Genomic DNA, 72,089 nt, shown 5'->3' with positions numbered 1-72,089 from the left:
CTGTCTAGAATGTATGCTCCCTTTCGAGTGCCTAGAGAGGAGAAGAACTTTCAGAGCCAGCACTTTACCTAAGGTTCATTGCAAACAATTAGATCAGAAATGCAATGCTCTATTCATATCATATTGTTTAATTTTTGGCTAGTTTTTAAAATTTATTTTGACAATTTCTAAAGCAGTTTTCCTGCTTCCTGATTCAATAGAAACAATCACTAGATGCAGAACTGGTTTTTGCCTTTCACATGCACAGATGTCCGTATTCATCTTTTAACTGACATTCCATCACTCAAGCTGCAAAACTCTTTAAAGCAACGTGCTGTTATCTTTCCGCTAACAGGGAGGATAACCCAGCAACAATATCCGAGTCTGAGACTTTCCAATGATGTATATAATGAAGAGACTAAAAACAGATGGTCTGACAATTTTGCACCTTCAATTTCTCCAGCAAGGCCCAAAGTAATTTCAGTTTACAGCTGTATCCCATCAATGATCAAATTCGTATTCTTTTGGGACTATTCCAGAGCACACGAGGGATTCTCTAAAGAAATTGATAATATTATCCCCAGAAGCGATCTAATTATGAAAGTCTGTCTATTCTGCTGATCACTAAGAATCAATAGTTGGGAGAAAGCAGTACTTTCATGACATCATTATAAACAGTCCTGATATGAACAGTAGATTCATTGACAGATATGAAAGAAACAAATAATGTCAAGTTTATGAGGGCATGTTATTGAATACATCGGATTCGGTCTCAGCAAGCTGTATTGGCTTAACTAATATTTTTCTCACTTTCCTAGGATTGACCACTTTTGAAACCACATTAGAAAGCACATCCACGGAGCCTAGTACAACCTTGAGCCCTTCAACAACTGTGTCGACATCAACTGTGAAAGGTATCATCCATTGCAACAAGTTCTCCCAAGAAATATCTCCTAATATACAGTGGCATGCAAAAGTTTGGGCACCCTGTGTCAAAATTTCTGTTACTGTGAATAGCTAAGCGAGTAAAAGATGACCTGATTTCCAAAAGGCATAAAGTTAAAGATGACACATTTCTTTAATATTTTAAGCAAGGATACTTTTTTATTTCCATCTTTTACAGTTTCTTTTCCTCCTTGCATGAATACAAACACAGAATTCATAAGGATCCAAGTAAATAATACAAATTACATTACATTTAAATTACAGTAATATGATCACAGTATCCCATATTCCAAATCAATCATGTAGAAAAAACGATTGAATTATGAAATAAAATAAAATAAAATAAATGTATTTTATTTAGAAAGAAATCTACCCCCACTACCAAAATGAGCTGGTTGGTTAAAAAAAAAGAAGAAAAAAGAACAATACCTTACCATATGATATTATAATAATAATGGCTCAGATCCATACTTTAATAGCAGTTCAAAGATAGTGAAAATTATTCAGAAAGGGTCCTTATAACATTAGAAAATCTTGCTTAGAATCAGAAATCAAACAAAAAATCTTCTCTAGATCAAGGCACAACATAACATCAGATAGCCATTGAACATGAGTGGGCCTCCTTCCACTTGAGCAAGATCGCCCTTCTGGCCATAAGAGACATAAAGGCCAATACCTGCAAATTAGATGGCTTCAATTTTATAGCGCTATCCTCAACACTACTAAACAAGGCAGTCAAAGGATTGGGCTTAAAGCTGACATTGAAAAGTGCAGAAAAAATTTGAAGTACGTCTTTCCAGAGTTTTTCAAGGCTCAGACAAGTCCACAACATATGATTTAGTGTGGCTACTCCATTAGTACATCTATCACAGTAAGGGGAAAAATCTGCGTAGAAACAGGAGAGCTTGTCTTTAGACATATGAACTCTATGTACCACTTTGTATTGTAATAAAGAATGACGAGCACATAATGATGAAGAATTAATCAATTTTAAAATAATCTTCCAGCTCTATTCAGATATGAAAATCTGTAAATCCTTTTCCCAGTCTCCTTTAATTTTATCTGAAGAGGCCTTTTTCAGTCCCAACAGCAGACCGTAAATGTAAGATATTGAACCATTGTCAAAGGGTTTCAGATTAAAAATTGTATCTATTATATTCCTATCTGGACTTGTAGGAAATGTATTTAATTGAGACTTTAAAAATCTCTAATCTATAAGTATCGAAAAAAGTGGGTATTGGAAAGGTTAAATTGCATTAAAAGTTGCACAAAAAAAAGAGAGATTCCCTCCATCAAACAAATCCTGAAATCGTTTAATACCCAATCTATCCCATTCTTTAAATGATAAGTCAATTAAAGATGGTTTAAAAAAAATTAGAAAAGATGGAACTCGAGAGGGAGAATGTCAATAAACCAAAATGTTTTCTAAACTGTAACCAAATCCTTGAAGTATGTTTGACCACCATATTTTCAGTTAGTTTATTTAAAGATAAGGGACGTGCAGATCCAAGTGAAAAAATAATGGAATATTTCATAACAGAATTGACTTCCAAAGAAGCCCATATAGAGCAATTCTCATGGTCAATGTAATATATCCAGAACGTAATATTTTGTATACTAACTGCCCAATAATATAACCTGAAATTGGGTAAGGCAAATCCTCTGTTCTGTGCGGTTTTTTGAAGGAGAGCTTTATTTATACGAGGTTTTTTACTCTTCCATATATAGGAAGAAAGAATTGAATCTAAAGAGTCAAAAAAATTTAGGAATAAAAACAGGCACAGCTTGAAAAAGGTATATAAATTTAGATAAGATATTCATTTTAATAGAATTGATTCAGCCAATCAGTGATAAAGAGAGAGGCGACCAATTAGAAAGTGTTGTTTTATATAATTTAATAAACTTAAAAAATTTTCCTTAAATAAATCTTTATAATTCTTAGTAATTGTTACTCCTAAATACGTAAATTGTTTTCTTAAAATTTTAAAAGGAAGGTTACTATCAATTGGTATTAAATTGTTTAAAGGAAACAGTTCACTCTTCCGTAAATTTAATTTATATCCTGAGAACTGACTAAAATTGGTCAGTAAACAGACCACGGATGGTAAGGAGGTTGTAATATTAGATATAAAAAGCAATAAATCATCAGCATAGAGCGACACTCTATGAATAGTACCTCTCCTTAAAATACCAGTAATCTCTTTAGACTCTAGAAAATTGATTGCTAAGGGTTCTAATACCAAATCAAAAAGCAGAGGGCTCAAAGGGCAACCTTGTCTAGTTCCATGTTAAAGTTTAAAGGGTTTAGAATTCTGAAAATTAGTAAGAACCCGAGCAGAGGGAGATAAATAAAGTAATTTAATCCAATGAATAAAATTAGGTCCAAAATTAAATTTTTCTAAGGATGTAAATAGGTAGTTTCATTCGACTCTGTCAAAAGCCTTCTCCGCATCCAAAGATATCACACATTCCGATATTCCTTAGGTGGCGAGTACATAACATTTAACAAATGCCATATATTAAAATAGGAATATCGATTTTTAATAAATCCCATCTGATCATCCGAAACTATAGAAGATATAATATTTTCAAGTCTGCAAGCCAACACTTTAGATAAAATTTTAGTATTAAAATTGAGTAAAGAGATGGGTCTATACGAAGAACATTCAATAGGATTCTTATTCTTTTTGAGAATGAGCGAAATGGAAGCTTCGTAAAAAGACTGCGGCAATCTTCTGACCTTAAAGGAATCTGTAAGGGTAGAGCATAAGTGTGGTATAAGCAAGGAGGAACAAGCCTTATAAAACTCTCCAGAGAATCCATCAGATCCTGGGGATTTCCCAGAATGCAATTCTGCGCAATTTCCTCCTGGGAAATGGGTGGATCCAATTGCCTACGATCATCTAATGAAAGATTAGGAATATTTAATTGATTCTAAAAAATTATTCATTGCAATATTATCATTAACAGAGTCAGAACTATACAATTTTGAATAAAATTCCCTAATAGTATCATTAATTTCAAGGTAGTCAGTTGTCATGTCCCCATTAATTTTATGTATTTCTTTAATTTGCTGTTTGGCTATAAATGCCTTCAAATGATTAGCCAATAGCTTACCAGTTTTACCTCCGTGAATATAAAATTGACTTCTATCTTTTAAAAGTTGGCTTTCAATTGGATATGTTAAAAGAAGATCATATTTAGTTTTAGTTTCAATACGTCTCTTATATGTTTCAGAATTGGGTACTGAAGCATATTTATGGTCCAGTTGTTTTAACTGATTGGCTAGTTCATTTCTCTCTTTGTTAGCTTTTTTAATGATGTTTGCAGTATAAGAAATAATTTGACCCCGGATGTGTGCTTTAAAAGTATCCCACATAATAAGACTAGACGTCTCTTCCAAAATATTTTCTTCAAATCAAGAGAGTAATTTGATTCTCCATAAATTTTAAAAAGTCCTCATCAGATAACAGAGTTAAATTAAATCACCAAAATCTACTCAAAAGGATAAGACCAGGAAGATTTAAAGGTAGAAGTACAGGAGAGTGGTCAGAAATAGCAGTCTCTTTATATTTGATCGATTGAACTAATGGAATCATTTGACTATCAGTAAAAAAAATAATCAATCCCGCTATAAGAATGATGAACATGAGAGAAAAAAGAATACTCCCTATCTGTCGTATAAAGAAAATGCCAAGCATCAACTATACCACATTTAGTTAGAAAAGATCGGATAAATAAAGCTGATTTATTAAGTGTGGCTGGTTTGATAGATGAGCAATCTAATACTGGATCTAACCAGCAGTTAAAATCTCCTCCCATCACAAGAGAGTAAGTACACAAATCTGGCAAAAATGAAAATAGACGTTCAAGAAATCCCGGATCGTCTACGTTGGGGGCATATACATTAGCAAAAACAATCAATCTACTGTCTAATCTCATTGATACAATAACAAATCGATCATTAGGATTTGAAACAACTTTATGCTGAACAAAAGAAACTGTATTATCTACAAAAATCTAAACTTCACGTGATTTCGCATTAAACGAAGAATAGAATTGCACACCCTTCCACTGAGTAAAAAAATGTAAGCTATCACAGCTGCATATGTGCGTTTCTTGTAAGAAAATAATGGGTACTTTTAATTTTTTAATATAAGCAAACATTTTGTTCCTTTTGATGAAGTGATTCAGCTCTTTCCCACTCAAGCTAAATAAGTTAATATTTTGAACCATTTTAAATACCAATCAACATTTAATTAAAAGATCTGGTTATTAAAGTTATTAAAACTAGAAAGCAAACCATAAGGTAAGGTATTCAAACAAGCAATCATATATTCAACCCAACATAGCTCCCAGAGAAAAATAAGCCCTACCCCTCCCCTACCCAAAATGAGGAAGCTGACCAATAAGAGGTCAGCGAGCTAAGATCTAAGTTCCCTCCCCAAAAAATCCTGTTGACAAAAAACTCTGGTCTTACAAGGTCATTATGTCTCCACCAAGACACAACATAAAAAGAAAAATAACTCAGTATTCGAAAATATTGAAAGGATCAGTTTAAACAAATTCAAAGAAAGTTGTATTAAAATAAAGCCTCAAGAGGGGATATAGTAAAAAAGTATCAAGAGAAATATAACAGAAGACAATATATGAACAGCCAAAATATAAGCTGAATGAAACCTTATTTCAAATTCATATTAACAGAAGAAAAAATTGATCAAACAAGAAATATAACAGTTTTAGACTTCATCCTTCAGAAACCCTTTTGCTTTTTCAACCGACTTTATTCTTTTTCGCAATCCGTTTTTCAAAACAATACTCAGACGGCCGTTTAAACCGAGGGCATGGTTTATATCCTTTATTGTAAAATTCTGACATAACTTCTTTATACTTCATACAATCAGTCATAACTTCAGACGAATAGTCTTCCACAAATCTAACCTTCTAACTTTGGAAATCGATCATTCCTTGTCAATGGGTATGGCGAATTAAAAGGTCCTTAATACGAAATTCATGAAAGCTTAGAATGACCGATCTGGATCCTGCCACCGCCGACAATGTCTTTGAAGTCGGTGAGCAATTTGCTCGATTGTGCTTCGGCTCAGAAGTGAATAAAGCAGGGAATAGCTGTTTCAGAAAGTTTGCAAAAAACTTCGTAGGGTCAGCACCTTCAATTGTAGGGTCAGCACCTTCAATTGATTCTTCAAGACCCAGAATTTGCAAGTTATTTCTCCTATTTCTATTTTCAAGACTGATGATCCTTTTCATCATTTTATCATTGGATAGAGATAACTCTTTGCAGAGTTTAATTGTATCGTTAACGTCCTCTTCAAGTGTCACCTGCTTTGCAGTATTTTCCTAAGTTCAGTTCTCATGTTCAGATAAAGTTTGTTGAATTGTATCCAATTTGCTATTAAGTAGTTGAAACTTGTTAGAAAATTCTGATTTATACCGTTTAAAGAAGTCACTGATTGAATCCAAACTGACTGGGGATTCATCTTCTGTTGCTCTTTCTTTTGCTGAAACTTTTGTTCTTTTCCCAGCCATTGTAAAGCAGTATTAAAGTATTATAATAAGGTTTCAAAAAAAATGACCGGTATGAGACAATTAAGTAAACAGGGTACGTGCAATCTAAAATGATGTAACTCTGTCAGCTGCCATCAGGGGTCTGTGACAGTTTCAAAATAACAAAAAAGGAAAGGAGCCCGAAGCAAAAGTTTGGGCACCTTGCATGGTCAGTACTTAGTAACACCCCCTTTGGCAAGTATCACAGCTGTTAAACGCTTTTTGTAGCCAGCTAAGAGTCTTTCTGTTCTTGTTCTGGGGATTTTCACCCATTCTTCCTTGCAAAAGGCTTCTAGTCCTGTGTGATTCTTAGGCCGTCTTGCATGCACTGCTCTTTTGAGGTCTATGCACGGATCTTTGATGATGTTTAGGTCAGGGGATTGTGAGGGCCATGGCAAAACCTTCAGCTTGCGCCTCTTGAGGTAGTCCATTGTGGATTTTGAGGTGTTTAAGGGTCATTATCCTGTTGTAGAAGCCATCCTCTTTTCATCTTCAGCTTTTTTACAGACGGTGTGATGTTTGCTTCTAGAATTTGCTGGTATTTAACTGAATTCATTCTTCCCTCTATCAGTGAAATGTTCCCCGTGCCACTGGCTGCAACACAAGGCCAAAGCATGCTCGATCCACCCCCGTGCTTAACAGTTGGAGAGGAGTTCATTTCATGAAATTCTGCACCCTTTTTTCTCCAAACATACCTTTACTCATTGCGGCCAGAAAGTTCTATTTTAAAATCATCAGTCCACAGGACTTGTTTCCAAAATACATCGGCTTGTTAAGATGTTCCTTTGCAAGCTTCTTATGCGGAATTTTGTGGTGAGGACACAGGAAAGCTTTTGGAGGATAAACAGCATTAAAATCAAAATAAAAATTGAAACATAATTTTATGCTGGGGATAAGCTCATCATATTGGAAATGTAATGCATACAGAAACTGAAAAGAGATTGCCCAAATGGATTGAAATGTATGTTCACAATTTCATAACAGATCATTGACGTTGTTTCTTTTATTGTCTAGAATGTGTGCTCCCTTTCGAGTGCCTAGAGAGGAGAAAAACTTTCAGAGCCAGCATCTTACCTAAAGTTCATTGCAAACAATTATATCAGAAATGCAATGCTCTATTCATATTATATTGTTTAATTTTTGGCTAGTTTTTAAAATTTATTTTGACAATTTCTAAAGCAGATTTCCTGCTTCCTGATTCAATAGAAACAATCACTAGATGCAGAACCTGTTTTTGCCTTTCATGTGTATAGATGTCTGTATTCATCTTTTATCTAACATTCCAGCACTCAAGCTGCAAATCTCTTTAAAGCAGCGTGCTGTTATCTTTCCGCTAACAGGGAGGATAACCCAGCAGCAATATTCGAGTCTGAGACTTTCCAATGATGTATATAATAAAGAGACTAAAAACAGATGGTCTGACAATTTTGCCCCTTCAATTTCTCCAGCAAGGCCCAAAGTAATTACAGTTTACAGCTGTATCCGATCAATGATCAAATTCATATTCTTTTGGGACTATTCCAGAGCACATGAGGGATTCTCTAAAGAAATTGATAATATTATCCCCAGAAGCGATCTAATTATGAAAGTCTGTCCATTCTGCTAATCACTAAGAACCAATAGTTGGGAGAAAGCAGTACTTTCATGACATCATTATAAACAGTCCTGATATGAACAGTACATTCATTGACAGATATGAAAGATACAAATAATGTCAAGTTTATAAGGACATACTATTGAATACATCGGATTAGGTCTCAGCAAGCTGTATTGGCAACTGATATTTTTCTCACTTTCCTAGGACTGACCACTTCTGAAACCACATTAAAAAGCATATCCACAGAGTCAAGTACAACCTTGAGCCCTTCAACAAATGTGTCGACATCAACTGTGAAAGGTATCATCCATTGCAACAAGTTCTCCCTAGAAATATCTCCTAATATAAAACAATTACCATGCCAAACAGCATTCCTTTTGTTTTGACCAACACAGCAGGTATCAAAAGACTGAATGATGAAATTCCAGCCAGATTTTTGATGTCAAAAGTGCTAAAATATATCTCAAGATATTGAGTGTTGGGAAATATTTTATGCTGTCAGAAATCTAATGCAGACAGATATTCAATACAGATTGCTAATATGCATAGAAATACAAATTCACAATTTCTAAAAAATTCTTTGAAGTCCTGTCCTTTCTTCTCGAGAATACGTGATCTCTTTTGAGGGCGAGAGTAGGTAATGATTTTAAATGCCACAGTTATGTCTGAAGTTCATTGCTCTGTCTAAAAAGTATTGTTTTAATTTTTGGTTAGATTTATTTCTCCTTATTTTGACCCTTTCAAAAGAAATTTTCCTGCTTCATTCGATTCAATCAATAGATGAAGAAGAGCCTGTTCGAGCCTTTGGCATACATGGATGTTATGTTTTCATCTTTTATCTGAGTTTCCAGAATTCTAGCTGCAAACTTCTTGAAAACAGCAGCAGGTTTCTGAGGCCATGTTACTGAATTTATTAGATCAGAACTTTGTGTGCTGTTATTTGCATAATTGTATTTTTATCTTTTTTTCATTAGTTACGACCACTTCTAGCACCACAGAAGGAAGCACGTCCAAAGAGCAAAGTACGACCTTGAGCCCATCTACAACTAAGTTTACATCAACTGTGCCAGGTATCATCCTTTTCAAGACATCCTCAAAAAGAGGAAAACAATACCTCCTGATAAAGAAACAAGTGATTTGTCTGCTTTCCTTTAGTTTTGACAAACACGGCAGTTATCAAAATATTCAGTGATGAAGATCCAACCTAATTTTAAATATGAAAGGACATTAAACTACAATCAATTTTCAAAATATAAGCACAATTTTATGCAGCAATATAGCTGCTTATGTCAGAAATCTAATACATAGCAATTAAACAGAGATTGCCCATATGGATGGAAATATACATTCACAATTTCTAAACAGTTGGTTGAAGTTCCCTCTTTTATACTCTACAATACATTGTCTGTCTTGAGGGGCTAGAGAGGTGAAAGATTTTCAATACCACAATTTTATCTGAATTCATTGCCAAAAAATTGTATCAGAACTGCAATGCCCTCTATCGTATTTTAAAATTTCTGGTTAGTTTTATTTCTGTTCATTTCGATCATTTCTACAGAACTTTTCCTGCTTCCTGCTTCAATACACATAATCAATATTTGCAGAACCTGTTCTTGCTTTTCACATACATAGATGTTATGTTTTTATCTTTTGTCTGAGATTCCAGCATTCATGCTGCAATTTTGTTTACAGCACCATGGTGCCATCTATCCTAAAACAGGGTAGGTAACACAGCACCAATATCCAATTCTGAGATATTCAAAGATTAGAAAGTCCGTTTATTATCAAAGTATGCAACTCTGAAATTTTTCCTCTCCAGATAGCCATGAAATCAAGAAAGAGAATAACTGCAGCATGAACATCAGCCCACAATTCCCTCCTCTCTGCACAAAAAAATGAACATCAATGGAACAGTCTCATTGACCCCAAATCCCCCTACCCGCATACTAAAGAATAATCAAGAAAGACCAGGCGAAAGAAACAGAATGGAAAAAATGTATAAACCAGGAAAAAGTCCACTGTCCAAGTCCACATCCAGAACACAGAAAATCTGGGCAACATTCTCCCCTCTCCATCGCAGAGTGATCTTACCAGTGATTAAAAGGCAGTCTCCCCTCTCCACAGCTGAGCGATCTCACCAGCCATAAAAAGGCACTCTACCCCATTTGGCAGCAGAGCGATCCCACTGCGATAAAACTGTAGGCTCCCGTGTTTCAATCTCCATCATCGCTTTAACTGGCGATCGATTGATGGTTTATATAATCAACAAGATGGAGTTGGGCATTAGCTTGCAGCCTTCTTGCCGGGAGGTATCCACAAGCTACTCCTGAACCACGGAATCCCCTCGAAGACTGCAGAGCGCTGAAAGCCCAAATGATCGCCAAACGGCAAATCACAAGCTTCACCAGTTCCAGAATCACATTCAGGATCTAGGTCCCACCGCCGCCGACAATGCCTTTGAAGTCGGTGAGCAATTTGCTCGATTGTGCTTTGGCTCAGAAGTGAATAAAGCAGGGAATAGCTGTTTCAGAAAGTTGGCAAAAAACTTCGTAGGGTCAGCGCCTTCAATTGATTCTTCAAGACCCAGAATTTGCAAGTTATTTCTCCTATTTCTATTTTCAAGACTGATGATCCTTTTCATCATTTTATCATTGGATAAAGATAACTCTTTGCAGAGTTTAATTGTATCGTCAACGTCCTCTTCAAGTGTCACCTGCTTTGCAGTATTTTCCTAAGTTCAGTTCTCATGTTCAGATAAAGTTTGTTGAATTGTATCCAATTTGCTATTAAGTAGTTGAAACTCGTTAGAAAATTCTGATTTATACGTTTAAAGAAGTCACTGATTGAATCCAAACTGACTGGGGATTCATCTTCTGTTTCTCTTTCTTTTGCTGAAACTTTTGTTCTTTTCCCAGCCATTGTAAAGCAGTATTAAAGTATTATAATAAGGTTTCAAAAAAAATGACCGGTATGAGACAATTAAGTAAACAGGGTACGTGCAATCTAAAATGATGTAACTCTGTCAGCTGCCATCAGGGGTCTGTGACAGTTTCAAAATAACAAAAAAGGAAAAAGGCCTGAAGCAAAAGTTTGGGCACCCTGCATGGTCAGTACTTAGTAACACCCCCTTTGGCGAGTATCACAGCTGTTAAACGCTTTTTGTAGCCAGCTAAGAGTCTTTCTGTTCTTGTTCTGGGGATTTTCACCCATTCTTCTGCACCCTTTTTTCTCCAAACGTACCTTTACTCATTGCGGCCAGAAAGTTCTATTTTAAAATCATCAGTCCACAGGACTTGTTTCCAAAATGCATCTGCTTGTTAAGATGTTCCTTTGCAAACTTCTTATGCGGAATTTTGTGGTGAGGACACAGGAAAGCTTTTGGAGGATAAACAGCGTTAAAATCAAAATAAAAATTGCAACATAATTTTATGCTGGGGATAAGCTCATCATATTGGAAATCTAATGCATACAGAAACTGAAAAGGGATTGCCCAAATGGATTGAAATATATGTTCACAATTTCATAACAGATCATTGATGTTGTTTCTTTTATTGTCTAGAATGTGTGCTCCCTTTCGAGTGCCTAGAGAGGAGAAAAATTTTCAGAGCTAGCATTTTACCTAAAGTTCATTGCAAACAATTATATCAGAAATGCAATGCTTTATTCATATCATATTGTTTAATTTTTGGCTAGCTAGTTTTTAAAATTTATTTTGACAATTTCTAAAGCAGATTTCCTGCTTCCTGATTCAATAGAAACAATCACTAGATGCAGAACCTGTTTTTGCCTTTCATATGTATAGATGTCTGTATTCATCTTTTATCTGACATTCCAGCACTCAAGCTGCAAATCTCTTTAAAGCAGCGTGCTGTTATCTTTCCACTAACAGGGAGGATAACCCAGCAACAATATCCAAGTCTGAGACTTTCCAATGATGTATATAATGAAGAGACTAAAAACAGATGGTCTGACAATTTTGCCCCTTCAATTTCTCCAGCAAGGCCCAAAGTAATTTCAGTTTACAGCTGTATCCGATCAATGATCAAATTCGTATTCTTTTGGGACTATTCCAGAGCACATGAGGGATTCTCTAAAGAAATTGATAATATTATCTCCAGAAGCGATCTAATTATGAAAGTCTGTCCATTCTGCTAATCACTAAGAATCAATAGTTGGGAGAAAGCAGTACTTTAATGACATCATTATAAACAGGCCTGATATGAACAGTAGATTCATTGACAGATATGAAAGAAACAAATAATGTCAAGTTTATGAGGACCTATTATTGAATACATCAGATTAGGTCTCAGCAAGCTGTATTGGCTTAACTGATATTTTTCTCACTTTCCTAGGACTGACCACTTCTGAAACCACATTAAAAAGCACATCCACGGAGCCAAGTACAACCTTGAGCCCTTCAACAACTGTGTCGACATCAACTGTGAAAGGTATCATCCATTGCAACAAGTTCTCCCAAGAAATATCTCCTAATATAAAACAACTACCATGTCAAACAGTATTCCTTTTGTTTTGACCCACACAGCAGGTATCAAAAGACTGAATGATGAAATTCCAGCCAAATTTTTGATGTCAAAAGTGCTAAAATATATCTCAAGATATTGAGTGTTGGGAAATATTTTATTCTGTCAGAAATCTAATGCAGACAGATAATTCAATACGGATTGCCAATGTGCATAGAAATACAAATACACAATTTCTAAAAAATTCTTTGAAGTCCAGTCCTTTCTTCTCGAGAATACGTGATCTCTTTTGAGGGCGAGAGTAGGTAATAATTTTAAATGCCACAATTATGTCTGAAGTTCATTGCTCTGTCTAAAAAGTATTGTTTTAATATTTGGTTAGATTTATTTCTCCTTATTTTGACCCTTTCAAAAGAAGTTTTCCTGCTTCATTCAATTCAATCAATAGATGAAGAAGAGCCTGTTAGAGCCTTTGACATACATGGATGTTATGTTTTCATCTTTTATCTGAGTTTCCAGAATTCTAGCTGCAAACTTCTTGAAAACAGCAGCAGGTTTCTGAGGCCATGTTACTGAATTTATTAGATCAGAACTTTGTGTGCTGTTATTTGCATAATTGTATTTTTATCATTTTTTTAAAGTTCCGACCACTTCTAGCACCACAGAAGGAAGCACGTCCAAAGAGCAAAGTACAACCTTGAGCCCATCTACAACTAAGTTTACATCAATTGTGCCAGGTATCATCCTTTTCAAGACATCCTCAAAGAATGGCAAGGAATATCTCCCAATATAAAAGCAAATGACATGACAATTTTCCTTTAGTTCTGACATACACAGCAGTTATCAAATATTCAGTGATGATGATTTTAAAGGATCGCATTAAATATGTCAGAAATCTAATTACTTTCTCACCTTCCTTGGTTCAACCACTTCTGAAACCCCATTAGAAAGCACATCCACCAAACAAAGTACAGCCTTGAGCCCTTCTACAACTGAGTTGACATCGACTTTAGTAGGTACCATCCATTGCAACAAGTCCTCCCAAAGAAATATCCCCTAATATAACAACAATTAACATGTCAAACCGTCTTCCTCCAGTTTTGATCAACACAGCAGCTATCAACATACTCACTGATTGAAATCCAGACTAATTATTCATGTCAATGGACATTTAACAGTGCTAGAATTAATCTCAAAAAAATTAATGCAACACCATTTTTTGCTGTGAGATAGCTAGTTATATCAGGAATTTAATGCATACAGAGAGTCAACTCATTTAGCCAATATGGATTGGAATACAGTATATTTTGACAATTTCTAAATAGTTGAAGACCACTAAATGGTCACTTTTGCAGATCTAGAGAAGAGAAAGATTTTGCCTAAAGTTCATGGCAAACAAAACTATAAGGCATAGGAACAGAATAGGACCCATAAGGTTTTTTTTTAATGACCCTGATTTGAATTAATTTTTGATTGGCTAACTTTAAACCATTCTAAACAATTGAAGTTTTAATCATTCTCGTTATAAGAATGTCTGTTGACTTGTGTATGCTTAAGTTTGAAGCAAATAATAGTGCTAATGGCAAGGATTCTGTGCTAGCTTGGAGGGGTTTAGCAAACGTCAGTGAAAGGGTGGAAATATATGAATTGTTTTCCTGATGATGGTTAGCAACGTAAGTAAGTTATCATCATAAGTAAGGTAACATCTGATTTATCTGTTTTAGTTTGTGTTGCTCTTTGGTAAGTTAATAAGAAAGATATATACCAAGAACATATTCACACTATTTCTGCCCAGTCTATGCTGTTTTGGCAATGACAAAACCAACAAGAGCTATGCAAATAACTCCCAGTGAAATCCTAAACTGGTTTTGGCAGTACTTGGTCCTTCGTTTTCAGCTTTAATGTTTGTAATCACTGACTGATTCTCAGTCTCCGATGTTCTGCTGATGATGCGAAGCTCAGTTGTAGGTGGTATAATTAAGAATTCAACATGCAAGGTGCAGGACTAGATTACACACTCTTTGGATTTAATTCACTGCACAATATTGCGGGAAGCGTACCCATTTATCACATGCAAATCTTTGAAATGTACACACTTGCATATTTAATCTTGAGCTGAGACAACTGGATACCACGGTAAATTTAGCGACAATTGTAAACATAGATGTTCTATCGTTATTTTGGAATAAATAGCAATGTATTGTCTGTGTTTATTCTTTCAGATGTGAATGAATGTCTTGATAGTAACATCTGTTCTTGGAAAAACAATTCCTACTGTGTCAATACCAAGGGCTCTTACAACTGCACATGCCTGACTGGATATGCAGGGCACAATTGCACAGGTTTGTAGCAGTGAGTAATAGAAAATTCGCATTGAAAAGCTGTCTTTGCTGAGTAAATACTTATTAGTCACTTTCTGCCAGATTTTTAAAAAGATTATAACCAAAAGGGAGAGACAGTGATATTGATAGTTGCAGCTGGTTTGGAAAGTTGTGGTCAAAGCCCTCCCGACCATTGACCACATCTACACGGAGCACTCACTCAGAAATGCAGCACCATCATCAAGGACTGTCAGCATCCAGGCCATGCTCCCTTCTCGCTGCTGCCATCAAGAAGAAGGTACAGAAGCCTCACAACCCTCACCACCAGGTTCAAGAACAGTTATTACCCCTCAACTATCAGGTTCTTAAAGCAAGGGGGATAACTTCACTTGCCCCATCATTGAAGTGCTCCCACAACCTATGAACTCACTTTGATAGACTCTTCATCTCCTGTTCTCAATATTTATTCCTTAATTATTTTTTTTTCGTTTGTACTTGCACAGACCTTTTTGGCTTTTGCACATTGCTTGCTTGTCCGTCCTGTTGGATGTGATCTATCATTGGTTAGATTGTGTTTCTTGGATTTACTGTTAATGACTGCAAGAAAATTAATCTCAGGGCTGTATGTGTCAGCACACAAGTACTTTGATACTAAAGAGTAACAGATACATTTGTAATAAGGTGGACAGTTGTTAAAAAGCCTCTTCCCTAATGCAATATCTTGGTTCCGGATTGTTTTTTTCAGACATTGATGAGTGTCTTGATAGTAACACCTGTTCCATGAAAAACAATTCTTATTGTGTCAATACCGAGGGCTCTTTCAACTGCACATGTCTGAGTGGATATGAAGGACCCACTTGCACAGGTGAGTAATATAATGAAATATTGAATAGTCCCTGGAGAAGAATTAGGTTTTTTAAAACAGTTCACATTTGTCTTTTAGACTCTGAATAATTTGATAGCTTTTTCATTTTCTACAATTTGTTTCAACTCTAAGCAGAAGTTGGATAACAGTAATTTCATCAGAAAAGTAATTTGTTGTGTGAATAATTTGCAAGTACAATATGAAGTAAATATAATTTTGCTTTACATGTTAAAACTTAAAATTGTCAGCAATGTTGGCAAAGCCTGCATTTACCTACTTACTTAATTTCCCTTGAGGTGATTTGTTTTCCTCTTCAGTTGATCCCTGCTCAATTTCTGCTGTTGCCACACTTTATTATAATATGAAGAAGATAATAAACTTATTGAACATTTGTAGGCTGTATTAATTGTGAGGAATTGTAAGGGTGACTGTTATGGCAATAGAAATACACTTTCTATGTTGAAGCACCCTTTCGTACAGACAGGAATTTATAGGGAGCATCTACAAATATATATTGCAAGGCATCCTGCATCCCTATCTCCCACATGCGCCACAAAAATGCAGTAACCCCTTGCATCATAAGGTGTCCGATTACAAGCTGAGTGGCCCTTTAAATGGTACCAGACCATAAACTGGAGCTGTGCTCCTTATTCCATAATGGACCGACAAGCAACAGTTTAGATCTGGGGGTTCCAAATGGGTTGGGAAATCAATAAACCTGTTGCCAACCTAAACTGATGTTGTTCGTTACACTCCTGAAGCCAGGAAAATATCAAAAACAAATTGCAAATCTAGGCTGTGCATCCTTTCTCAATTTTACCTATAAGGTTTTTTTTTAATGACCCTGATTTGAATTAATTTTTGATTGGCTAACTTTAAACCATTCTAAACAATTCAAGTTTTAATCATTCTAATTATAAGGATGTCTGTTGACTCGTGTATGCTTAAGTTTGAAGCAGATAATAGTGCTAATGGCAAGGATTCTGTGCTAGCTTGGAGGGGTTTAGCAACTGTCAGTGAAAGGGTGGAAATACATGAATTGTTTTCCTGATGATGGTTAGCAACATAAGTAAGTTATCATCATAAGTAAGGTAACATCTGATTTATCTGTTTTAGTTTGTGTTGCTCTTTGGTAATTGAATAAGATAGATATATATATCAAGAATATATACACACTATTTCTGCCCAGTCTATGTTGTTTTGGCAATGACAAAACCAACAAGAACTATGCAAATAACTCCCAGTGAAATCCTAAACTGGTTTTGTCAGTACTTGGTCCTTTGTTTTCAGCTTTATCGTTTGTAATCACCGACTGATTCTCAGCCTCTGATGTTCTCCTGATGATGTGAAGCTGAGTCGTAGGTGGTATAATTAAGGATTCAACATGCAAGGTGCAGGACTAGATTACACACTCTTTGGACTTAATTCACTGCACAATATTGCAGGAAGTGTGCCCATTTATCACATGCAAATCTTTAAAATGTACACACTTGCAAATTTAATCTTGAGCTGAGACAACTGGATACCACGGTAAATTTAGCGACAATTGTAAACATAGAGGTTGTATCATTATTTTGGAATAAATAGCAATGTGTTGTTTGTGGTTTATTCTTTCAGATGTGAATGAATGTCTTGATAGTAACATTTGTTCTTGGAAAAACAATTCCTACTGTGTCAATACCAAGGGCTATTACAACTGCACATGCCTGACTGGATATGCAGGACACAATTGCACAGGTTTGTAGCAGTATGTAATAGAAAAACTTGCATTGAAAAGCTGTCTTTGCTGAGTAAGTTTAGCTTGTCAGTCACTTTTTGCCAGAAATTTTCAATAATTTGATAATTAAATGAGAGAGGCAGTGAGATTGATAGTTTTGGCTGGACCGTCTGTTTTGTCCAACCCTTAGTATTGAAGATGATTGAGTTATTGCAACAGTCCTTTCTGAGAGCATGAGAGTCCAAAACTAAGGAGCATAGATTTATGGTGAGAGTGGCAAGAATGAAAAGGGATGTGCAGGGCAACTTTTTCACACAGAATGTGGTGATATATGGATTTAGCTGCCAGATAGTGTCAATAATATCATTTAAGAAACACTTGGATAAGCACATGGAGCAGAGTAGCCTGGAGGAGTATGGGCCAAACACTGGAACATGGGACTAGTTATATGGGCATCATGGTTGTTGAGCTGAATATCTTGTATCGATGATCTATTGCTCTATGATTCCTTGATTCTATGCCATGCTCCCATATGTTCTGAGATTGCAGGTGTAGGGATGCAGATGTTTCATCGCTGGGGCAGGAAATAGCTGGTAGGGTGAGTGGTTGGGTAGTTTGTGAGGGGTTGTGTTCTCTTGTAAAATCCTACGGTTCTCAATATTATCAGAATGTTGCTTCTCTGCTTTGAGTGTTCATGGGATAAGGATTTGCAGCTGTCCTAGTGAGCTTGAGTTTTCTAGCTATGGGGGGAACTTTCAGCACAAACTGGAACCTTTTCCTCTGCTTGATGATCTCTTACCATGGCAGAATTTGGTTATCTCATGTTGACCATGTGAACAACATGGCTTGTTAAAAGGAACTTACTGAGATTTGTAAGGGGTTCAATACAGGCATGGCTGGTCCTAGCTATTAGTGTTTAACTGACCATATCAATTGTTTGCATGAGAACAGACCCTGGTAACAGATCTCTACTCTGAGCTCTCAGTACTGGTGATATTGGCTTGTGAGAGTATTTACTTATCATTTTGTGACTGGAGGATTTATCTGATTTTTCCAATGTCTTGAGAAAAGTACTGTAAGTAATCCAGGCCTCAAAAGCACTAAAAAGAGACAATATCTCTGCTGCCTGGTAAACCGCGAGCTTTATGCCAAATCTGAAGTCTTAATTTTCAAACTTTCCTTCACTTAATCAAAGGCTAATGAAAGGCAGTAGTAATTTCACTATTGATGTATGCTATCACCAAGATAAGGCTCGTGCAGATTGGGGAATGATTTCCAGGTTATCAATCTGAACCTTTATAGCTGAGGACGGTGTGATGCAGAAGTGACAGGTTGGTGGAGGATGTTGATAATAAAGCCCATCCGCTTGTACGATTCAGTGAGTGAGTTGACAATGTCTTGCAATTCTGCCTTCGAGCACGCACAAACATAAGCATTGTTCACAAACTGCAGGTCAGCTGCTGAAGTTTGAATTATCTTGATTCTGGGTTGTAGTCATCATGTATTGAACAGTTTCCCATGAGTTATGAAGGCTCACTCCACTCTGCTAGAAGTGAGGTGAAACTTTACAATTTGAAAGATTGTCTTAGACTATTCTAATTTCAGATCCACCCTGATTCACTTCACACCAATTGTTGCCTTTCTCTTGGTTTTCATGGTACCTTTGTCATTCAGGGGAAAATAGTAATACAACTTACAGTACATAGAACAAAAAAAGCAGATAAAAATTTAACCAAGTGATCTTGAGACTACTAAATGATGCATCCTACGACTTTGTTTCACAAAATTTAATGTTTTTGTCTTTATTTCAAATAAAAATAGATATTGATGAATGTGCACAAGGTCAGAACAATTGCGTTTTGAATTCCAAGTGCAACAATACAGAAGGCTCATATGTTTGCAACTGTAATAGTGGATATGAAGGTCCTAACTGCACTGATATTAATGAATGTACCAGATTTCTGGATAACTGTGACAATAATGCCAAATGCCAGAATACACCAGGTTCATTCGAGTGCTCCTGCATGTTGGGATTGAAAGGAAATGGAACATTCTGCGAAGGTATGTGATCCTTAGCTATATGTTGGTTACTTTATATATGTTTGTAAGAAGGCTGATAATATATAAAGTACATTCTGAATTAAATACTTGCATGATTTCGGAGTAAATTCTTTATTTCCCCAAAATTTCACGGACTTTCTCCATGTTTCAGTGTGGTTTCTGGCCATCTTTGACCAGCCAGGGGTCCAACTCCATGCACCTATTGTGTGGCCCAATATGACAAGGGCTCTGACGTCTTAGGAACAGTGGCACTCACTGTGTAGGTTTCTTTTAGCTGGTGATCCTCGGCCCCAGGTTTGAGGGCTGTCGACGCAGTCGGCATAACTGGGGCCAATGAATATTTGTGAACATCTTTAGCAATCACAAGTGCTCAGCAATGTTCCAACTATGTACATTGAAGGATAAGAAAATTTAACATTATATATTTTATCATTATACTTCAAAAGCTGGAAAACACATCAACGCTAAAAATTAGTTCAAACCATTTAAAATGAAGTAATTTGTGAAACAAATACTTTTTCTTGGGTGCTATCTGTCACTGTTCATTTGGTGAAGCACCATTGCTCTTGTACCTGACTTTGGTTCAGAGTCAGTTTTGCCAGCATTCAGAGAAGGGAAAGCTGTGTTTTAACACAGTCTTGTTCAACTCTGTCAGAAATCAACTGGAGGAACACAGGGCAGGCAGAAAGGCAGAAGTTTCAAGTGCTGATAGAAACCAGGGGCATCATTGGAATTCAAGGATCCCTGATGTGGCTTGGCATTAACAGTCGGGATCAACGAGACCTACCTTACATAGACATAGAAAAGTATAGCACAGTACAGGCCCTTTGGCCCATAATGTTGTGCCGACCCTCAAACCCTGCCTCCCATATAAGCCCCCACCTTAAGTTCCTCCATATACCTGTCTAGTAGTCTCTTAAACTTCACTAGTGTATTTGCCTCCACCACTGACTCAGGCAGTGCATTCCACGCACCAACCACTCTCTGAGTAAAAAACCTTCCTCTAATATCCCCCTTGAACTTCCCACCCCTTACCTGAAAGCCATGTCCTCTTGTATTGAGCAGTGGTGCCCTGGGGAAGAGGCGCTGGCTGTCCACTCCATCTATTCCTCTTATTATCTTGTACACCTCTATCATGTCTCCTCTCATCCTGCTCCTCTCCAAAGAGTAAAGCCCTAGCTCCCTTAGTCTCTGATCATAATGCATACTCTCTAATCCAGGCAGCATCCTGGTAAATCTCCTCTGTACCCTTTCCAATGCTTCCACATCCTTCTTATAGTGAGGCGACCAGAACTGGACACAGTAATCCAAGTGTGGCCTAACTAGAGTTTTATAGAGCTGCATCATTACATCACGACTCTTAAACTCTATCACTCGACTTATGAAAGCTAACACCCCATAAGCTTTCTTAACTACCCTTTCCACCTGTGAGGCAACTTTCAGGGATCTGTGGACATGCACCCCTAGATCCCTCTGCTGCTCCACACTACCAAGTATCCTGCCATTTACTTTGTACTCTGCCTTGGAGTTTGTCCTTCCAAAGTGTACCACCGCACATTTCTCCGGGTTGAACTCCATCTGCCACTTCTCAGCCCACTTCTGCATCCTATCAATATCTCTCTGCAATCTTTGACAATCCTCTACACTATCTTTAACACCACCAACCTTTGTGTCGTCTGCAAACTTGCCAACCCACCTTTCTACCCCCACATCCAGGTCGAAAATAAAAATCATGAAAAGTAGAGGTCCCAGAACAGATCCTTGTGGGACACCACTAGTCACAATCCTCCAAACTGAATGTACTCCCTCCACCATGATCCTCTGCCTTCTGCAGGCAAGGCAATTCTGAATCCACCTGGCCAAACTTCCTGGATCCCATGCCTTTTGACTTTCTGAATAGGCCTGCCATGTGGAACCATGTCAAATGCCTTACTAAAATCCATATAGATCACATCCACTGCATTATCCTCAACTCTTTGCCTGGTCACCTCCTCAAAGAACTCTATCAGGCTTGTTAGACACGATCTGCCCTTCACGAGGTCATGCTGACTGTCCTTGATCAGACCATGATTCTCTAAATGCCCATAGATCCTATCTCTAAGAATCTTTTCCAACAGCTTTCCCACCACAGACATAAGGCTCACTGGTCTATAATTACCCAGACTATCCCTACTACCTTTTTTGAACAAGGGGACAACTTTCGCCTCACTCTAATCCTCCGGTACCATTCCCGTGGAACACGAGGACATAAAAATCCTAGCCAGAGGCTCAGCAATCTCTTCCCTCGCCTCGTGGAGCAGCTTGGGGAATATTCCATCAGGCCCCGGGGACTTACCCATCCTAATGTATCTTAACAACTCCAATACCTCCTCTCCCTTAATATCAATATGCTCCAAAACATCAACCTCACTCATATTGTCCTCATCGTCATCAAGTTCCCTCTCATTGGTGAATACCGAAGAGAAGTATTCATTGAGGACCTCGCTCACTTCCACAGCCTGCAGGCACATCTTCCCACCTTTATCTCTAATCTATCCTACCTTCACTCCTGTCATCCTTTTTTTCTTCACATAATTGAAGAATGTCTTGGGGTTTTCCTTTACCCTACTCGCCAAGGCCTTCTCATGCCCCCTTCTTGCTCTTCTCAGCCCCTTCTTAAGGTCCTTTCTTGCTTCCCTATATTCCTCAATAGACCCATCTGATCCTTGCTTCCTAAGCCTCATGTATGCTGCCTTCTTCCACCTGACTAGATTTTCCACCTCACTTGTCACCCATGGTTCCTTCACCCTACCATTCTTTATCTTCCTCACCGGGACAAATTCATCCCTAACCTCCTGCAAGAGATCTCTAAACATCGACCACATGTCCATAGTACATTTCCCTGCAAAAAAACATTATCCCAATTCACACCCGCAAGTTCTAGCCTTATAGCCTCATAATTTGCCCTTCCCCAATTAAAAATTTTCCTGGCCTCTCTGATTTTATCCTTTTCCATGATAATGCCAAAGGCCAGGGAGCGGTGGTCACTGTCCCCCAGATGCTCACCCACTGAGAGATCTGTGACCTAACCCGGTTCATTGCCTAGTACTATATCTAGTATGACATTCCTCCTAGTCGGCTTGTCCACACACTGTGACAGGAATCTGTCCTGGACACACTTAACAAACTCTGCCCCATCTAAGCCCTTGGAACTAATCAGGCGCCAATCAATATTAAGGAAGTTAAAGTCACCCATGAGAACAACCCTGTTATTTTTGCACCTTTCCAAAATCTGCCTTCCAATCTGCTCCTCTGAATATCTGCTGCTACCAGGGAGCCTATAGAATACCCCCAACAGAGTAACTGCTCCCTTCCTGATCCTGACTTCCACCCATACTGACTCAAAAGAGGATCCTGCTACATTACCCACCCTTTCTGTAGCTGTAATAGTATCCCTGACCAGTAATGCTACCCCTCCTCCCCTTTTTCCGCCCTCTCTATCCCTTTAAAAGCACTGAAATCCAGGAATATTGAGAATCCATTCCTGCCCTGGTGCCAGCCAAGTCTCTGTAATAGCCACTACATCATAATTCCATGTGTGTATCCAAGCTCTCAGTTCATCACCTTCTTTTATAAATGAAAGCACAAGTAAATTCAGACCTGGCTGTAAGTTCAGAGCGGCATAGCACCTCTCCTAAATTTTAAAATGTGACAAGTATCAGAATCATCTAGCCCAGAGTCTCACTAAAATGAATCAGTTATGAAATCAAAATGAATATAAAAACATAAATGTTTTAGTAAATTGAATCGTCTCATGGCATCATCTTTGTTACAGATATTGATGAGTGTACAAACCAAACAGTTAACTGTTCTGCAGGCGAGCACTGTGAAAACAGCTTTGGAAGCTATATTTGCATTTGCTCTGCAGGATACAGGAGAGTAAACAGTAATTGTGAAGGTAGGCATCAAAAAGTCTGTTAATTTCTAGCATCCTTTAAACTTTAGAACTAGTAATTCAATTTTCTCCAATTAACAACACTGAGACATATGCCTTCAAATATTGTGTGCTTAACATATATTAGCAGATTATATTTTTCTTCCACAGCAAGAATTAATTTTATCTCTATTTTTGATTGTCCACTTAAAACATATCAATGCTAGCAAAAAGCAATGTTGTAGACATTATAAAATGGAATGTTATTAGTCAGTTACTTTCACTCTTTTATTGTAACTGAGGCAGAAAAATTAACAATTGGTTAATAGTACACTATTTTGAAACACTTTTTGTTCATTTCCAATTATTAAGGATTTAAAAAATAAATGCTTTGCTCAATTATTTTATTTTATTATAATTTCAGATATTGATGAATGCCAAGACATGGCATCTTGTCCAGAGAACGGCCAAGAATGTGTTAATACTGAAGGATCTTTTACTTGTGAATGCAGAAGTGGATTCCAGAATATAAATGAAACATGCAAAGGTACTTGTGAATTGCCAACTGCTTTCTGCTCAGGCAGTGGACAAAAAAAAAATTGGTGATCACCAGGTTAGGATTCAAGTTTGCTTCGTCGGTGTGAAAGGATCTGTGCCAATGGAAATGATTCCCAGTTTAGAACAACCATTGGCTTAAAGACTTGTTAAATTCATTCAGCCATTTATTGTACTTGGGAAATTCATAATGTTTTAAATATCTAAAGTTACATCATTTCACTCTGAGAACATATCAATGTAGATTACAGTCCTGGTGTTTGAGAATGATGAAATTAAATATTGCACGTCAGTGGAGAAAACAGAAGAAACTTTTATGTGTGTTGCAGAAACTTTTCTGTGTACATTCTACATTGTGCTTATCATCAAGTCAGTAATAAAGGGATAATCTAAAAACAAATAGTCCTCAGCTGAATAAGATCATATGATATAGGAGCAGAAATAGGCCATTCCGTACATCAAGTCTGCTCCAAAGTCACTTTATGAGTTCCTACATGATTCACATCAATTGCTCACCTCGTAACACGACCTCGCAGAGTAAGGTTTTGCATGTCAAAGAGAACATACAGCAAAGAGACCAGTCCTTTGGCCCACCAAGTCTATTAAGATCATTAAAATGCCCATTTCTATGCCAATACTACCGTAACTCATTTTATTCTATCCATATTCCTTTCTCACTCGATTCTACCCTCCCCTTCCCAACTTGAATGCCTTTGGGATTTTTGAGGAAACTGGAGTACACAGGTTCAAAACCAGTTCACTGAAGCTGTGTGGCCCCTGCTCTACTCACTGTACCTTTGTCCTATCTGTGAAGGAGATTTGTAATGGACAGTTGATGCTTCAGGTTGGAAGGTTCCAGATGAAGGATCATCACTCGAGGCATTGATTGTGTAAGGGGTTTCTTGTTTTATGTTACTGCGTAGGCTAATCAAAATGGCTTCTTTGTTATGTTAACTGCGATGTAAGAAGTTCTCTCTCTCTTTGTGCTTGTTTGGGTTACATTATTGATAAGAGAGGAAACGAACCAATTGGGATAGATGTTATTCTTTCTTGTGTGTCTGTAAGCTATTGTGTGGCGCGGGCTTTGGGGCAGAAGGCGTGAGGGGGACAGAGAGAGGAGATGCAATGCTGTAAGCTGGCCGACGGGATGGACCCCGAGTGGGAGTCCGAGGCCCAGGGTCTTCGGCGAGGATAGGAGACGAAGACAGACTCATGTGGAGCATCTAGTTGACCACCATGGTCCCAGGCGGCGGGTCGAGGTGGTCGGAGGGGATCAAATGGTGGAAAAAGGACCCCGTTACTTGAGCTCCAAATGTTGTGCACGAAGTGGTTGAACTTTGATAAGTTTGGCGCCTTTTACTTTCCTTGTATATTTTATCTCTATTAATTACATAGTTCCAGTAAGATCTATAAAGTGTAATCATTTAGTCGCATGTGGTGTATTGTCTGTTATTTGGCAGGGTGGGGTACGTCACACAGCATCCACACAAACTTGATTACCCAGTTTAGCGGGGCTGAAGGCTGCTTCCCCTAGACGAAAGCAAGTTGAGTGAGCCTGAGGCTTTCCAGGGGGCTACAATTGATTACTTCCTATTGTCTATACATGCTTCCTGATCTGCTGCAGTCCAGCTTTTTGTATGTTGCTCCAGATTCCAGCATCTGCAGTCTCTTGGGTCTCCAAGGAGATTTGTAGACTGTTATCTGCAGACTGTCAGGATTTGCATTTTGTTGTGCCATTTTCCACCATTATTATACGTACTCATCTCTGATATCTATTGTCTGTTTTTGGCCCTGAACCCTCCCCCCACAGATCTCACCAAGTTGACTACTTAAGATATGCAACTCCTCTAAATAAAGCTCCTTGGAAGCTGTTCCTAATCTTCCCCGTGCCCACCTGACTTACAATCCAAAAACCAATACACCCCAATACATCCCTCTCCTATTGATCAGCATCGTGTTTGCAGGGCAGTGCAGTGCGATGGGCATCATTAGATGTGCAGCTGAAGATGGGAGTAGCACTCTTAACCTTGGCCTGAAGATTCCAGTTCAGTTTCGTGATTACGTAGTTGCACATAAAAACATTCTTTAATACAGTTTACTTTGATTTATAAAAATGTTAGACTGCATTGCTGTAACACAGTGCCGTAAGTTAAAATTCTACATAATAAGGTCTTGGTGATGCATATAGTTTAATTCAGAAAATTTGTTCTACAGATATTAATGAATGCCTGAATGCAGCAGCAAATAACTGTTCCAAAAGTCAAGGACTTTGTACAAATTTGGAAGGATCATATCACTGTCAGTGCATTGCTGGATATACTGGAAATGGTTTTACATGCTCTGGTAAGCATAAATTATCTGTTTTTTTATTTGTTTTGACCTCTACAAAAGTTAATAAAGTAGATGAAAGGATTTGACCCAAAACGCCAAATGTTTATTGCTTTCCACTGATGCAGCCGGACCTGCTGAGTTGCTCCAGCATTTGGAATATTACTCTCAATAAAGCAGATGTTTGCCATTAATATATTCAAACTATATTGGCATAGACCTTGCTGGTGTAATGAAGGCAAACCCAACTGCAACTGCACAAGTATATGCAAGTAAATAACAAAATCCTACTAAAAGTTGTAGATATGGCCAGTTCCCTCACAAGTAAAGCCCTCCCTACCATCGACCACATCTACAGAGAGCGCTGTCGCAAGAAAGCAGCATCCGGCATCAAGAAACCCCACCATCCATGCCAAGCTCTCTTCTTGCTGCTGCCATCAGAAAGAAGGTACAGGAGCCTCACAACCCACATCACCAGTTCAGGAACAGTTATTACCCTTCATCCATTGGGCTCTTGAACCAAAGGGAATAACTTCACTCAACTTCACTTGCCCCATCATTGTAGTGTTCCCGCAACCTATGAACTCACTTAGAAGGACTCTTCATCTCCTGTTCTCAATATGTATTCCTTATTTATTTTTAATTATTTTATCTTTTGTATTTGCATAGACAGTTCTCTTTTGCACATTGCTTGTTTATCCGTCCTGTTGGATGCGGTCTATCATTGGTTCTGGTCTGTTTCTTGGATTTGCTGTTAATGCCCAGAAGAGAATTAATCTCAGGGTTGTATATAGTGACACATATGTACTTTGATAATAAGTTTACTCTGAAGTTTGAATGTTGAACTCTGAATCCATAGGCTGCTATTAGTGATGACCTTAACCTTCATAAGTGATGTTTGCAACATTATTCAGTCTATTCACTGACCAACTCACTTTGCAAATGACCTAAAGATCTGAGCTATGTTACAGATGTTATAATTGATTTTTATAATAGAAGCCTTAATGTTAGGATAAGTGTCATTAAATTTAATTGATGGCAGTTAGTGTAAGACTTGTGCCCATTTCCCTTGTGTAAATCTTTCAAATGTTATTGCCACCAAATTTCATCCAAGGTCAAGAGTAACAGATACATTTGTAATAAGGAGGACAGTTGTACATATGCGTCTTCCCTAATGCAATATCTTGGTTCTGAATTGTTTTTTTTTCAGATATTGATGAATGTCTTGATGGTAACATCTGTTCCATGAAAAGCAATTCTTATTGTGTCAATACTGATGGCTCTTTCAACTGCACATGTCTGAGTGGATATGAAGGACCAACTTGCACGGGTGAGTAATATACTGAAATATTGAATAGTCCCTGGAGAAGAATTAGGTTTATTAAAACAGTTGTTCACATTTGTCTTTAGACTCTGAATAATTTGATAGTATTTGTTATTTTCTATATTTAGCTTCAACTCTGTAAATAGAAATTGGACAACAGTAATTTCATCAGAAAAGTAATTTGTTGAGTGAATAATTTGCAACTACAATATCAAGTAAATACAATTTACATGTAATTTCTTAAAATTGAGGGCACTGTTTTATAAACTATTTCTGCCCAGTCTTTGTTGTTTTGGTGATGACAAAACGATCAAGAACTATGCAAATAATTCCCGGTGAGATCCTAAACTGGTTTTCGCAGTACTTAGTCTTCTGTTTTCAGCTCTTTTGTTTGTAATCACTGACTGATTCTCAGTCTCTGATGTTCTGCTGATGATGCGAAGCTCAGTTGTAGGTGGTGTAATTAAGAATTCAACATGCAAGGTGCAGAACTAGAATACACACTCTTTAGATTTAATTCACTGCCCAATATTGCAGGAAGTGTGCCCACTTATCACATGCAAATCTTTAAAATGTACACACTTGCATATTTAATCTTGAGCTGAGGCAGCTGGATACCACAGTAAATTTAGTGACAATTGTAAACATAGATGTTGTATCGTTATTTTGGAATAAATAGCAATGTATTGTTTGTGGTTTATTCTTTCAGATGTGAATGAATGTCTTGATAGTAACATTTGTTCTTGGAAAAACAATTCCTACTGTGTCAATACAAAGGGCTATTACAACTGCACATGCCTGACTGGATATGCAGGACACAATTGCACAGGTTTGTAGCAGTGTGTAATAGGAAAAACTCGCATTGAAAAGCTGTCTTTGCTGAGTAAATACTTGTTAGTCACTTTCTGCCAGATTTAAAAAAAATTATAACCAAAAGGGAGAGACAGTGATATTGATAGTTGTAGCTGGTTTGGAAAGTTGTGGTCAAAGCCCTCCCCACCATTGACCACATCTACACAGAGCACTCTCACAGGAAAGCAGCACCATCATCAAGGACTGTCAGCATTCAGGCCATGCTCCCTTCTCGCTGCTGCCATCAAGAAGAAGGTACAGAAGTCTCACAAACCTCACCACCAGGTTCAAGAACAGTTATTACCCCTCAACCATCAGGTTCTTAAATCAAGGGGGATAACTGCACTTGCCCCATCATTGAAGTGCTCCCACAACCTATGAACTCACTTTGATAGACTCTTCATCTCCTGTTCTCAATATTTATTCCTTAATTATTTTTTTTTCGTTTGTACTTGCACAGACCTTATTGGTTTTTGCACGTTGCTTGCTTGTCCAACCTGTTGGATGTGGTCTATCATTGGTTATATTGTGTTTCTTGGATTTACAGTTAATTAATGCAAGAAAATTAATCTCAGGGCTGTATGTGTCAGCACACAAGTACTTTCATAACAAAGAGTAACAGATACATTTGTAATAAGGTGGACAGTTGTTAAAAAGCCTCTTCCCTAATGCAATATCTTGGTTCCGGATTGTTTTTTTCAGACATTGATGAGTGTCTTGATAGTAACCCCTGTTCCATGAAAAACAATTCTTATTGTGTCAATACCGAGGGCTCTTTCAACTGCACATGTCTGAGCGGATATGAAGGACCCAATTGCACAGGGGAGTAATATAATGAAATATTGAATAGTCCCTGGAGAAGAATTAGGTTTTTTAAACCAGTTGTTCACATTTGTCTTTTAGACTCTGAATAATTTGATAGCTTTTTCATTTTCTACAATTTGTTTCAACTCTAAGCAGAAGTTGGATAACAGTAATTTCATCAGAAAAGTAATTTGTGTGAAAAATTTGCAAATACAGTATAAAGTAAATATAATTTTGCTTTACATGTTAAAACTTAAAATTGTTGGCAATGTTGGCAAAGCCTCCATTTACCTACTTAATTTCTCTCGAGGTGTTTTGTTTTCCTCTTCAGTTGATCCCTGCTCAATTTCTGCAGTTGCCTCACTTTATTATATGAAGAAGATAATAAACTTATTGAACATTTGTAGGATGGATTAATTGTGAGGGATTGTAAGGGTGACTGTCATGGCAATGGAAATACACTTTCTATGCTGAAGCACCCTTTCATACAGACAAGAGTTTATAGGGACCATATACAAATATAGTTGCAAGGCATCCTGCATCCCTATCTCCCACATGCGCCACAAAAATGCAGTAGCCCCTTGTATCATAAGGTGTCCCATTACAAGCTGAGTGGCCCTTTAAATGGCACCAGACCATAAAATGGAGCTGTGCTCCTTATTCCGTAATTGACTGACAAGCAACAGTTTAGATCTGGGGGTTCCAAATGGGTTGGGAAATCAATACACCTGTTGCCAACCTAAATTGATGTTATTTGTTACACGCCTGAAACCAGGAAAATATCAAAAACAAATTGCAAATCTAGGCGCTGCATTCTTTTTCAATTTTATCTATAAGGTTTTTTTTAATGACCATGATTTGAATTAATTTTTGATTGGCTAGCTTTAAATCATTCTAAACAATTCAAGTTTTAATCATTCTAATTATAAGGATGCCTGTTGATTCGTGTGTGCTTAAGTTTGAAGCAGATAATAGTGCTAATGGCAAGGATTCTGTGCTAGCTCGGAAGGGTTTAGCAACTGGCAGTGAAAGGGTGGAAATATATGAATTGTTTTCCTGATGATGGTTAGCAACATAAGTAAGTTATCATCATAAGTAAGGTAACATCTGATTTATCTGTTTTAGTTTGTGTTGCTCTTTGGTAAGTTAATAAGACAGATATATACCAAGAACATATTTACACTATTTCTGCCCAGTCTATGCTGTTTTGGCAATGACAAAACCAACAAGAACGATGCAAATAACTCCCAATGAAATCCTAAACTGGTTTTGGCAGTACTTGGTCCTTTGTTTTCAGCTTCATCGTTTGTAATCACTGACTGATTCTCAGTCTCTGATGTTCTCCTGATGATGCGAAGCTCAGTTGTAGGTGGTATAATTAGGAATTCAATATGCAAGGTGCAGGACTAGATTACACACTCTTTGAATTTAATTCACTGCACAATATTGCAGGAAGCGTACCCATTTATCACATGCAAATCTTTGAAATCTACACACTTGCATATTTAATCTTGAGCTGAGACAACTGGATACCACAGTAAATTTAGCGACAATTGTAAACATAGATGTTCTATCGTTATTTTGGAATAAATAGCAATGTATTGTTTGTGTTTATTCTTTCAGATGTGAATGAATGTCTTGATAGTAACATTTGTTCTTGGAAAAACAATTCCTACTGTGTCAATACGAAGGGCTATTACAACTGCACATGCCTGACTGGATATACAGGACACAATTGCACAGGTTTGTAGCAGTGAGTAATAGAAAATTCGCATTGAAAAGCTGTCTTTGCTGAGTAAATACTTATTAGTCACTCTCTGCCAGATTTTTAAAAAAATTATAACCAAAAGGGAGAGACAATGATATTGATAGTTGCAGCTGGTTTGGAAAGTTGTGGTCAAAGCCCTCCCCACCATTGACCACATCTACACAGAGCACTCTCACAGGAAAGCAGCACCATCATCAAGGACTGTCAGTATCCAGGCCATGCTCCCTTCTCGCTACTGCCATCAAGAAGAAGGTACAGAAGTCTCACAACCCTCACCACCAGGTTCAAGAACAGTTATTACCCCTCAACTATCTGGTTCTTGAATCAATGGGGATAACTTCACTTGCCCCATCATTGAAGTGCTCCCACAACCTATGAACTCACTTTGATAGACTCTTCATCTCCTGTTCTCAATATTTATTCCTTAATTATTTTTTTTTCGTTTGTACTTGCACAGACCTTATTGGCTTTTGCACGTTGCTTGCTTGTCCGTCCTGTTGGATGTGATCTATCATTGGTTAGATTGTGTTTCTTGGATTCACTGTTAATGCCTGCAAGAAAATTAATCTCAGGGTTGTGTGTGTTGACACACAGGTTCTTTGATAATAAAGAATAACAGATACATTTGTAATAAGGTGGACAGTTGTTAAAAAGCCTCTTCCCTAATGCAATATCTTGGTTCCGGATTGTTTTTTTCAGACATTGATGAGTGTCTTGATAGTAACCCCTGTTCCATGAAAAACAATTCTTATTGTGTCAATACCGAGGGCTCTTTCAACTGCACATGTCTGAGCGGATATGAAGGACCCACTTGCACAGGTGAGTAATATAATGAAATATTGAATAGTCCCTGGAGAAGAATTAGGTTTTTTAAAACAGTTCACATTTGTCTTTTAGACTCTGAATAATTTGATAGCTTTTTCATTTTCTACAATTTGTTTCAACTCTAAGCAGAAGTTGGATAACAGTAATTTCATCAGAAAAGTAATTTGTTGTGTGAATAATTTGCAAGTACAATATGAAGTAAATATAATTTTGCTTTACATGTTAAAACTTAAAATTGTCAGCAATGTTGGCAAAGCCTGCACTTACCTACTTAATTTCCCTTGAGGTGTTTTGTTTTGCTCCTCAATTGATCCCTGCTCAATTTCTGCCAACCGTTGCCTCACTTTATTATAATATGAAGAAGATAATAAACTTAATTGAACATTTGTAGGATGGATTCATTGTGAGGGATTGTTAGGGTGACTGTCATGGCAATAGAAATACACTTTCTATGTTGAAGCACCCTTTCATACAGACAGGAAATTCTCAGGAGCTTATACAAATGTCTGTTGCAAGGCTTCCTGCATCCCTATCTCCCACATGCACCACAAAAATGCGTAGCCCCTTGTATCATAAGGTGTCCCATTACAAGCTGAGTGGCCCTTTAAATGGCACCAGACCATAAAATGGAGCTGTGCTCCTTATTCCGTAATTGACTGACAAGCAACAGTTTAGATCTGGGGGTTCCAAATGGGTTGGGAAATCAATACACCTGTTGCCAACCTAAATTGATGTTATTTGTTACATGCCTGAATCCAGGAAAATATCAAAAACAAATTGCAAATCAAGGCTGTGCATTCTTTTTCAATTTTATCTATAAGGTTTTTTTTAATGACCCTGATTTGAATTAATTTTTGATTGGCTAGCTTTAAACCATTCTAAACAATTCAAGTTTTAATCATTCTAATTATAAGGATGTCTGTTGATTCGTGTGTGCTTAAGTTTGAAGCAGATAATAGTGCTAATGGCAAGGATTCTGTGCTAGCTCAGAAGGGTTTAGCAACTGGCAGTGAAAGGGTGGAAATATATGAATTGTTTTCCTGATGATGGTTAGCAACATAAGTAAGTTATCATCATAAGTAAGGTAACATCTGATTTATCTGTTTTAGTTTGTGTTGCTCTTTGGTAAGTTAATAAGACAGATATATACCAAGAACATATTCACACTATTTCTGCCCAGTCTATGCTGTTTTGGCAATGACAAAACCAACAAGAATGATGCAAATAACTCCCAATGAAATCCTAAACTGGTTTTGGCAGTACTTGGTTCTTTGTTTTCAGCTTCATCGTTTGTAATCACTGACTGATTCTCAGTCTCTGATGTTCTCCTGATGATGCGAAGCTCGGTTGTAGATGGTATAATTAAGAATTCAACATGCAAGGGGCAGGACTAGATTACACACTCTTTGGATTTAATTCACTGCACAATATTGCAGGAAGCGTACCCATTTATCACATGCAAATCTTTGAAATGTACACACTTGCATATTTAATCTTGAGCTGAGACAACTGGATACCACGGTAAATTTAGCGACAATTGTAAACATAGATGTTCTATCGTTATTTTGGAATAAATAGCAATGTATTGTTTGTGTTTATTCTTTCAGATGTGAATGAATGTCTTGATAGTAACATTTGTTCTTGGAAAAACAATTCCTACTGTGTCAATACAAAGGGCTATTACAACTGCACATGCCTGACTGGATATACAGGACACAATTGCACAGGTTTGTAGCAGTGAGTAATAGAAAATTCGCATTGAAAAGCTGTCTTTGCTGAGTAAATACTTATTAGTCACTTTCTGCCAGATTTTTAAAAAAATTATAACCAAAAGGGAGAGACAATGATATTGATAGTTGCAGCTGGTTTGGAAAGTTGTGGTCAAAGCCCTCCCCACCATTGACCACATCTACACAGAGCACTCTCACAGGAAAGCAGCACCATCATCAAGGACTGTCAGTATCCAGGCCATGCTCCCTTCTCGCTACTGCCATCAAGAAGAAGGTACAGAAGTCTCACAACCCTCACCACCAGGTTCAAGAACAGTTATTACCCCTCAACTATCAGGTTCTTGAATCAAGGGGGATAACTTCACTTGCCCCATCATTGAAGTGCTCCCACAACCTATGAACTCACTTTGATAGACTCTTCATCTCCTGTTCTCAATATTTATTCCTTAATTATTTTTTTTTCGTTTGTACTTGCACAGACCTTATTGGCTTTTGCACGTTGCTTGCTTGTCCGTCCTGTTGGATGTGATCTATCATTGGTTATATTGTGTTTCTTGGATTCACTGTTAATGCCTGCAAGAAAATTAATCTCAGGGTTGTGTGTGTTGACACACAGGTTCTTTGATAATAAAGAGTAACAGATACATTTGTAATAAGGTGGACAGTTGTTAAAAAGCCTCTTCCCTAATGCAATATCTTGGTTCCGGATTGTTTTTTTCAGACATTGATGAGTGTCTTGATAGTAACCCCTGTTCCATGAAAAACAATTCTTATTGTGTCAATACCGAGGGCTCTTTCAACTGCACATGTCTGAGCGGATATGAAGGACCCACTTGCACAGGTGAGTAATATAATGAAATATTGAATAGTCCCTGGAGAAGAATTAGGTTTTTTTAAACCAGTTGTTCACATTTGTCTTTTAGACTCTGAATAATTTCACAGCATTTGTCATTTTCTACAATTTGTTTCAACTTTAAGCAGAAGTTGGATAACAGTAATTTCATCAGAAAAGTAATTTGTTGTGTGAATAATTTGCAAATACAATATGAAGTAAATATAATTTTGCTTTGCATGTTTAAACTTAAAGTTGTTGGCAATGTTGGCAAAGCCTGCACTTACCTACTTAATTTCCCTTGAGGTGTTTTGTTTTGCTCCTCAATTGATCCCTGCTCAATTTCTGCCAACCGTTGCCTCACTTTATTATAATATGAAGAAGATAGTAAACTTAATTGAACATTTGTAGGATGGATTCATTGTGAGGGATTGTTAGGGTGACTGTCATGGCAATAGAAATACACTTTCTATGTTGAAGCACCCTTTCATACAGACAGGAAATTCTCAGGAGCTTATACAAATGTCTGTTGCAAGGCTTCCTGCATCCCTATCTCCCACATGCGCCACAAAAATGCGTAGCCCCTTGTATCATAAGGTGTCCCATTACAAGCTGAGTGGCCCTTTAAATGGCACCAGACCATAAAATGGAGCTGTGCTCCTTATTCCGTAATTGACTGACAAGCAACAGTTTAGATCTGGGGGTTCCAAATGGGTTGGGAAATCAATACACCTGTTGCCAACCTAAATTGATGTTATTTGTTACATGCCTGAAACCAGGAAAATATCAAAAACAAATTGCAAATCTAGGCGCTGCATTCTTTTTCAATTTTATCTATAAGGTTTTTTTTAATGACCATGATTTGAATTAATTTTTGATTGGCTAGCTTTAAACCATTCTAAACAATTCAAGTTTTAATCATTCTAATTATAAGGATGTCTGTTGACTCGTGTATGCTTAAGTTTGAAGCAGATAATAGTGCTCATGGCAAGGATTCTGTGCTAGCTCGGAAGGGTTTAGCAACTGGCAGTGAAAGGGTGGAAATATATGAATTGTTTTCCTACTGATGGTTAGCAACATAAGTAAGTTATCGTCATAAGTAAGGTAACGTCTGATTTATCTGTTTTAGTTTATCCCCTGATATAAAAACAATTAGCATGTCAAACCGTCTTCCTCTAGTTTTGACCAACACAGCAGCTATCAATATACTCACTGATTAAAATCCAGACTAATTATTCATGTCAATGGATATTTAACAGTGCTAGAATTAAATCAAAACAATTAATGCAACACCATTTCTTTCTGTGAAATAGCTAGTTATATCAGGAATCTGATGCATACAGAGTCAACTCAGATAGCCAATATGGATTGGAATATATTCTGACAATTTCTAATTAGTTTGTTGAAGTCCACTAAATGGTCACTTTTGCAGGACTAGAGAAGAGAAAGATTTTGCCTAAAGTTCATGGCAAACAAAACTATAAGGCATAGGAACAGAATTAAACCATTGACCTATTGAGTCTGCTTCACCATTTAATCATGGCTGATCTTCTTTTCCCCTCCTCAGCCCCCTTTCCTGGTTTCTCCCCTTAACCTTTGATGCCACGGCCAGTCAAGAACCTACCAATATCTGCCTTAAATACACCCAACAACCTGGCTTCCGGGGCTGCCTGTGGTAACAAATTACCAAATTAAATACCATCCAGCTAAAGAAATTTCTCTGCATCTTTGTTTTAAATGGGCGCCCCCCCCCCCCCATCCTGAGACTGTGCTTGTCCTACACTCCCCAGCATGGGAAATATTCTTTCCACATCCTGTCTGTCTAGGCATTTCAACTTTCAAAGGGTTTCAATGAGATTCCCCTTCATCATTCTAAATTCCAGCAAGTACAGGACCAGAGCCATCAAATGTTTTTGGTAGGATAAGCCTTTCATTCCCAGAATCATCCTTCTGAACCTCCTCTGAACTTTCTCCAATGCCAGCACTTCTCCTTTTATATAAGGAGGATAAAACTGTTCACAATACTCAAGGTGAGGCTCAGCAGTGCCTTATAAAGCCTCAGCATCACATCCTTGCTCTTGCATCCTAGACCTCTCAAAATTAATGCTGACATTGCATTTGCCCTCCTCACCACTGACTCTACCTATAAGTTAACCTTTAGGGTGTTCTGCACAAGGACTCTCAAGTTCCTTCACATCTTAGATTTTTGGATTTTCTCCTCATTCTAAAAACAATTTGCACATTTATTTCTACAACTAAAGTGCATGACCATGTATTTTTCAACATTGTACTTTATTTGCCACTTTCTTGCTCATTCTCCTAATCTGTCCAAGTCTTTCTGCATTCCACCTGCTTCATCAACATTACCTGCCCCTCCATCAATCTTTGCATTATCTGCAAACTTGGTAACAAATCCATCTATTCCATTATCTAAATCATTAATATACAACATAAAAAGAAGTGGTCCCAACACCCACCATTGTGGAACACCACTAGTCACTGGCAACCAACCAGAACAGGATTCTTTTATTCCCACTCGCTTTGTCCTACCAATCAGCAAATTCTCTAACCATGCCAGTAACATTCTTGTAATACCATTGGTTCTTAGCTTGGTAAGCAAACTCATGTGTGGCACCTTGTCAAAGACCTTCTGAAAGTCCAAATATACAACATCCACTACATCTCCTTTATCTATCCTACTTGAAATCTCTTCAAAGAATTTCAACAGGTTTGTCAGGCAGGATTTTCCCTTAAAGAAACCATGCTGACTTTATCCTATCTTGTCCTGTGTCACCAAGTCGTCCATAACCTCATCCTTAACAATTGACTCCCATCTCTTCCCAACCACTGAGGTCATGCTAACTGGTCTATAATTTCCTTCCTGCTGCTTTTCTCCTTTCTTAAAGAGTGAATGCAGAACCTGCCTTGCCTTTCACAGACATAGATATTATGTTTTCATCTCTTATCTGAGATTACAGTATTCAAGTTGCAGATTTGTTTGCAACACGCAGCTGCCAGCTGACAGGAAAGATAACACAGCAAGGATATCCGATTCTGAGACTTTCCGATGATATATGAAGAGAAGAGACAAAAAATGGGCTATATCTGATTATTTTGCCTGTTCATTTTCTCCAACTGAGCCCAAGGCAAATTCAATTTACAGTTGAACACCAATGATCAAATATTCATTTGGGACATACAAGGAAGCTTAAGAAATACATTAATAAAATCCTCTGAAATTATTTAACTATGAAATTATGCCCATTGCCCTGATCAATTCCTGTATCACAGAAGAATCAATAGTTGGGACATAGCAGTACCTTGATGGCATTATATAAACAGGGCTTATGGTAACCATAGTTTCCTGGAAGGATATGAAGGAAATTAACAATGTCAGGCTTCTGACGACATCTTATACAATTTATTTGATTAGAACTATGTTTTCTGCTATTTGTGTAACTGATATTTTTCTCATTTTCCCAGCTTTAACCACTTCTGAAACTACATTAGAAAGCACATCCACAGGGCAAAGTACAACCTTGAGACCTTCTACAACTGTGTCTACATCAACTGTGACACATCATCCATTGCAACATTCCTCCCAAAATAGCAAGAAAAAATTTCTAAAATAAAAGCAATTGACATATCAAACAGTCTGCCATTAGTTTTCACCAAAACAACAGCTATCAAAATATTCAAAACTGAAAATCCAGCCAACTTTTTTTTTACCAATTTACATTTAAAAGTGCTAAAATCAAACTCAAAAAAAATTAAACATAATTTAATGCTGTGTGATGGCAAGTCATGTCAGCAATCTAAAGCATGCAATGATTCAAGTCAAATTTGTAAATGTATGTTCAAATATGTATTCACAATTTCAAAACAGTCACTTGAAGTGTATTCAGTTATGTACTGTGTAATATCATGGTAACATTTGAGTGCTTAACCAAAAGAAAAGTATTCCACGCTTGAACTGTGCCTCTGTAATCTCAGATCCCAGCACCTCAGCTGTCATTTCTTTCACTCAACATCTTCTAGATAGTGGAAGCCTGCATAGTCTTTCCAAAGATATATTAATTGGCAACACATCCTAAGCATTAGGTGATGCCTGATCACTGACCCTCCCAATTTTTTCTAATTTAGCCATATCCCAGATCACTTTACTGTTTAGTACCATCACATATCGAACCTTTCTATTAATATAGCACTGTGCAGTTATGAGAAGTTTTCAGAAGTTGATTAACTTCTCTGAAGGGATGTCCATTGCCTTTATCACTTGCTGTGACATGGAAGCTGATATATCAGTAGTTCAATTGCACCTGTTACCACACTGGTGATTACCTGATGATAATAGTTAATTAAATCAAATAAATAAGGTTATCTTAGACTTCTTAGGACATATTATAAAATTAGTTCAAAAGCTGCCATGTGGTTAACGGATTTTTCTCTGCATACTTCTGACTATCACATTCACAGAGCAAAGTAAAACTTTGACCTCTTCTCCATCTGAGTCGATATTGACAATGGCAGATATCATTAATTGCAACATTGTAGTCCAAAAACAAGCAAGAAATGAACAAATAATATAAATATGTCTTGCTCACCTGGCTTTCTGTAAGCTTCTGCAACTCACAATGTTCAAAATCTGCAATAAAATAAAACCAATCAAATTCATTATGGCATTTGAAATTAGGTACCTAAAAGATCAAATTCGGAAAGCAATTTAATGCTCAGAATTCTCCTGTGAAGTCACCAATCTAATGCACCCAGAATTCAAAGTGAAATTGCAAATGCTGATTGAAATATGCAGGATCAACATTAATACAATCTCTCAAAGACTGCTACATTATAGACTGTAGAATGGCAGGGTGTCATATGAGTGCATAATCAAGAGAAATGGCCCCGCAAGTCATGTGCCAAATGCATGTAGAATTGAAAATCTGTTTACATATCTGGGTTGAAATATGTTCAGTACCATTTGAAAATAGGAAGCTTCTACAGTCTATATTATAGACTGTAAAATAGCAAGTGCATAACCTAGAGAAATAATTCCATGCCAAAATTTACTTGTTCATCAATATCACATTAGTCAAAACTTGAAATGCTGTTGCTAAACCTATTGTTTAATCATTTGTGACATTTAGTTCTCCTCTGTATGACTGCTGCTAAAGCAATTTATCTTCTTTATGGCTGACTAAAGAGGATTATTAGATCTAGAAATGTTATCTTGCCTTTCATCACATAGAAGTTGTTTTGGCATATTTAATCTTAGATCTTGACCCCTTCTTTCATGACATCTTTGGCTGCAAGCTGGAAAACAAGAGGCAAACATAATGCACCATCATTGTCTTGTCTTTCCAAAGATAAATAATTATCAATACAAGTGACAAGCAATACCTGATGCCTGATCACTTCTTAAAAGTAGCCAAATGCCAGATCATTTTGCAGTTCTATACTGTGAATTATTGACAGCTTCCATTCATGTAGAATAGTGCATTCAGGAGAATTTTAGAAAATAATGTAATTCTGCTCATTTGTCATATCATGGAGGCATCTTTAGATGTGAAGTAGCAGCGGTCCTATGGCACCTGTTACCACATAGGTTCCAGCTTCTGTAACTTCTGAAACCACAGCAAGCATGTCCCCAGAGCAATGAACAAACTTGAACCCTTCTGTGTCAGCATCAACAGCGACTGGTACCATTCATTGCAACCATGTCCTCCAAAGGGCATTTCTACAAATAGTAAGAATTTATCTCATCAAACTAACTTCTTGAACTTTTCTCCAGTTCTACAATATTCAAAATTTACAATAAAATAAAACCATCCAAATTCATATTTTCATTGAATATTAAATAGTGTAAATGTTTGAGTAGAGAAAAGTTACATGCTTGGAAATGGTTAGTGGAGCTAGTTATTTATGTAGAGTTCAAATTTGAAATGCAAATATGCTTGCACAATTTCTAGATGATTACTTGAAGGCCATTCCATTATACTCTGTAGAAAAACATTGTAACTTTTGAATGCTTAACCAAGTAAAATAATCTAATGCCAAGGTGATATCTGACAGTAATTTAACTCAACATATTCAGAACTCAAAATGCTACCCACACAGCTTCCTGTTTAATCAATAGTTTTAGTTCTCCTAATTTTGATTCAAAGTTCAAAATAAATTTCAAAGTTCAGAGTAAATTTCATTGCAACAATCTTACTGCTTTGTTGTAGCACAATGGGGTTATTGGATCTAAAAACATGTTTTGCCTTTTACATTCAGTGATGTTGTTTTACATTTTAGTATCAGTACCAAGTACTTCAGCCTCACTGCTTCGTGAACAATCTGTGCCACAAGCACAAAATGACACAGAAAAATGAACCTCTACCTCCTGTTTAGTCTTTCCAGGATGTGAGATGCAATAGAAGAAGGATGATTATTGCTTCTGCCAATTTACCCCAAAGTGACCAAACCCTAGATAACTTTGTAATTTCATACTATGAATTATTGAACAATTCTTTAGATGTAGAACAGTGCAATCAGGAGAATTTTAAGAAAGATTATTAACACCCCTGAAAGTGTCTATTGGCTTTGCCACGTGTTACGTCATGGAAGCTTCTTTAGTTAGGAAACTGCATGATGGTATGGATCTGCTCCTATAGCCCTTCCTTTTCAATGTCTGACGTGCTGTGCATTCAGAGATGCTCTTCTGCACACCACTGTTGTAACATGTGGTTATTTGAATTACTGTCACCTTCCTGCTAGCTCGAACCATTCCTGCCATTCTCCTCTGACCTCTTGCATTACAAGGCATTTTCATATACTGAACTGCTGCTAACTGGATGTTTTTGACTTTTCACACCATACTTTGTAAACTCCAGAGACTGTTGTGCGTGACAATCCCAGGAGTTCGGTAGTTTCTGAGATACTCAAACTACCCAGTCTGGCACCAATAATCATTCCAAAGTCACTTAAGTCACACTACGTCCTCATTCTGATGTTTGATCTGAACAACAAGTGAACCGCTTGACCATGTCTGCATGCTTCTATGTATTGAGTTGCTGCTACATGATTGGCAGATTACATATTTGCTTTAACGAGCAGGTGTACAGATGTACCCAATAAAATGTCCACTGAATGTATAGTGCAAATTTTAAACATGCATCTTCCATTACCTTCCTGGAATAAATAGCAATACATTATTTCTGGACCATCCCTTTGGATGTGGATGAATATCCTTATACTAAAATGTGTTCTTGAAGAAACAATTCCTGTTGTGTCAATACTGAGGGCTCTTTCAACTACAGATGACTACACTTTGAACTGTACTCTGAAAGGGTGTTCATGTTTGCCATTGCTGAATAAATCACAAAGTTCTTTAACCCATGGATTTTAGAGGAATTAGTAATGATCTTTGAACAATAACTAGATTCTGGGGTGGATCTGAAGGACTAGAAAATTACACATGTTACTCCACTCTTTAAGAATTAAGGGAGGCAGAAAAAAGGAAATGTTAGGCCAGTTAGCCTGACTTCAGTGGTTGGAAATATTTTGAAGTCTATTACTAAAGATGAGATTTTGGGGTACTTGGAGGCCAATGATAAAATAAGCCAAAGTCAGTATGGTTTCCGTAATGTTCAATCTTCCTTGACAAATCTATTGGAATTGTTTGAGGAAATGAAAAGCAGAATAGATAAAGGAGTGTCAGTGGATGTTGTTCACTTGGATTTTCAGGTCTTTGACAAGGTGCCACACAAGAGGCTGCCTAACAGGATAAGAGCCTATGGTATTATAGGAACGATTGGATGGAAGATTGGTTAATTGGCATGACACAAAGAGTGAGAATAAAGAGAGCCTTTTCTGATTGTCTTCCAGTGACTAATGGTGTTCTGCAGTGGTCGGTGTTGGGAGTGCTTCTTTTCATGTATGTCCATGATGTGGATGACAAAATTGATGGCTTTGTGGCCAAATTTGTGGCAATGCGGGTAACATTGAGGAAGCAGGGAGTCTGCAGAAGTACTTAGACAGATTCAGAGAACGGGGAGAAGAAAAAGTGGCAGATGGAATATAGTATCAGGAAGTGTATGGTCATGTACTTTGGTGGATATAATAAAGGCATAGACTATTTTATAAACGGGAAGAAAATTCAAAAATCAGAGGTGGAAATGGACTTGTGAGTCCTTTTGCAGGAATTCCTAAAGGCTAACTTGCGGGTTGAGTTGATGGTAAGGAAGGCGAATGCGGTATTAGCATTCATTTTGAGAGCACAAGAATATAAAAACAAGGGTATGATGCTGAGACTTTATAAGGCATTGCTGAAATTGCACATGCAGTATTGTGAGCAGTTTTGAGCCCCTTATTAAACAAAAGATATACAGGCATTGGGGAGGGTTCAGAGGAGGTTCATCAGAATGATTCTGGGAATGAAAGTGTTGATGTATGAGTAGTGTTTGAGGGCTCTGGGCCTGTACTCACTGCAGTTTAGAAGAATGAAGTGGGATCTCATTGGGGTTTATTGAATATTGAAAGACCTAGGGGTGGAGAGGATGTTTCCTATCATAGGGGAGTCTAGGACCGGGGGAACAGTGTCAGAATAGATGGACGTTCATTTAGAACAGAGTTGAGGAGGAACTTCTTTTGCCAGAGGGCAGTTAATCTGTGGAATTCATCGCCGCAGATGGCTGTGGAGGCCAAGTCATTGACTATATTTAATATGGAGGCTGGTAAGTTCTTGATTAGTTAGGATATCAATGGTTACAAGGAAAAGGCAAGAGAATGAGGTTGAGAGGGATAATAATAGACTTGATGGGCTGAATGGCCTAATTCTGATCTTATTGTCTAAAAATTCAAATATAGACTAATTTGAGTTGTTTCAATAGCTATATAAATGATAAATACAATTGGTAAATAGAATCTCTGATCCAGATAATTTAATTATTCAAACATGATCTCTGAATCCCTTAAGAAATAAATATTATCTCAGATTTTAATTAGCTTTTGATTCTATTAAATGTCTGTCTAATCGCAGGCTTATATTCTAATCTTTATTTTGCCTTTTTACATAACAATTTAAATGTAATATATTTTGTGTATTTTATTCCTGCTTTGTAGACTGCATATAACTGTGAACGTGTTTCAATATGATTGAATGAAATGCCTTGCTCTTGTTTGCCCCACAGCTGTGAATTTCTTTAATCAGTTTATCTCTTTCTGTCATACAGCTATCGACACTTGTGTCCTAGCCTGCACAAATGCAGAATGTTTCTTTGAATACTTCAATGAGCCTGCATGCCAGTGTAATCGAGGATTTGAAATGGGTGAATCAAATACAGTCTGCAGAGGTGTGACGTTATTCAAATTAATCTTACATTTAAAGATGATAAATTCTTTTACTTGACAAGTTTGAATAACAATGTATTTGTGACATCTGCTTTGTGAATTATTTAACAGCCTCTGATTTTGATTTAAGGCTGCCAATTTGTTCCATATTGTTCAGCTGATCTCAGCTAGTATTCCTTTTTCCATCTGTTTTTGCAGATATCAATGAATGTGACTCATCAAACAAATGTGGACAAGTATGCAAAAACACTCTTGGTAGTTATGAATGTTTGTGCTGGCCTGGTTATCTGTTAAATCAAGGAGACAAAAAAAATTGCAGTGGTGAGTCTCAACTTTGCATTAAATGCATAGAAGAAGCAGCTTACAGAATTGTGAAACTTTGGAATTCTCTATTTTAGAAAACTGTGCAGACTGCTTCAATGAATTTTCACAAGATTCACATAGAGAAGTCAAAAGTTAGTGAAAACCAGCAAGAAAGAGACCTACAGTAAATCCAAGCTTCACAACATATTTCATGTTCTGCAGTCTATCAGTGAGAGTGATAACAAACCTGATTCTGATTCTAAAGTTGACCATAAATAATAAACCAATAAACAGCAAAACCAGGCTGAGGGGCCATATTGTCCCATCATACTCCAACTTCATATGATTGTATGTAATTTATGAAATGCAATTAATGATTTTGAAATCAAATTGAAAAATAAATTTCAAGAATAATGCATTCCCTTCCAGCTTTCTCCACTGTATATTGATCATAGTTTGCTTTAGAGAATAATTGTCAATATATTCTAGAACCACCTTATTTACATTTCATGACCTGGTGATTTTATCTTCATCTCAAGCTTTGTATCTAAGACAAACATCCCAATCTATTATGAAATCTAAATTAACACATATTAGTTGTGTTTGACTATTTAAACAGTTTATAGGAAGTGGTTGGCTGAAGATATGTCTCTACCAAAGGCGTTTCTTTCTTCCACTAGCCTGTGGGTCATCCTTAGGCAAGGTGTAGCACCTGCTTGGTCCCTAGATCAGGGTCATTGAAGCCATGGGAGCAGGTGGTGGATGGTGGTATGAGCAGCTGGTGCACAAGTCCTGGTTATGCAACCATTGACGCCGGGCAGTTTCTGAAGAGTACTGAAAGGAGCTGCCGTCACATGTCTTGTAAAGACAAATGATCAAGGTTAGCCGAGGTGCAACAAGTGAAGGAGTGAGTGAGGGGATTGGCTGACAAAGAGCTGTTGATTTAAAACCGGTTGGGACCGTCCAGCAACACAAACGTTCGAGGTCGGCCGAGGTGCGACAAGTGAAATGAATTAGTCAGAATATCAGCCAATGTAATCAAGGTTTGCTCTAGGGGAGCAGCCTTGTCGAGGGAAGTGCCTTGTGAGAAAAGTGCGAGTCTTTGCCTCAAGAGTCTTCGGCGAGGTGGCTGAATGAGGAGACTACGCCACAATTGGAGATGGTGAGAAGTGGTGAAGAAATGACAGGTCAATTGATTCAATGTGATGCTTGCATGATGTGGGAGGTCAGGGACGTTGATGGTGCCTCTGGCTACTACAAATGTGGAAAGTGTGTCCAGGTTCAGCTCCTGAAGGACCGTGTTGAGGCATTGGAGAAGCAACTGGACGACCTCAGGTTCATCCGGGAAACCGAGAATCCTCTGGACAGGACCTACAGCGAGATCATTACACCGAAGATACTGGAAGAGAGAAGGGGGGAGGCAACAATGAGGAAGGGATGGATGCTTGGGGTACAGGGGACCCCAGGGAATGCACCTCTTGAAAACAGTTTCACCCTCTTGGAAGCTGTCGGGACAGAAGACATTGCCAGTCTGAGAGGCGGACAGGTCTGTGAGTCAAAAATTGGCACTGAAACAAAGCAGAGGAGACAGAAGTCAGGCAGAGCCGTGGTAGTAGGGGACTCCATAGTGAGAGGTACAGAAAGGGGTTTCTGAGGCAACAGGTGGGATTTAAGGATGGTGTTTTGCCTCCCTGGTGCCAGGATCCAGGATGTCACAGACCGATTGCAGGGCATCCTCAAGGGTGAAGGTGAACAGCCGGAAGTGGTGGTGCATGTCGGCACAAATGACGTCGGGAAGAAGAGGAAAGAAATTCTGCAGCGTAACTTCAGAGAACTCGGAAGAAGGCTGAAAAGCAGGACCTCCAGGGTGGTTATCTCCGGTTTGCTTCCAATTCCTTGTGCTGGTGAGGGCAGGAACAGGGAGATAGGAGATCTGAATGTGTGGCTGAGGAGCTGGTGCAGGAGGCAGGGATTTAGACTCTTGGACCACTGGGATCTGTTTTGGGGTAAGGATGAATTGTACAAAAGGCACTGGTTGCATCTTAACAGACGGGGGACCAGCATTCTGGCAGGCAGGTTTGCCACTGCTACACGGGTGTGTTTAAACTAAGTAGTGGAGGGGAGGGGATGAACTGGAAATATTAGAATGGAGTTAAAGGGAATAAGAGAATAAGAAAAGTAAAGAAAGACAACAGAATTAACGGGGCAGAAAACTCAGGAAGGGATTGGAGAGTATGGCCAAGTGCAATAGGAATCGATGTGAAAGATGAGGGGAGTAAAATTATTACTTCAGATGGATTAAAAATATTATATATGAATGCATGGAGTATAAGAAGTAAAGTGGATGAGCTTGAGGCTCAGTTGGAAATTGGCAAGTATGATGTTGTGGGAATAACAGAGACATGGCTGCAAGAGAACCAGGGCTGGGAAATGAATATTCAGGGATATACGTCCTATTGAAAGGACAGACAGGTTGGCAGAGGGGGTGGGGTGGCTCTGTTGGTGAGGAATGAAATTCAGTCACTTGCAAGGGGGGTCATAGAATCAAGAGATGTAGAGTCAGTATGGATAGAACTGAGAAACTGTAAGGGCAAAAACACCCTAATGGGATTGATCTACAGGCCCCCAAACAGTAGCCTGGATATAAGATGCAAGTTAAATCAAGAGTTAAAATTGGCATGGCGCAAAGGTATTACTATGGTTGTTATGGGGAATTTCAACATGCAGGTAGACTGGGAAAATCAGGTTGGTACTGGACCCCAAGAAAGGGAGTTTGTGGAGAGCCTCAGAGATGGATTCTTAGAGCAGCTTGTATTAGAGCCTATCAGGGAGAAGGCAATTCTGGATTTAGTGTTGTGTAATGAGCCAGATTTGGTGAGGGAACTCGAGGTAAAGGAGCCATTAGGAGGTAGTGACCATAATATGATAAGTTTTACTCTACAATTTGAGAGGGAGAAGGGAAAATCGAAAGTGTCAGTATTACAGTTGAACAAAAGGGACTATGGACCCATGAGGGAGGAGCTGGCCAAAGTTGACTCGAAAGATACCCTAGCAGGGATGACAGTGGAACAACAATGGCAAGTATTTCTGGGAATAATAGACAATAGACAATAGGTGCAGGAGTAGGCCATTCGGCCCTTCTAGCCAGCACAGCCATTCACTGTGATCATGACTGATCATTCGCAATCAGTATCCAGTTCCTGCCTTATCCCCATAACCTTTGATTCCGCTATCTTTAAGAGCCCCATCTATCTCTTTCTTGAAAGCATCCAGAGACTTGGCCTCCACAGCCTTCTGGGGCAGAGCATTCCATACATCCACCACTCTCTAGGTGAAAAAGTTTTCCCTCAACTCCGTTCTAAATGGCCTACCCCTTATTCTTAAACTATGGCCTCTGGTTCTAGACTCACCCATCAGCGGGAACATGCTTCCTGCCTCCAGCGTGTCCAATCCCTTAATAATCTTATATGTTTCAATAAGATCCCCGCTCAGCCTTCTAAATTCCAGAGTATACAAGCCCAGTCGCTCCAGTCTTTCGACATATGACAGTCCCGCCATCCCGGGAATTAAGCTTGTGAACCTACGCTGCACTCCCTCAATAGCAAGAATGTCCTTCCTCAAATTTGGAGACCAAAACTGCAGACAGTACCCCGGGTGTGGTCTCACCAGGGCCCTGTACAGCTACAGAAGGACCTCTTTGCTCTTGTACTCAATTCCCCTTGTTATGAAGGCCAGCATGCCATTAACTTTCTTCACAGCCTGCTGTACTTGCATGCTTGCTTTCAGTGACTGATGTACAAGAACACCTAGATCTCGTTGTACTTCCCCTTTTCCTAACTTGACTCCATTTAGATAATAATCTGCCTTCCCGTTCTTACCACCAAAGTGGATAACCTCACATTTATCCACATTAAACTGCATCTGCCATGCACTTGCCCACTCACCCAGCCTGTCCAAGTCACCCTACATTCTCATAACATCCTACTCACATTTCACACTGCCACCCAGCTTTGTGTCATCGGCAAATTTGCTAATGTTACTTTTAATTCCCTCATCTAAATCATTAATATATGTTGTAAGCAGCTGCAGTCCGAGCACTGAACCCTGCAGTACCCCACTGGTCACCGCCTGCCATTCAGAATGGGACCCATTAACCGCTACTCTTTGTTTTCTGTCAGCCAGCCAATTTTCAATCCATGTCAGTACTCTGCCCCCAATACCATGTGCCCTAATCTTGCCCACTAATCTCCTATGTGGGACTTTATCAAAAGCTTTCTGAAAGTCCAGGTACATTACATCCACTGGCTCTCCCTTGTCCATTTTCATAGTTACATCCTCAAAAAATTCCAGAAGATTAGTCATGCACGATTTCCCCTTCGTAAATCCATGCTGACTCGGGCAGATCCTGTTTCTGCTATCCAGATGTGTCATAATTTCATCTTTTATAATGACTCCAGCATCTTTCCCACCACTGACGTCAGGCTAACTGGTCTGTAATTTCCTGTTTTCTGTCTTCCTCCCTTTTTGAAGAGAGGGACAACATTAGCCACCCTCCAATCCACAGGAACTGATCCTGAATCTATAGAACATTACCAATGCGTCCACGATTTCTAAAGCCACCTCCTTAAGTATGCTGGGATGCAGACCATCAGGTCCCGGGGACTTATCAGCCTTCAGACCCAACAGTCTATCCAACACCATTTCCTGCCTAATGTAAATTTCCTTCCGTTCATCCATTACCCTAGGTCCTTTGGCCACTATTATATCTGGGATATTGTTTGTGTCTTCCCTAGTGAAAACAAATCCAAAGCACCTGTTCAACTCGTCTGCCATTTCCTTGTTCTCCATAATAAATTCACCCGCTTCTGTCTTCACGGGCCCAATTTTGGTCTTAACTATTTTTTCCCTTTTCACATACCTAAAGAAGCTTTTACTATCCTCCTTTATATTCTTGGCTAGTTTACCTTGGTGCCTCATTTTTTCTCTACATATTGCCTTTTTAGTTACCTTCTGTTGCTCTTTAAAAGTTTCCCAATCCTCCGGCTTCCCACTCGTCTTTGCTATGTTATACTTTTTCTCTTTTATTTTTATACTGTCCATCATTTCCCTTGTCAGCCACGGCCTCCCCTTACTCCCCTTAGGATCTTTCTTCCTCTTTGGAATGAACTGATCCTGCACCTTCCACATTATTCCCAGAAACACTTGCCATTGCTGTTCCACTGTCATCCCTGCTAGGGTATTGTCCCATTGAACTTTGGCCAGCTCCTCCCTCATAGCACCATAGTTCCCTTTGTTCAACTGTAATACTGACACTTCCGAGTTTCCCTTCTCCCTCTCAAATTGTAGATTAAAACTTATCATATTATGGTCACTACCTCCTAATGGCTCCTTTACCTCGAGGTCCCTGATCAAATCCGGTTCATTGCACAACACTAAATCTAGAATTATGTTTTCTCTGGTAGGCTCCAGTACAAGCTGTTCTAAGAATCCATTTCGGAGGGACTCCACAAACTCCCTTTCTTGGGGTCCAGTACCAACCTGATTCCTCCAGTCTACCTGCATGTTGAAATCCTCCATAACAACTGTAGCATTACCTTTGGAACATGCCAATTTTAACTCTTGATTCAATTTACACCCTACAGCCAGACTACTGTTTGGGGGCCTGTAGGTAACTCCCATTAGGGTCTTTCTACTCTCAGAATTTCTCAGTTCTATCCATACCGACTCTACGCCTCCTGATCCTATGTCCCCCCTCGCAAGGGACTGAATATCATTCTTCACCAACAGAGCCACCCCACCCCCTCTGCCCATCAGTCTGTCCTTTCGATAGGAAGGAATATTTGAATATTCATTTCCCAGGCCCTGTCCACTTGAAGCCATGTCTCTGTTATTCTCACAACATCATACTTACCAATTTCCAACTGTGCCTCAAGATCTTCCACTTTATTTCTTATACTCCGTGCATTCATATACAATACTTTTAATTCATTACTCCCCTCACCTCCCATATCAATTCCTATTTCACTTGGCCATACTGTATGATCCCTTCTTGAGCTTTCTGCTCTGTTGATTCTGCTGTCTTTCTTAACTTTTCTTATTCTCACTTTCCCTTTATCTCCATCCTTATATTTCCAGTTCGTCCCCTCCCCCCCACTACTTAGTTTAAACACACCCATGTGGCAGAGGCAAACCTGCCTGCCAGAATGCTGGTGCCCCGCTTATTAAGGTGCAACCCGTCCCTTTTGTACAATTCATCCTTACCCCGAAACATACCCCAATAGTCCAAGAATGTAAATCCTTGCTTCCTGCACCAGTTCCTCAGCCACACATTCAGATCTATTATCTCCCTGTTCTTGCCCACTCCAGCAAGAGGAACTAGAAGCAAACCGGAGATAACCACCCTGGAAGTCCTGCTTTTCAGCCGCCTTCCAAGTTCTCTGAAGTCACGCTGTAGAATGTCTTTCCTCTTCTTCCCCACGGCATTTGTGCCAACATGCACCACCACTTCCGGGTGTTCACCTTCACTCTTGAGGATTCCCTGCAATCGGTCTGTGACATCCTGAATCCCGGCACCAGAGGGTGCCAGATAATACAGAAAGTGCAGGATCAGTTCATTCCAAAGAGGAAGAAAGATTCTAAGGGCAGTAAGGGTGGCCATGGATGATAAGGGAAGCCAAGGAGAGTATAAAAATAAAAGAGAGGAAGTATAACATAGCAAGGAGAAGCAGGAAGCCAGAGGACTGGGAGACTTTTAAGGAGCAACAGAAGATAACTAAAAAGGCAATATCGGGGGAAAAGATGAGGTACGAAGGTAAGCTAGCCAAGAATATAAAGGAGGATAGTAAAAGCTTCTTTAGGTATGTGAAGAGGAAAAAATTAGTTAAGACCAAAGTTGAGCCCTTGAAGACAGAAATGGGTGAAATTATTATGGGGAACAAGGAAATGGCTGACGTGCTGTACAGGTACTTTGGATCTGTCTTCACTAGGGAAGACATAAACAATCTCCCAGATGTAATAGTGGCCAGAGGACCTAGGGTAACAGAGGAACTGAAGGAAATTCGCACTAGGCAGAAATTGGTGTTGGGTAAACTGATGGGACTGAAGGCTGATAAATCCCCAGGGCCTGATGGTCTGCATCCCAGGGTACTTAAAGAGGTGGCTCTAGAAATTGTGGATGCATTGGTAATCATTTTCCAATGTTCTATAGACTCAGGATCAGTTCCTGCGGATTGGAGGGTAGCTAATGTTATCCCACTTTTTAAGAAAGGAGGGAGAGAGAAAACGGATAATTATAGCCGCAAACACAAGGAAATCTGCAGATGCTGGAACTTCAAGCAACACATATAAAAGTTGCTAGTGAACGCAGCAGGCCGGGCAGCATCTCTAGGAAGAGGTACAGTCGATGTTTCAGGCCGAGATCCTGACGAAGGGTCTTGGCCCGAAACGTCGACTGTACCTCTTCCTAGAGATGCTGCCTGGCCTGCTGTGTTCACCAGCAACTTTTATGTGTGTTACAGGTAATTATAGACCAGCTAGTCTGACATCAGTGATGGGAAAGATGCTGGAATCAATTATAAAAGATGAAATAGTGGCATATTTGGATAGCAGTAGCAGGATAGGTCCGAGTCAGCATGGAGTTACGAAGGGGAAATCATGCTTGACTAATCTTCTGGAATTTTTTGAGGATGTAACTATGAAAATGGACATGGGAAAGCCAGTGGATGTAGTGTACCTGGACTTTCAGAAAGCCTTTGATAAGGTCCCACATAGGAGGTTAGTGGGCAAAATTAGAGCACATGGTATTGGGGGTAGGGTACTGACATGGACAGAAAATTGGTTGGCAGACAGAGAAACAAAGAGTAGGGATTAACAGGTCCTTTTCAGAATGGCAGGCAGTGACTAGTGGGGTACTGCAAGGCTCGGTGCTGGGGCAGCAGCTGTTTACAATATACATTAGTGAATTAGATGAAGGGATGAAAAGTAACATTAGCAAATTTGCAGATGACTCAAAGCTGGGTGACAGTGTGAAATGTGAGGAGGATGTTATGAGAATGCAAGGTGGACAGGTTGAGTGAGTGGGCAGATGCAGTTTAATGTGGATAAATGTGAGTTATCCACTTTGGTGGCAAGAACAGGAAGGCAGATTGCTATCTGAATGGTGTCAAGTTAGGAAAAGGGGAAGTACAACGAGATCTTGGTGTCCTTGTTCATCAGTCACTGAAAGTAAGCATACAGGTACAGCAGGCAGTGAAGAAAGCTAATGCCATGTTGGCCTTCATAACAAGGGGAATTGAGTATAGGAGCAAAGAGGTTCTTCTGCAGTTGTACAAGACCCTGGTGAGACCCCATCTGGAGTATTGTGTGCAGTTTTGGTCTCTAAATTTGAGGAAGGGCATTCTTGCTATGGAGGGAGTGCAGCGTAGGTTCACTGGGTTAATTCCAGGGGTGGTGGGAATGTCATATGTTGAAAGATTGGAGTGACTGGGCTTGTATACACTAGAAGAATGAGAGGGGATCTGATTGAAACATATAAGATTATTAAGGCAAACAACAGGAATTCTGCAGATGCTGGAAATTCAAGCAACACACATCAAAGTTGCTGGTGAATGCAGCAGGCCAGGCAGCATCTCTAGGAAGAGGTACAGTCGACCCTTCAGGCCGAGACCTTTTGTCAGGACTAACTGAAGGAAGAGTTAGTAAGAGATTGGACATGCTAGAGGCAGGAAACATTTACCGATGTTGGGGGAGTCTAGAACCAGAGGCCACAGTTTAAGAATAGGAGGTAGAGCATTTAGAATGGAGTTGAGGAAAAACTTTTTCCACACAGCGGGTTGTGGATCTGTGGAATGCTCTGCCTCAGAAGGCAGTGGAAGCCAATTCTCTGGATTCTTTCAAGAAAGGGTTAGATAGTGCTCTTAAAGATAGCAGAGTCAAGGGATATGGGGAGAAGGCAGGATCAGGGTACTGATTGTGGATGATCAGCCATGATCACAGTGAATGGCGGTGCTAGCTCGAAGGGCCAAATGGCCTACTCCTGCACTTATTGTCTATTGTCTATTGCCCAGAAAAAGGCAATGGCAAACCACTTCTGTAGAAAAATTTGCCAAGAACCATCAGGGCCATGGAAAGACCATGATTGTTCACGTAATGAATGAACCAATCGGAAGTACAATAATTTTTGGACATACTTGAAAAATTAGAACATAGAACATTATGGCACTATACTGGCCCTTCGGCCCACAATATTGGACCAACCTTTTAACATATTCAAAGATCAATCTAACCCTTCTGTTAGGGTGTATTCTGGAGTTGGGGTATATAGCAAGTATTAATTTCACCAGCAACCAGTCTTCCGATTTGAATGTGGATTGCAGATTGAATTGAAAATGCAACTCAGAACAATTACACCTCAGCTGCCTGCATATGTATGAATGTGGTTTAGAGTCACTGGAGATCAGCATTCATTTTGGGTGTCTGGAGTGGCAGTGTGAAGAAGGAGGTGTATGAAGACTATACGTAATTCAAAGGAAGCATTGTAAATACATTGTAACTATAGAATTGTCCTGCTAAAGAACCAACCTTGAGCATATAAAAATGTCATGTAATATTGGGACGGGAAGCCTGTTCCTCCAAGAGTGTTTCAATATGATGCCTGTTGCTCGTTTTTGTTGAATAAAACATTTCTACATCTACCAGCTTCAGTGTCTCTTTGGTGACTTTGTACATGTCACAACACCTTCCCTTCTACATAGTCCTCCATTTTTCTTTGTTCCAGGTGCAGCAGAAATTTTAAACTGTTATAAAAGCCTTAGAAAATGTCACTTCAAAATTTAAACAATGAAACAGTAAAATTCATACATGGTGGATCAGGAACAAAAACATATAACTTGATCTAGCAATCTAAATATACAATGCTGTGTGTGAATGTTCAGGTTTTTCTCTTACCCTTTTATTTAATATAATCCATACATTGAAAATGCTATCTGACTTTGTTTTAAACATTACATATTGAATTTGTATGTTATGAATTGAAAAAGGCATATTATTCACAAATATACTATATATATTTGAATACAAGAATCTTAAAAATCAATGGAAGTTGTCAGCTGAGACTATGTATTTTCCTTTGTGTGCAGACATTGATGAATGTGCTAATCCTGAATTAAATGATTGTGAACATATTTGCCAAAATATTCCTGGACGGTATAAATGTGCGTGTAATCCTGGTTTCAAGCTAGATAACGAGAACGAGAAGAATTGCATTGGTGTGTATAAACTTCATTGAATATATATTGTAAATATTGCCTGGTAAGGTTTTATAAATAATGTGCTGAAGGAGTTATGTACGGAATCATAATGTGGTTTTACTAGTAAACATTTAACAAAGATAAGCTGAGCTTTGGGGAAAAAATTGGTTGACACAGTAATGGAGTCCTCTCCCATCATATACTTCCCCAAATATTTGCTTCCCACCTTCATCTAAAGTTTTGTGTTTGAAAGAAAAGTAAAAAAAAACGTAAGCTAATCAAGCAAAACCTCCAATCCATATCCTTTCACCCATTAACACAGGGATTCCCAATCATTTTAATGCCATGGATATCTACTACTCACTGAGGGGTCCATGGATACCAGGTTAGGAACCCTTGAACTAACAAAACTCCCTGTGTAATCAGGTGTGGTATTTAAATTGATTAAGCATTGCACAAAATATACAAGTTATTTTTAGCTGAACAGTTTGAAGAATTACAATGATTTCATTTAGCAAGTGGGCAAAACTTCCTTCAGAGGTCAAGTAATGTGCCCATACTGTCAAGCAGCACACTTGAATGGTCAAATGGGCATCATGCTAGAATGAGTGCTGAAAATATCTGAAGCTTATGTATAAAGGAAGAAGGGAAATCATTTGAAGATAAACAACTTTTACATTCAATATTAACATCTTTCATCACACTGATGTAATTTGAGGTATTTCTTCTAGATATCAACGAATGCTTATCCAATCCATGCAGTAGGAAAGGTCAATGCACAAACACACCAGGCTCCTTTAACTGCACTTGTGTAAATGGTTTTACTGGTCGATTATGCTCAGAAGGTAAGATTAAGAATATTTGATAAAAATAAGAAAAATAGACTATTGTTCAGTACTTAAGAACCTAAAGTCGGTGATAAGAATTTAAAAGATCATTTTGAAATATTAACAAAAGATAAATTCCACTTATAAAAGTCCTGGGAAATCTTGAAACTGTAAAAGGCAGGGCTTTTATTCTACTATATTTATAAACACTTAAAGTTAATGAAGCCATTCAACCCATGTGCTCTATGCAAGCACTCAAGGACTCAATCCCATCATTCCTATTCAGTTTGTCTCCTGGATACCTGCAAACTATTCTTTCTCACTTCCCTATAAATATGTGTTTGATCTCTTTTCTGTTTACTTGGGACAGGGAATATTTACAACAGCTAATTAAGCTATAATATTTCTTAGGAATGTAGAAGGCAACAAGAGCACCAGCAGAAAGCCACACAATTATGGAGAAAATCTGTAATTTCCAACTAGGAGCATTCAAGGATTGAACCTGAGTCTTTGGAACTGTGATACACCATGTACTTACCTGTACAAGGAATCACAGTATAACTTAGTATAAGATGATAGCTTCCCTATCAGTCTTACAACCAATATTTATCCAGTGAAATATAATTAATAATTGTTTGATGGGTTAATAGTTATTTTATGGGTTAGTTTCATGTAAAGAATGTGGATGACTTCCAAAACTAAAGACTATTTCCACTATTAAATGTAATTGCTGACATTTTGCCAAAAATGTTGTTAATTTGTTCTACTTTCTCCTTAAATCACCCCCTTTTTATGCTGATTGCTTCATGTCTCTCATAAGAATATCTAAAGCCAGAAAATGGTAGCCTGTCAGTTTTATATTTTACTTACAATGTAAAAAAATAAATACCCATTCAATCAATATGAAATATTAAAAGGAAGTTTGATGATGTTTTTATATCAGTCTTAATTTCAGGCATAAAATGATGTTCACATTTAAAAAGTTGCTTTCTATTTGCAATCTATGCAGGCCCCGTGTTTTTTATTCTATTTTAAATTATATGCAGATCTTTGAATAGTAGTGAATTCACTAAATGGATACTAATTCTGATTGTTATTTTCCAGACATAGATGAATGTTCGTCTTATCCATGTGTGAATGGAACATGTTTAAATATACCGGGAAGTTACAAATGCCAGTGTTATAGAGGCTTTACAGGACAGACCTGTGAAACTGGTAGGCACCACATTCTTAAATTATGATCTGTACCTGTAATATTTATTAGAGTCCCTGAGAAACCTATAGTACTGAGCACTCTCGCATTATATCCATAATCAGTCTTCAAACCTGTATCTGCTAAGTACAGGTCAACCCTCACTAATCTGGCACCACTGGGACCTGAGGAGTGCCGGATTAGTGAAAATGTCGAATTACAGAAGGATCACATTAAGCATAATCAGTGCTGGATTATCGAAGGAACCCGATTACAGGTACAGGTGTCCCCCACCTTTCGAACGTTCGGTTTACGAAACCTCACTGTTACGAAAGATCTACATTAGTACCCTGTTTTCGCTTTCAGAAGGTGTTTTCACTGTTATGAAGAAAGGCAGCGCGCAATAAAAAATCAGCACGCGATAAAAGGCAGCGCACGCCCCGAGCAGCCGCTCTGTCTCGGATTCGGAACGGCATTGCTTTAACATGCTGCATTGAGCAGCCATTGGCAAGATGAGCTCTAAGGTGTCGGAAAAGCCTGAAAGAGTAAAGGTGTTACACTTAGCGTAAAACTAGACATAATTAAGCGTTTGGATCGTGGTGAACGAAGCAAGGACAAAGTGAGTTTGGCTTGTGGAAGTTGACGGAGATGATGTTGAAGAGGTTTTGGCATCCCATGACCAAGAATTGATAGATGAAGAGCTGATGCAATTGGAAGAGGAAAGGATAACAATCGAAACCGAATGCAGAAAGTGAAGCAACTGCGTGAGATTTTCGCTGCAATGATAAAGTAGGACTTTAATTTTGAAAAGGTACGTAGGTTTAGGGGATATTTGCAGGATCGTTTGAGTGCTTACGAACAACTGTACGATAGAAAAATGCGCGAGGCTCAGCAGTCAAGCAAGACTTCTACATCAGCCACAGCAGACGACGAACCTCAACCTTCGACATCGAGGCGGGCAGTCATAGGAGAAGATGAGCTGCCTGCCCTGATTGACGATGAGATGACACCCCTGTGTCCCACCAGCCCAACACCCGGGCCCCGGACAGATACTGTACCGATTCGCGAAGAATGCAGCAGTAGCCGGGAGGCACACAGCACATCTTTAAGAAAAAAGCCGAAATAAACATGGTAATTAATTAGGTGCCGCCTAGCTCGTAATTGTCGGCCCAGATCAGAGGTGATGCAATCGGCAATCGCCTCTGATCTGCGCCGACATTTATGTGCCGGGCAGCACCTAATTAATTAGCATGTTTATTTCGGCATTTTTCTTAACGATGTGCTGTGTGCCTCCTGGCTACCCCTGCGTGCTTCGCGGCAATGTATCGGGTTGGTGGCTCGGAGGGTGGGGACCACTGCACCACCCCAACCTGCGACGACTCAGTCTAACACACCATCATCAGTGTGCTTGGCGCTGTCCCAATTCCGGTAAGTGATACTACACTGTACATACATTATTTCTACTTTATATAGGCTGTGTATTTTAACGTGTTATTTGGTAGATTTGGCAGCTTCATAGTTTAAAGGTTACTGGAGAGCGCGTTTATGCCAACAGCGCTTGCGTGAGATTTTCGCTACAGAGATCGGTGCAGGCAATCGTTGTAGAGAAGTATTTCTACTTTATATAGGCTGTGTATTTATCACATCATTCCTGCTTTTATATATGTTACTGTTATTTTAGGTTTTATGTGTTATTTGACATGATTTGGTAGGTTATTTTTGGGTCTGCGAACGCTCACAAAATTTTCCCATATAAATAAATGGTAATTGCTTCTTTGCTTTACGACATTTCGGCTTACGAACCATTTCATAGGAACGCTCTACCTTCAGATGGTGGGGGAAAGCTGTAATCGGATTAGTGAAGGTCGACTGTACTTAATAATGATGAACTATCATTAAATAAAATTATCTGTATCTGATACAGGTATGAAGTTAAATCAATGCAGAGATCTGAGTAATTTAGAATCACACGTTTTGCTATCTGTTGTTTGATGGAGGCTTTTTACGTTTTATGTTCCAACAAAGAGTTCTGAATATTCTTAAGAATTTTCTTCACTTTTCAGATATTGATGAATGTCATAGCCAACCATGTATGAATGGAGCCACCTGTCTGGATCAGATAAATAACTTCTACTGCGCCTGTTCACCTGGATATACTGGGCAATTTTGTCAAAGATGTGAGTTTTGTTAATTTTAAGCAGAATTAACTAAACAATCTGTTTGTTGTCTGCCCCTCAGCAAACGATAATACTCATAAATTTGATTAATAGTTTAATAAAAACTTATTCTTAATTTGGCCTGTAATATCTATTTTGCCTCTATTTTCATCTTATAAGTCAGCGGTCCCCAAGCACCGGGCTGCACACCGGTACCGGGCCGCAAAGCATGTGCTACCGGGCTGCGAGGAAACGATATGATTTGGTGATATGAGTCAGCTGCACCTTTCCTCACTCCCTATCACGCACTGTTGAGCTTGAACGCACGCGAGGTCATTACCAGAGCATCATCCATGTCAGCGCGGGAAAGAGATCAATTCCTCGAGCTTGCCAATGACGGCGGGCTGAAAAGTATGTTTGACATAACATCTCTGTCGGCATTCTGGATCAAAGTCAAGGCTAAATATCCTGAGGTAGCCACGAAAGCACTGTGCTTCCATTTCCAACATATCTCTGCAATGAATGCAACAAAAGCTAAATTGCGGAATAGACTGGACATAAGGAACTCCCTTCGAGTATCGCTGTCTCCCATCACCCCTCGATGGGACCGTCTCATTGCAGGGAAACAAGCCCAGGGCTCCCACTGATTCAGCGATATTGGTGTGTTGCAATGATTTTATATGTTCATATGGGGAAAATATGTGCTGTGTGTTTAATATCCAAACGTTACTTAAAATATTATGATGCTATTGACTTACTTATATAACCATATAACAATTACAGCACGGAAACAGGCCATCTCGGCTCTTCTAGTTCGTGCCGAATGCTACTCTCACCTAGTCCCACCGACCTGCACTCAGCCCATAACCCTCCATTCATTTCCTGTCTATATACCTGTCTAATTTTTCCTTAAATGATAATGTCAAACCTGATTCTGCCACTTCTACTGGAAGTTCGTTCAACACTTACTTCAAGCTCCCCTGTCCTCCCCTGATAATTGACTTATCACTATATTCATGAGAGGAAAATATGCGCTGTGTGTTTAATATTAAATTCATTAGATAAACGCTTTTAGAAACGAGATTGGGTGTATTAGCCACTTAACATCTATATTCCGGTCGTGATTAGCACCCCACCCCCCGAACAGAATGACCAAAAACGATTTTCAGAAAAAAAATCGGCAAGTACACACATGCGCAGGTGACGCAAGCGCACTGGTGCCCGTGCCAGGCTTCATGGTCATTGTAGTCTTTCTTGGGTAAACACAACGTATTTGACTGCTACTCTTGTCCGTTGGCAATCCTACCCCGCCCCCCCCTCCCCCCTCCCGGCGGGTCGGCTGGTCCGCAAGAATATTGTCAATATTAAACCGGTCTGCAGTGCAAAAAAGGTTGGGGACCCCTGTTATAAGTAATAAAGTACTGCAATGGGAACACCCAAATTTAAACCTAACTTTTGATAGAATATGTGCAACATTCTTCATTCTACTTGAGATCGCACCACTTACAACTTTTTTCCAATGTGAACTGCTTCCTGGTCTCAACTTGAAATAGAAGACTCAGCTTCTCTACCTCCACAGCTCATTTTATGGAAAAAGTGGTGACTGATATGTAGTTAAGAGCAGGGGTCCCCAACCTTTTTTGCACTGTGGACTGGTTTAACATTGACAATATTCTTGCGGACCGGCCGAACTGATGGGGCGGGGGGGGGGGGGGGGTAGGTTTGCCAACGGACAAGAGTAGCAGTCAAATACGTTGTTTACCTCGAGAAAGACTACAATGACCATGAAGCCTTGCGCAGGCACCAGTGCACATGCGTCACCTGCGCATGCGTGTACCTGCCAATTTTTTTCTGCAAATTGTTTTTGGTCATTCTGTTTGGGGGTGGGGGTGGTGTTAATCACAGCTGGAATATAGGTGATTAGTGGCTAATACACTCAATTTCGTTTCTAAAAGCGTTTATCTAACGAATTTAATATTAAACACACAACACATATTTTCCTCGCATGAATATAGTGATAAGTCAATTATCAGGGGAGGACAGGGGAGCTTGAAGTAAGTATTGAATGAACTTCCAGTAAAAGTGGTAGAGGCAGGTTTGACATTATCATTTAAAGAAAAATTGGATAGGTATATGGACAGGAAAGGAATGGAGGGTTATGGGCTGAGTGCAGGTCAGTGGGACTAGGTGATAATAGTGTTTGGCACAAACTAGAAGGGCCAAGATGGCCTGTTTCCATGCTGTAATTGTTATATGGTTATATAAGTAAGTCAACAGCATCATAACATTTTAAGTAACGTTTGGATATTAAACACACAGCACATATTTTCCCCGTATGAACACACAAAATCATCGCAACACACCAATATCGGTGAATGGGAGCCCTGGGCTTGTTTCCCTACAACAAGATGGTCCCATTGAGGGGTGATGGGAGACAGCGATACTCGAAGGGGGTTCCTTATGTCCAGTCTATTCCGTAATTTAGTTTTCGCTGCATTCATTGCAGAGATATGTTGAAAATGGAAGCAATGTTTTCAGTGCTTTCGTGGCTATCTCAGGATATTTAGACTTGACTTTGATCCAGAATGCCAGTAGAGATGTTATGTCAAACATACTTTTCAGCCTGCCGTCATTTGCAAGCTTGAGGAGTTGATCTCCTTCCCGTGCTGACATGGATGACGCGCGGGTAATGACCTCGCGTGCGTTCAAGCTCAACAGTGCATGACAGGGAGTGAGGAAAGGTGCAGCTGACTCATATCGCCAAATCATATCGTTTCCTCGTGGCCCGGTAGCACATGCTTTGCGGCCCGGTGGTTGGGGACCGCTGGTTAAGAACATTGATTCTCAGGGAAACCTTGACTCCTGTTCCAAACTCCATATCCTAAATTTCCATTCTATTTTCGTAGTTTCGTATAAGGTCCCAGAATGTCACCTTCCTTTGGATGTTCCTCCATTCTAGCTAACAGGACCCCTGCCATCGGTCACAATACAGGCAGTCCGTAGATATGGTTCTGCTCCTGACAAGTGTGTGCAAACATATGTGGGAACAGTGGTCTCCTGATTACCTCAATGACATCATGAATCTTAGTGCTCCCAACTCCACTTGGCCTAATCAAGCCCTGTTTGTTGCTGCTAAGGACGGAGGGAATGGGGAAAGAAGGCAAATGAAAATGCTTCATTTTTTGCCAGCAGAAGATGTCTGTAGACCTACAGCAGCTGGCTGGTCTTCCTTAAGCTTGTTTGTAGATTACTATTGTAAGTAATGCTGATCTCCAGACGAGGACTGGAAGAGATCTGACTAAATGAAATTTTTCCTCACATAAAACTAAAATAGAGTGGATAGTTCAAAGTAAATTTATTATTGAAGTACATATACAACCCTGAGATTCATTTCTCATGGGCATACTCAATAAATCTATAAAAGAATAATAGCAATAATAGAATCAATGAACAACTGCACCAACTTGGGCATTAAACCAGTGTGCAAAGGACAACCAACTGTGCAACTACAAAAACGTAGAAATATTAATAATAAATAAATAAACAATAAATATCGAGAACATGAGATGAAGAGTCTTTGAAAGTGAGTCCATAGGTTGTGGTATCATTTCAGTGATGGGACAAGTGAAGTTGGATGAAGTTATCCTCTTTGGTGCAAGAGCCTGATGTTTGAAGGGTAATAACTCTTTCTGAACCTGGTGCTGTGTGAACTGAGGTGCCTATACCTTCTTCCTGATGGCCTGGGTGGTGGGGGCCCCTGATATTGAATGCTGCTTTCCTATGACAGAGCTCCATGTAGATGTGCTCAGTGGTGGGGAGGGCTTTACCAGTGATGGACTGGGCAGTATCCTCTACTTTTTGTAGGATTTTCTGTTGAAAGGCATTAGTGTTTGCATACCGGGTTGTGATGCAGCAGTCAATATACTCTCCACCACACATCTGTAGAAGTTTTAGATGTGATGCCCAATCTTGGCAAACTCCTAAGGAACAGGCCTACAATCTAAATTAGTATAATGACAATCTAAAATTAAAACATAAAATACTGAAAGTTCTCAGCAGGTCAGCTAACAAGTGTTAATTAATTACTTAATATAAAACCTTACATAAGCACTAATAGAGCAGATAATAGTGCAAGGTAATGGAAGGTATAGAATAAATGTTAACATGGTTCAAGAGAAATTAAAAGGAAAGTTAAGAGAATACTTCAACCTTTCATGTGCTAAGTAACACTATTTCTGAAAAAAATGTCTTGATTATTGTAGCAAATCATTTTCTATGCTATTGTCTATTTAATACTTTGTTTTTGTTTCAAAACAGTAATTGACAACTGTGCTAGCGAGCCATGCCAAAATACTGGCTTCTGCCAGAACCGCATTAACAACTATACATGCATCTGCACTAAGAATTGGAAAGGTCGAGATTGCAGTACAGGTATAGTAGAAGAAATATTTTACTTAATTAACATTGTATTTACAATTACTTAAACAGAAATCCATGCAGGCAACAATATTAGAAATGCTAATTTTAATAAGTACATTGTTATTTATTGTAAAACATGGCATCATTGAACAAGAAAGATTTAACAGCCTGGAAACAGGAGTTTCTGCACAACCTCCAAACACTCAATTACTCTAAACCTGCATTAATCCCATTTTTATTCTTCCACATTCTCATCAACAATCCCTTGACTCAGCCACACACTAGGGGTAGTTTATAGTGACCATTTAATCTACTGACCTGCATGTCATTACGATGTTGGAGAAAGCCCATGTGGTCACAGAGAAAGCATGCATGCTCCACACAGCCTGTACCCGAGGTTAGGATTGAACCCATGTCTCTGGCACTGCGAAGCCAGATGATATACAACTGTTTCTGCACATTATTAAGCTATAATTACTCGTCCTAATCAGTATTAAACATAAAATAACACAAATCAAAATTACTGTAGGATTAAGCAATTCAATTTCTAATACATTGGCCTAAAATGTTAAGGATTTCACTTCATTGGTGTAAGTGCTATACTGAAAACTTCACCTTCATACAATAGATTAGGTCATTTATGTAACAGGGGTGGCTACCGGTGCCTCAAAGAAAGTTTATTTGGCAGATGACTTAGCCTCAGCCAATCAGCACTTCAAAGCATGATCAAAACTCTACAGAGGACAAAACTGGTCAATGTTTAAAATAGTTTCATCATCACCTCAAGCCGCTCTACTTAGAGAAGAAAGTAAATTCTCTCTCCACCATCTAGTAATTTATTTTAGTGAAGGATCTCAGACTTCAGAAAGGCTTAATTTTACTTACATTCAGGATTCAGTGGGTTGATTCTGACATAATGGGAGGAATCTGCAGAGAAGGTTTGTTTTCCTGTTGGAGACAGGCGGATAATTCACCCATGACTTCCTCATCCAGATTGTAAGGTTCAGTCTTAATCTGACATATTTGAAGTGGAGGCGAGGAGAAATAGGATTGTATCTTCAATATCAATTGCAATCATCATATTAGAGAAAATGTAATCCAAGTTCAATCATCTGAGCTTTGAATGTACATTTCCGAGTCTGATCACATCATTGAGCTGAAGGCAGAGCCCAGTTAGAAATATTACCATATTTAATTCTCAGACGAGTAGGCTGAAGGTTTCTAATTCAGATGAACAAAATTATGAGAACTTGGTTAGTGTAGGTAGGGAGAAACCTTTCCGCTTGAAGTTTATAAGTAAATGGCAAAGGTAAAAGTTAGAAGTAGGAAATTTCAAGGAAACTTCAAGAAGGTTTTATTTTCACTCAGAGGGTGACTGAAATCAGAAGTGTACTTCCTGATGGCTTAGTGCAGGTTTTAGATGAGCACAGTAAAGGCCATGGGTTGCATGTTGGGAAATGGGATTAGTAGAGATGGACACTTGACCATTGACATGGACATGGGCTAGTGTGTGCGTTCCATCCTTTATGGCTGTATGCTCTAGGGAGTGAAATCTTCATGTATTTCTCTTTCACGCATCTGTTGGGTACATTTTCTTGTCAAAAACAATAACGTACAGCATGAAGAGCTCTGAATCTCTGATACGATGGAAAGTAGTTAGTTATTATGTTTCTATTCTAAAAGCAGCCTATCATAAATGTGAACATGTCTGACTGTTTTGGCATTGCTCTGAAATCAGTAAATTAACATCCCTTATCTATCCTTTTTGGGAATGGATGTGATTTCTCGAACTTCTGTTGTAGCATGAACATCGATCGCTCTAACTTCGAATAGTTTCACCCCCTTCCCCCTACTCTCTTCTCCCATTCTCAGTCTGGCTCCCCTCTTATTGTTTTTCTCTTCACCTGCCTATCACCTCTCTCTGGTACCCCTTCTCCGGCTCTATCTTCCATGGTCCACTCTCCTTTGCTATCAGATTCCTCCTTCTTCGGCCCTTTATCTTTTCCACCTATCACCTCCCAACTTCTCAATTCATGCTGCTCCCCCCATACACCTATCTTCTTTCTCACCTGGATTCACTTATCACTTTCCAGCTTGTACTCCATCCCCTCTCCCCACCTTCTTACTCTGGCTTCTTCACCCTTCCGTTCCAGTCCTGATGGAAGATCCTGGCCAAAAACATCTATGGTTTATTCCTCTCCATAGATGCTGCCTGACCTGCTGAGCTTATCTACCATTTTGTGTGTGGTACTCTGAATTTCCAGCATCTGTAGAATCTCTTGTGTTTGGGATATGGGACATAAATATTTTGATCATTACTTTTTCTGACCTTCTATTGATTCATATATTAAACATAAATCAAAGTATTTTATCTTAACATTTTAAATTATTCAAAGCATTATTTTCCAATTCAGATGTGGATGAGTGTTCCCTTAAAACTGACAATTGTGACCGGCGTGGTGGAACCTGTACAAATACAATCGGATCTTTCATGTGCTCCTGTAAAGAAGGGTATGAAGGTGATGGAATCACCTGCAGAGGTACAGTTTCATTGGAAAATTAACATAACTATTGGAAAGCAATGTTTTCAGTGTTTAAGTTCTTGATAGCAGGTATTTTCTGTAAAGAGTAATTTCTATATACTGAAGAAATATCTGCATGCAAAGCTTTCCAACATTTTGGTTTTGATTATTCAAATTATAAAGTTTTGAAGTGGTTGTCCCAAAATGTACCCTAAGTTAAACGGGAATAGGAGAACAAGTAAACAAAATAATGCAGACAGAACAGAGAGTCAGAACTTACCCTAAGTTCCTGGAGTTGTGTGACAAAAGCATATCTGCAGTGCCACAGTGCATTATGCATTCATTTATATATGCTATACAAATGATCCAAATTGTATGCTAGTTTTGTAATAAAGTAACCAAGAAAAGATCATTTAACAATCATTACAAAAGTCATGTTTTCCATGAAGTTCCATTCAAGTACTGTTCAACAGGAGACCACTTCCCTTTATTCAGCAATTCATAATTAATTGTGTCAGCAATTAAAAATATTAACATTAAGTAAAGGTTTATTGTTCGATGCAATTTTATAACAATTATGTAATGGTGAATGCAAAAACATGATGGAATACTCAATGAGTCAATTACGATCTTCGGAGAGGTTGCCTGACCTGCTGAGTTGTTTCTCAGTTTTCTATGTTAATTTAAGATTTTCAGCATTTACCATGTATTGTTTCTGAACATATTTGTAGTTGAATTTAAATGGCACAGTTATCTAATTTCTTTCAAACAGAGAAACGACTGTTTAAATATGGACCACAATACGGAGATAGAAGAATCAGTAGAGTGGCACTGGACTTAAATTCTCCAACCATCGACATCCCAACTGGCTTTCCATTCGATGACACCTTTTACTACAGATTATACGTATGCTTGAGATTTTGATTTTAAACAGTTACTTTTGCAATGCAAACTGTACTGTCATTTGGCGGCCTAGTTATATATCAGCTCAGCCAACGTACTCAGTGAATCACAATTAAAAAACAAATATTATTCCAAAGCATGATTAAATCTTAATTTTACAACATAACTCTTTCCCTTTGAAGAAATGAGGTCAGTAGAAGAGGCGGCAGATGGCAGAGCAGTCTCTCCTGTTCTCATGGACCTCTATCTTATGCTTGCCCAGTGATCCATTTATTATCGAGGTTGATTTATATAAACCACACAAAGATAGAGCATATATGATTGGCACAAAATATGGCAACTAGACCATGCACTGATCCGAACATTAACCTTAGCCTTAGGTAACAGAGATTTCCCTGTTCTAAATATGATCTAATGGCATTTGAAATCGATACATTCAACCTTTCCTGCGCCCACAGGCAATGTGAAAGAGTTACCCAATATCTTACTCAACTTCTATGTTTCTCTTTCTGTCTATCCATGCAATTGTCCCCTTGTCAATTTTCAATCTATTTCATGACTTATAGCTTATATAAAATGTTTCCAGCTTTTTCCAGATTAAAAGGATGATAAATAAAATTAATTTTCTCCATTTGCATCTTGGAGATTCAGGCAATTATTTTTAAAAACTGTCCTTTAGTTACATCACTCCCTATCTGTTGTAATAAACACTGCATTTTACTTCCAGCATCTCTTTTAAATCTCCCAAAATTTATCTCATCTGAAATAATGTTTGCTGCCGGATATCTAGAAAAATACAGCAAAGTGAAATGACAGGAAGAAAAACAAAGTAGTGGATTGCAACTGGTTTATTTGCTGTAACATTCCCTTAATTAATTGCAATATTTTGCAAAGTAAGATGATACGCATTGAGTTCACTAGCTCCATCAGTAGAGACTCTAATGTTAGCTTCTGCTGTGTGAATTCCCAGCAAGACAGCAATTGCTAGGGAGGAACAAAATGATGGTGGTTAGATTCCAGTTGTGGACAATAAGTAATTAACCAGATGCCTTTCTGGCCCTGTATGGATTGACCTCGAGGTAAATTTGCAGCCACTGCTCAAGTGGAACATGAAGTCAAAACTACACTTGGCCTTTAGTGATTTTACTGGTTTCATCCATAGAAAAGACTGGATGAGTGTCCTTTCTTGTGCTGGCAAGAAAAGGACAATAATGGCTGTGTAGTAACAAAATTATTTGAGGGGTTTTAACCACCTAGAGCAATGTAAGCTATTCCTGTCTTTATTCATAGCAATAGTAATTCTGATGGTTCTTTAGGAAGTATATCTCAAAATATCATGAGCAATGATTTTTGTTTATTTACATCTGAAGCAAAATGGTGTAACAAATTGCCTTTGTATAGTTTTCAGATAATGGGCTGATTACATTTCAAAGAAACCTTTATGTACAGTATATCTACTCAGCTCCATTCCGGGCATTCTCAAGATTTTACTATAGAGTACCATCAATGATTGCTGTTTTCTGGGATGATGCAGACATGACAAGAGGAATTGGAAATATATACTACCAGGTATGGAAGAACAAACTTCACCTTTCAGTGGAAATTGTTTCTATAACTATTTGAGTATATGTGAATGAGTCTGCTATGCTTTAAAACTTGCTGTAGCTCCCCTTAGAATATATATATATATATATATATGTATGGAAGAAACTATTACAAAAAATACTTTTGCCTAGAAGTAACACTACACTCTAAAGGGTTTGGCAAAATAGACTCTTTCTGCCATTGCATCAAAGTTCTGCTTCAATCAATAGCTTTGATTGTAAAAGGAAAACAGACATTGTATAGTTTTGTAGTCCTTTGTGTAACACAGTTTTTGACTAACGAGGCTGGGCTGAAGGGCTGCCATTGGCACAGATCAGCAATAATATTGGCATTATTGAGGTACGTTTAGGATGGAAGGGGTTGGATGGGCACATGATCTGAAGTGGAGGGTGTTTGGAAGCAGACTTGAATATGTCTTGTGGAGAAGGAGGATCTCAACAGACACATGCATATAAAGGGGGAATAGAATCCCAAAATTGGGATAAGCAAGGCATGTCTTGGTGTTGAGGAGAGACTTCAGAAAGTAGGTCTAGTTTCCCTGGAGTGGAGGAGGTTAAGAAGGTACATCAGTGATCCCCAATCTCCGGGCCGCAGACCGATACATTGCCGTGAAGCATGCAGCGGTGCAACGGTGGCCGGAACGCACCCAGCACATCTTTAAGAAAAAAGCCGAAATAAACAAGCTAATTGATTAGGTGCCGCCCGGCACGTAAATGTCGGCCCAGATCAGAAGCAATTGCCACTGTTGCACTGCTGCATGCTTCGTGGCAATATGCCGGTCTGCGGCCCGGAGGCTGGGGTCCACTGATTTAAGAGATGTCTGGGTGAGCACTTGAACCACATAGAGGTAGAAGGCTAAGGGCAAGGGCTGGGAGATTGGGTTAATACAGATGGCATCCCCTGATCGGCATGGACAGGCTGGGTTGAATGGTTTGTTCCCATTCTGAAATGGAGAGGATATTTTGTGGAAAAATATAAGGGTTTTCTTTGTGAAATTCTATGACTGTCATGATATAAACAAATTATTTCTTCTTTTGGTGGATTTGTTTTCCCCATACCATCCTGAAAGCAATTTTTTTCTACTAGAATAGTAGTGCAGCTTGCTAAACTTATTCCTTCAGAAAATGTCACCTGATGATTGGAACGAACTAGCTAAACAAGCCAGACAGTGACGTATGTATGTTGAACTTCTAAAATTCTGTTCCACTGATTTAAATGGAAGCAAATTTCAGAAGCACCGTTCAGCATGCTTATGTTATTTCACTGCGCACTTAATGCTATATGAAGCATTAGGCTGTTGTACATTATTTCTCTCATGCCATATATGAATTGTTGATCACAATAAATTAAACAGAGTTGACAGTTTACATGTTTCATAAAATATTTCATTACATTATGTATAATGTAGAGGTAAACTAACAAAATTTTTAACAACATTTCAGTCATTTGATTTTCAAGAAAGGCAAGATAATCATAGTCAGAATTTCCAGAAAGACCTTGGAGATCAAATCAATACGTCGTATGGGTCAGAACTTGGTATCAATTTTCAGCCTAAGTGGGCACTCAGGATCACCTGGGAAAATATCCTTCCTTTCACTGGATACAGAAATGTGGACCTTCAAGGGGTATGTACTCACCAATTTCATTCCCATTTCTGGCTATATTTAAAAATTGTTTCAGTGAGCTCAGATATGCCAGAAGGGAGGGAGACCTGCACATCACCACTGAGCATACACAAGAACATAAAGGGCATGCATTTAAAGCGAGAAAGGGCAAATCAAAGAGGCAATGTTTTTATATAAAGAATGGTGGGTACCTGGAATTCACCGCCCCGGGTGGTGGTAAAGGCAGATATGTTAGGCACTTTTAAGAGATGTTTAGACAGGAACATATGAGGAAAAATGAAAGATATGGACATTGTGTATGCAGAAGTGATTAGTTTAGTTGATCTTTTCCTTACAAATTTAATTGGTTCAGCACAACCTTGTTTGCCGAATGCTGTGTTCCTGTGCTGTACTGTTCCACGTTCTATAAGGAATGGCAGCAGGAGTAGCCATTCAACCCACACCCCCCTCAGCCAATCAAAAAGATCATAGTTCACTTTAGTGCGATTTTCTCAGTAAAGTCATATTCCTTAATATCCTAAAATTCATTAACTTCTGTTCAACAGCCCAACCTCTGCAGCCCGTTTTGGTAGAAAATTTCAAAGTTTCACTGTTCTCTGGATGAAGAAGTTCTCCTCATCCCAGTTCTAGATGGCCAAAGCTTATTTTTAAAACTGTTAACATTGGTTCTAGGTCTCCTGAATTCTAATATTTCCATGTGTTTTAAATAATACAAGCAATCAACTTTTTGTCACGAAATACTAATAGTTATTCACTTCCGATAGTTTTGTTTAGATATCTCAGAGATATTTAAAAACTCTTAAAATCAATAACAATTTTCACACTTGCCAAATCTTCTCACCGCCTCCCTCACCATTTTGACCATGTCAGCTGCCAAAGCTTATCAGGTCATATATGGAGGGTGGGGGGCCTCCACACGATACTGTCTGCAGACCAGCTTTGTTTAGCCAATGCTGCTGGAGCTGAGTGTGCTGAGGATATCTGCTCAGTATCCGATTCCACACAAGTGGAGGTGTGCAGGCACCATGCAGAGTGTTTCTGGGCAGCAGGAATCTACTAGTGAACTAGCTCATCAGCACCTTAATTATGCATTAATGGAATAATAAAGATGATTCTTTTTTCTTTTTCAGACCAATACATACCAAGCAGTCTTAATAACTGATGGTATTTTCTCCTTCTGCTTAATTAAATTCCAAGATGGTGGAATGAACTGGAAATTTTCAGCAAAACCTTCCCTGCAAAATTATGCTCTCATGGGATATTATAGGTATACAGAACACAATCTGTAATGTATATTAAAATAGAGAATTCTGAGATATATACAATTAGCACAGGCATGCATTTTCAATATTAATGAGAGTGACATTATCAATAAACTAGAATATTTCTTTACTAATCTGAGGGTATCTTCAGGATTTTCACATGTTTGATTACAGGAACTTTGAAGCTGCTGTAAGCAATTTAAAAAGATACTGAAAACCGTATTCAAATATGTATTGAACCATATAATGTCCAAATGAATCTAGAATACCACAAGGGCATGGGAAATTGGGTTGATTACCCTGTACTTATGAAATAATTACCTAAAGATCCTTCACGATGAAGGGAATCAGGCCCTTCAGCCCATCACATCCATGTTAACCATAGTACCCATCAAGCTAGTCGCCAAGCTTGGCCCATATATCTCTAAACTTCTCCTAACAATGTACCTATCCAAACATCACTTAAATATTAATATTGCAACTGTCTCAACCACTTCCACTTGCAGCTGATTCCATAAATGCACTACCCTCAGCGTGAAGACGCTGCCCTCAGGTCCCTTTTAAACCTTTCGCCTCTCACATTAAGCCTTTGCGCTCTAGCTTTTAGTTCCCCTTCCCTGGGAGGAAGACTGTGTGAATTCACCCTGGCTTCACTGCTCACGCAGGGTGTGGATTCACCCTGGCTTTCTATACCTTGCTAAGGTCACCCGTCAATCTCATATTCTAAAGAATGAAGCCCGAGCCAGATCAAACTCTCCTCAAGTCCTGCCAACACCTTCATGACTCTTCTCTGCACTTTTTCCTATAGCAGGAGAACAAAACCTGTTTACAATATCCCAAGTCTGGTCTCACCAAAATTCCATACAACTGCAACGTAACATTCCAACTCCTCTACTCAGTGCTCTGATTGATGAAGGACATTATGCCAAATTCCTTCTTCACCACAGTGTTGACCTATAATACTGCTTTCAGTGAACTAAGTTCATGTACTCTTCAGTCCCTCTATTTCATAACACTCCACAGGACCCTACCATTCATTGTATAAGTCCATCCCTGATTTGACTTGCCAAAATGCAATAGTTCATACTTATCCAAATTGAAACTAATCTTCGGTCTACCTATCTAATTGATCAAGATCCCTCTGTAAATTTTGTGACCTTAACTGTCAACAAAATCATCTATTTTAGTATTGTCCACAGACTAAGTAACCATGCACTGTACAGTGTGTGTACATCC

General features: G+C 38.7%; 1 protein-coding gene across 1 annotated transcript; it reads left to right on the top strand.

The window, feature by feature from the left end:
- Positions 1-23,888: 23,888 nt before the first annotated feature.
- On the top strand, positions 23,889-70,880 carry LOC140197011 (uncharacterized). Its single transcript, XM_072256944.1, has 20 exons — positions 23,889-23,991; positions 26,214-26,342; positions 27,538-27,657; positions 28,361-28,480; positions 30,931-31,050; positions 31,775-31,894; positions 33,508-33,627; positions 34,352-34,471; positions 43,675-43,794; positions 43,991-44,113; positions 54,232-54,360; positions 55,074-55,187; positions 56,274-56,384; positions 58,425-58,538; positions 62,835-62,948; positions 65,351-65,476; positions 66,231-66,364; positions 67,763-67,930; positions 69,409-69,591; positions 70,722-70,880. The coding sequence occupies exons 1-20, from the start codon at positions 23,889-23,891 to the stop codon at positions 70,878-70,880; spliced, it is 2,547 nt and encodes an 848-aa protein (XP_072113045.1).
- The last annotated feature ends 1,209 nt before the right edge of the window (positions 70,881-72,089 follow it).

This window comes from Mobula birostris, chromosome 4 (genome assembly GCF_030028105.1).
Source record: "Mobula birostris isolate sMobBir1 chromosome 4, sMobBir1.hap1, whole genome shotgun sequence".
NCBI classification, from domain to species: Eukaryota; Metazoa; Chordata; class Chondrichthyes; order Myliobatiformes; family Myliobatidae; genus Mobula; species Mobula birostris.
The sequence above is the reverse complement of the archived record's forward strand: the minus strand, read 5'-3'. Positions and strand labels throughout refer to the sequence as shown.

Excerpts from the sequence above, each read along its gene's own strand:
- LOC140197011 (XM_072256944.1), top strand. The coding sequence starts at position 23,889 with ATGGCATCTTGTCCAGAGAACGGCCAAGAATGTGTTAATACTGAAGGA. Across the intron at positions 28,481-30,930 it reads TGCAGGACACAATTGCACAG|ATGTGAATGAATGTCTTGAT; the intron begins GTTTGTAGCAGT and ends TTATTCTTTCAG. Across the intron at positions 31,895-33,507 it reads TGAAGGACCCACTTGCACAG|ATGTGAATGAATGTCTTGAT; the intron begins GTGAGTAATATA and ends TTATTCTTTCAG.